General features: G+C 41.5%; 2 protein-coding genes across 3 annotated transcripts; one reads left to right on the forward strand and one right to left on the reverse strand.

Moving 5' to 3' along the window:
• Nucleotides 1-21,106: 21,106 nt before the first annotated feature.
• Nucleotides 21,107-24,568, reverse strand: exd1 (exonuclease 3'-5' domain containing 1; the record flags this gene model as incomplete). The annotated part of the gene is made up of 6 exons (XM_080512666.1): nt 24,450-24,568; nt 24,257-24,361; nt 24,071-24,151; nt 23,395-23,538; nt 22,739-22,930; nt 21,107-21,667 (listed from the first exon to the last, which is right to left on the reverse strand). Exons 1-6 carry the CDS (start codon nt 24,480-24,482, stop codon nt 21,107-21,109), a joined length of 1,116 nt encoding a protein of 371 aa, XP_080368792.1. The 5' UTR covers nt 24,483-24,568.
• A 6,438-nt stretch (nt 24,569-31,006) lies between these two features.
• Nucleotides 31,007-55,256, forward strand: LOC308142076 (RAS guanyl-releasing protein 1-like; the record flags this gene model as incomplete). 2 transcript variants are annotated; one of them, XM_080512385.1, is made up of 17 exons in its annotated part: nt 31,007-31,149; nt 31,643-31,818; nt 37,860-37,965; nt 39,284-39,346; nt 39,427-39,558; nt 41,090-41,243; nt 43,003-43,176; nt 43,970-44,086; nt 46,086-46,361; nt 46,738-46,818; nt 48,239-48,343; nt 48,468-48,577; nt 48,820-48,964; nt 49,985-50,021; nt 50,269-50,412; nt 53,180-53,502; nt 53,575-55,256. In XM_080512385.1, the coding sequence occupies 17 exons, from the start codon at nt 31,022-31,024 to the stop codon at nt 53,707-53,709; spliced, it is 2,406 nt and encodes an 801-aa protein (XP_080368511.1). In that variant the 3' UTR covers nt 53,710-55,256. The 2 variants fall into 2 exon arrangements, with proteins under 2 accessions (XP_080368511.1, XP_080368510.1); XM_080512384.1 differs by having other exon boundaries at nt 31,022-31,149; nt 53,180-53,490.
• Nucleotides 55,257-72,089: the final 16,833 nt, after the last annotated feature.

Raw genomic sequence — 72,089 nt, forward strand, 5'->3', positions numbered from 1 at the left:
ACCGCTTGTGATGAGGCCAATTCCTGTTAGTCCCAAAAAAACAGGCACTTTCTCACACCGACTTCCTTCCTCATTGGACAGCGCAAAACAATCCCAGACCAACTAGCAAAGCAAAAAAGAAAGAGAGAGGAGGAAAGAGAGAGGTACGAGAGGCGGACTGGAAGGATTCTCGGCCCATGCTGGTTGTGTAGCTGGAAACAGACCGTCTGCATTCTCCAGCCGTCGCCTGACCGTCCGTTTATCTGCAGACGCAGGCCCCCTGCCGAATGTGCTCACTATTATCCACATTCTGCTCTCCGCGTGACGAGCAGCAGCCGCGCTTATCTTTACTGCCTGTACGATTGTCATCACTTCTGTCAATCTCAGTGCCCTCTGCTTTTCACTGTTGCCCAATGTTTGCTTTTGGCTCCTGTGCGGATAAAACCGCACAGTGATTGAGGCTTTATCTAAGGCCTGCATGGGACTTGTTGTACTTTTACTACAACTCTTAGCAACAGATTGAGAAAACAGAAAATGGAACAAGGAACAGTGAGTCTGGACTGATCGAGGGAGCAGGACTCAGGAAGCACCTGCCTGCGCGGAGAGCCGAGCATTTATCTGACCCCGCTCACATCAGACCCCGAGGTTTCCTTGTTTACGTTATCTCCCAGCAGCTCCCTGTGGCCTAGCCCCTATTGGTTGCCCCGGGCCACTCCTTTTTCCACCACGCTCATTGATCTTAAGAGGGCTTTCCACTTCCTTGTTTCTCCTTTCCCACCATGAGTGACTGTACGGAGAAGGAAACGTACCCCCTCGCCACCCTGGAGCTCCAAACCGCGTAAGACGGATCGGTTTAATAAGCTCGAAAACTCCGAGCTCCGCCTGACCTCTCACCTCTGTCCTCACAACACAAACATGGCAGCCTTGAAGACCGCCTTCCTTTTTCCTCTGCTCGCCTATACTCAGGCACTGTAAAAACAAGGAGGCTCATCAATTAGCTTGACTGATAACCTTGATCCTGCTGTCCCACGTGTCACCTGTATTACTCAACCTTAACCCAGCTGCTAAGATTTAAACAATGATCTGCCTGAGGCGGGAGCGTTTGGGGGGGGGTCTGGTGACTCGTTACTCCACCGAAGCAGTGTTTTTCCCCACAGTAGCGTTTTTAATGGTTAACTTATTGAGATGTACTGCTGCTGAATATTTCCTTTTTTTCCCCCCCTGTTGATATAATTACCGTTAAATTGCTGCTTGGCATTCGCAATAATGACTGCAGGAGGGCCAGACACAGGTGCTGTCTGTAATTACTGTGCACACCAGATCCAGAAATGATTATCTGGGCTAAATACATATAATCAACCTCTGCAGATGCACGTCTAAACAGTTTGATCAAATGTTTATTGTCACCAGGAGGGAGGGCCAAGCGCCGTGCTTGCATAGACAAGGGAAACTCTGCGTGCAGGGATGGATCCGGGCAATTTTTAGGGGTCGAGGGCAAAGATTTAGACATAGATGCTTGTGATGGAAAGTATATTCGTTGGTCGTTTGGCTTCTTCATTTTCTGTTTTCTTCAAGTTATTCAACAGGATCCTGAATGTCTTAAGCAGTGCAAGACAAGAGCAACGTTACTTTCACATTGTAGATTGTGACGTCACAGCAGAACATTTATTTATTTAACCCTCGGATGGGCAACTTCAGCCAGAAAAAATGTCCCTCTCACCAACATTGGGTCAAATTATGATGGAGCACTTCTGATTATAAATGGGAATTTCCAAGCAACAACTTTAATTCGAAGAAATCATTTTATTTTAATTAGTACAGACATTTCAAAGATATTTTTTAATAATTTAATGTGAGGAACATGATTTTCCTCCAACCATAGTCTGTGAAGACTGGGAGTAGGGCTTCATGTGAGATTTACATGTTTTTCCTGTGTGTTGTAATCCTACAGGAAGACATTGAGTGATGATGATGACTTTATACACCAGGGGTGTCAAACCTATTTCCTCTTGAGTGTGGCCAGACTGGTGAAAGAGAGCCAGCAATGTCAATATAAATCCAATTTTAAAAAATAGCTTCAGCTAATACAGTAAAATGTCAAGCAAAACTATTGCATCATGCATGTTCATACACAGTCTCCCAGACAGCATGGCTTTGAGGCTGATGCCAGTTTGCTCCTATTGATCTCAGGGTCTCAGTGTTCCGTGGCTACTCTTCATTAACGTGTTGAAAAAAACCAATGTTTCCATTTAATTTTTTTAATTTTCTTGGTGGATCGGAGCCTCTTGAGGTTAGGTTTTGGCCTACAGGCTTTAAATGCTTTAATGGACCAAAGGTGTAAACATGTAGTTTGTAAACATGTGTCCCCGGTCTATAGAGCCTGGGACCAGCTGCAGCCACCAACACAGCAGAATGAAGATGGGCATTTATTTTACAGAAACATCCTACAAGTGAAATCAAAAACATGGTTACATTAAAAGCCATAGAACCATGCTGCATGTCTTCATGGCCAAAGCAGCCCCATCATGTTAATGGAGGTATTTTCTCTAATGGTTAATCAAGAAGCTCCCAGATAAAAAATTAAATAAAAAAAATTCTAAGAGTTTTATCAAGATGAAACCGCATTTTCTTTTGCAATACAGCATAATTCAGCAAAAAAATATCGCCACAGTGACTTTAGCATTCGTACGTGATCCATTTTGGTGGTCGGTCGAACACATTTCTATCTGTGGCGCTCATTCCCCCTCCTCCCTGCAGACCTCTCAGTGGCCCTGCTTTCCTTACTATCTTGTTATCTCAGCAAGTGTTTCCTGCGAGCACCTCGCTCCTCTCTGGGACATGTGGTGGAGCTTGTGCCGCGTCACGTCCAGGAGGTATTGTTCTCCCACAGTTTGACCATCGTAAATTAGCTGGAAACAATTTGTCAGACATGAGAAAGCGGGGAGTCAGGAAAAGGGGGGCAAAAAAACCACAAAAACCCCCCCCCTACAAAATCAGAGGGCATGATTGGGCCCCAGCTTTGAACCATACATTGAGCAAATATGTTAATGGTCTCTCTAATTGCTGCAATTCGGGCTGTTAAGAAAAATATTATCCAGAGCGCTTATGAGCTATGGGCAAACTGGAAGACATTTTCTCATTTTACACTTTACTCCAAATGCTTAGTGCTCCTTTAAATCTGTGGCATTTATTCATCATTTTAAGTGGCAAGTACAGTAAGAGGTGAACTAAAATGCCCAAAAGAAATGCAAAAGAAACAACACAATTGAAAACGCGCACTTATATCGCTTACACGACAAAGTTTACACGCAAATCTTTTGTTGCGTTTTAGCGATCTGTTTACACGACAACGGTGCTCGGAGCCACTGAAAATAAGTTTTTGAAAACGTCTTCCCAGGTGGAACTTTTTCGAAACGCCTTTACGTCTCCATGGAAATGGGGGAGATATAGTTTTCTGAAAACACTCCGTGTCCGTGGAAAAAAGAGAAGAATTTTTTGAAAATGCTCTGACTCCGACTCCATACGGGGAATACGCTTCATTTTCCTGAAATTCTACTACTGGGCATGTTCACTACACTCATAGTAAAAAGTTCTTCTGCACATGTGCAATGGTGTAGCGTGAACGATGGACAATAACAACAATGGCGGTCTCCAACGTGTCCATACGGATGTCAGTTTACTCCCATTGTTAATGTTTTAGGATTGTTCATGTGTGGTTTCATTACAAAACCAAACAACAGCGCCATCTCTTGGCCGAGCATGCCAACTATGTTGATTTGATTGTTTCTGCCATTTCTGTGTAAATGCACATTGCTTTTAAAATGCCGGCGTGTAAACATAAAACATTTCTGAAACGAACACAGAAACTACACATTTTCACCTGAATTGTTGTGTAAATTGGCCCTCAAACTGAAAACAGAACCAGAGGGTAGGGATCCACAGGGAATAAAAAAAAAAAAAAATGCTTTGAAAGCTGACGTCAGGAGGGTAGATCCTTATGTAAAAACCTTCATCTGTCATACCTGTTGTATTTATGGTGCTTTGTTCCAGTTTATTCGATCGTGGTAATTCATTTACATCCCATTTCCATCACGCTCATGTGTGAAATGTCTTTTTACTTAAATATTTCTTACGCACTCGTTGGAAACGTCCGCCTCCGGTTGTGTCTGCTGCCTATTTGTGAGAAGTGTGTTTATTTGAAATGCAGTCGGAGCCACCCCTGTTTATTCCGCAGGCTGATTCCTATGGAGCATCAACATGACCCTCTTTAATGAGGGAATTCCTGAACATCAGAGGATGTCCAACACACATCCTGCCTCTTAATCAACCCTTACGCTCTCACCTATATCAGTCCTGCTGCGGGGGGAGGTGGGGTTTCTCACGGTGGGGGTCAGATGATCCTCTGCGAAGGGGAGAGCTGCAGGACGTCTTGTCGTTTCCCCACGTGACCTCAAACCGCCTCAATCTGGCTGCGGCAGCAAATTTTTGAAAGACAGAACTATGCCTTTCTGTCAAGATCAAGCCTGTGGCGTTCCCCCTGGGGAGGCTACTGTCACAACCAATGTTCCCATGGATGGAAAGGACCCCCGGGGACGCAGAGATTGACAGTGAGCATAGTGGGACCAGGAATTAAAGAGTCAAGAGGCTAGTAAGACGGGCAAAAATAAAAACAAGCTGTAAAACATGCACTCAACATCAGCAGGACATGAGAACCCCTACCTCCCCTCAAACTATGCCAATAGCCCCCACACCCCCGCCACCCCCCAGGACAGCAGGGGCAGGTCATCCTTGAGGCCCCGCTTGCAGCTGGGTCGCTCCCTGCTACCTCATGCCAGGCCAAAATATGCTGGGAACCAACTGAGTTAAGAACACAACCTTGAGATTAGGCCCCCCGATACAAGTGGAACCTCACAACGGCTTTTGATACGGAGCCAAATAAGAACCGCTTTAACTAAGCTGCTTCGATAAGGAAATGTTGCAAGGCAACTCTGGCAATCATCAGGAGCATGAAAAATTACTGCAATTCAGTGTGAAAACAACTTCCCTCCCCTCCATAAAATAACAGTATTCCTGCAAGTGTAGGGGAAATCAGAGGGAAGTTCCTCCCTATAGGAGAGAGGATTGTTCTCCAGCTCTGATTGTTTATCCGACGCGAAACATGTTTGCTTTAAATTATGTCACAATGTGTCACAGAAGTGCGTCCCGTGTTCCAGGGGAACAAATACTTGTGCGTGCGTTTACGTGATTGCAATATGAAAAACATAGCTTATCGCCAGAGGGATTGACATTTTATTATATGAATTCAGCATATTTGGGCTTTTCTCTAATTTACTTTAGCATCCACTGCTATTTTTCTTGGCATTGTTGTAGCGACAAATTCTCCTCTTTTCGATAAAATCTTAAAGTTGTCCTGTTTGGGTTGACGTCAACAAAACATACTAGTTAATCCCTGTGTCGTCAGTCTGCGTCTCCCTTCCCATGAGCGCTGTCACTCAGGACGGCCAGCAGTCGAACAGGGACAGAAAATGTCACAGAGTGACCCAAAAAATGAACGTCGGGGCAGAAGATAACCACCCTCACACACTACTTTAAAGTCTCACCCCCGGTCCTGGTGGCAGATGAGGAGGCGGCCACCCTCTGTTCACCCCTGCCAGGCCCACTTTGCCTCATCATCCATCTCCTTAAATAGCTGTAACCATGGCACCCTGTGTTCTGCGGGAGAGGGTGGCAGCATGACAACATTAAAGCCAGCCATGTTTTGTGTGATGCTGGATGATGTTGGAAGCCAGAGGAACATTTGTTGGCTCCCTTTTTGGCGGCAGGCGTGTCTGTCAGAGATAGAAACAGATTCGAATGGAGCTGCGCGGCCGGCTTGGCTCAGAGTGTGAGATGAATGTGTTGTAAGCTTCAGATGGAGCCAGATTTCATTAGTACAAGATGCATAATCAAGATGGATTACACTCCCAATCAGCCACAACATTATGACCACTTCAGTAATTTTGTGTTGGTCCCACCTTCGCTGCTAAAGCAGTCCTAAACCTGCCCTAAACCGGCGCTAGATTTCCGAAGGTGTGCCGTTTTATCTTAAAACCCGGAGGCGGGGCCTCCGGCGAATTGGATTCCTTGGTCCTGCACATTTCACTGACTGGGTTTGAGGATAAAGCGCCAGCTCGAAGTGGTCGTCCGGAACATCCTGAACTGCAATGAGTTACAAAAGTACTCATACCCCTTCAACTTTTCCACTTTCCAGTTTGACACCATACGACCACAAACATAAATGTATTTTATTGAGATTTTATGTGATAAAGCAACTCAACATGAAGGTGGTAGAATTGACTCACACTGTTGCATGCCACCGAATTTGAAAACCATGCATCAATTTCATTGTACTTCAGAGTTATGCAGCATGTCGTGTAAAATACATTTACATTTGTGGTATGTAAAGTGACAAAGTCCAAAAGATATCAGTACTTTGAGCCACTGTATTTTTGCTTCATGTTAGCGTGTATTATCCTGGTAAGAGGCATCAATCAATGTCGTTTCCCAAAGGACTGCATTATGTGCGTCACCTTTAGATAGATGCTGTGTCAAAGATTTCCCAGGAGAACATTGCCCACAGCATCTCAATCTCCACATTTCCATGGTGCCACGTGTTTCCCACAGAAGCGACTCATGATGCGACAAACTGTGATGCAGCTTTAACTTGTGCAGCAGTTTGACCTGCAGTAGCTCATTCTGCTGTTTTGGATCAACCCTGTCACTATTTCAGTACTTTTTCTAGATTGGACTGCTTCAGGTAGATACTGATCATAGGAAATAGCCCACAAAAGCTACCGATATAGAAATGCTGTGACCAAATTGTGTAGCCTTCAGAACCCTGATATTTATTGAGCCCACCATCAGGTGTCATGACAGAGAGGAACCATGTTCTGTAACTAAACTAATTAAACACTGATCCGAACAAAACTGCAACATGTAAACACTCCTGTCTCCTGATATTGGACTTATTTGATGGAAAGTATGACTCTTTAAGATGATATCACATAACATTTTATGTTCGGTGAGCTTTTTGTATGATTTAAAAGAAAAGTATTCTTTTCATCACAATGAATTGCATTGCCAGTGTTGACTTTTCAAAGTAACAGTGGCTATGGAAAAGTTAGACACTGATAAGCATGAGTAAAAGTATATACCCACAAATGTCCTCAATAACTGCAGTGAGTCTCTGTAATCTACTACTTCCGTCGCTGCTTGAATCATATCTAGTTACATATTCATTTTTAAGATTTGGTAATCTGTGATGTAGGAGAACAGGTCTGTGGTCTGATTGATGATCATGTTCTAAAATCCCAACAAAGTCTTATTGCAACAAAGTGGAAAGGCATGACTGGGTCGATCCAGATAAGCATCAGGACCACATTCAGTGCTGGTTCCTGTTTGTCCTTTGGGAGCGAGTGGCTCCTGAGTGTATGCCGATGCCGCCGCCGCCGCCGCCGCCACTGCTGCTAAACCTATCAGGGCACAAAGAAGAATGGGACCTTCTGCAGACAATTTGGCTCCTCTTCAGACAAAAAGAGTCCCCTCTGAACGGGGGGCCAACGTGAGAACCCACCTAGCCTGCTGAGTCTGCTTGATAGAAATTTAAAAAGCCTTTTGGTGATGACTAATTAGTTTGTGTAATCATTAACACAGAACTGCAGGGCATCTCCAGCAGAAATGAGTTTTTCCAGCATGCTGATTTAGTGAATCCTGCTGAGACGCAGGGAACCCTCGCTGGAGTTGTGTCTGCCACACAAATAAATTTGGAAATTGTGTCATTTTCCTTCCTAATCTACACCCATTTCCCCCGTTTTACGGGTATCATCCCCTGGTATAACTCACAGTATTGCAATAGATTGTCGCTGTCAGACATCACAATGTGCATTGTTCTAATGGCTGCGTCTGGCTGACAAACTGTGAATAATGCCTGAAAGACAGAGGAATGAGTCTAATCTCATGAGTAAATTATGTTCTGATGCTTGGCAGGAGGAGTGTGCAGGTATATAATTTGTCACGAGCCTAAGAAAAGCTTCTGCGACGAATATAGCTCCAACATGACATGTCCGAGGGGAGAGTTATTTGTGCATAAGCAAGGTAAGGCACATTTCTTTCTATAGCACCATTCAGATACAATTCCCAGACTTTTACAAGGAATTAAAGGGACTATATTAAAACACTGTGATTAAGAAAGGCCTCATTAATATAAAGGTAATAAAACAAGTCAAATCTATTGTTTAAGTCAGAGCGAATAATAGCATTTTAAGTCCTGATTTAAAGAAGTGTGTGTGAGCAGGTGGTTTGTACCAAATCAAAATGATCTGTGCACTCAGGGATCTATGTGTATTACAGTAAATCAATGTGTTCATGAAGAATGTACGTGTGCGCGTATCGAGAAAGACTCTGTTTCTGTTTTTATACCGGTTTCTCATCTTTTTTGCATCTTTGATTCAGAAAAGTTTTACGTTTACACTGCAATATTTTGTAAACGATGTCCGTTAACACAGAAACTACAACAAATATTGAAAACCAATGTTTTCACGTTGGAACACCAGTGGGTCCTATTGTTTGTTTGTAATGAACATTAACAATGGGAGTACACACACACTCATATGGACTCAACAGACAATGAAGTTGGATTGTTATTACAGTGACTGTCAACTTTAAAACTATCACGTCTCAGGAGAATATTGACTGGGAATCATGACACTCCGGAGGCAAACGTTGTTGTTATTGTCTATCCACTCATGGATGCGAAGAAGAATGATTTATTACGGCTGTGGTTTGCATCCACAGTCGCAGCACTTCCGCCGTCAACAAGGAGCCCGAGCTCCAAGTGTTTTCAAATGGTTGCGTTTTCCCATTTTGCACCTTGGTAGACATTTTCAGTGTCGCGTAAACCAACAACCAATAAGCAAATTGAGCTTTAGTCTCTGTTAAGGACGCACGCTGAAAAATTTCACATGTGCACATACATTTCTTTGCGCAAATGTTACTAGACAGATAGAATGTGCATGTAAAAAATATAAATATGCACAAACAGATTTCATCAGACACAAATTACGTTTGTTACATAGAAGCAAAACTCCCCACATGCATGCACGAGTCATTTTGCGACACTTGCGTTTACTTATGATTGACGCGCAGCTACCTGTGACCGAGCCGCGGCCTCCTGTCACCCCTCCCTCGGCAGATTAAAGTGAAGCCTGGAAACCATTTCATGCCCCCCCCCCCCTCTGTTAGCTCTCATAATGACAGGAAAGTGCTGTGGCCCGGCTGCCACTGAGAGCAAAGGCTTGATGGGAAACGGTATGCCTCTGCATAAATGTCTCCTTTTAGGGCTCTGTGAGCTCCGCTACACCCACACTCTGCAACCATAAATTTCTAAAAGATGAAATAGCATGCGGCTCTTATCTTTATTTACACGATATAAAGCATTTTTTTTATTTTTCTAAGTGAGGGGAAAATGGGAAAAAAAAAAAAAGTGAGCCCTGGAGTCCAGAAAGCCCTGATTTCTCATGGAGGAAATAGGTTAAACACTTTCTTACAATCCGTCTCTGTAAAAGTCTCTCATGTGCAAACCTCCAGGGCTCAATATTTCTGAATTTATAGATATTTTATCTGAGATTTGTGACATTTGGAATAGATTATTTGCAGACATGCATTGTATTCTAATGATATTAAGTACAAAAATGAATTCAGCAAGATGTCATCACCTGTAACAATGAGGTGGATTTGTGTTGCATCCTTCTGCTCGTCAAGGACAATCACCCGCATCCAGTTTGACAATCACTTGTTGATGAGGGAAGTGTCTCCTACTTCTAACCCACTCTGTAATCAGGCAATAGTTCACGCGTTGGAAACACAAGCCTGCTCATTATCAGAATGATTGCAGTGGATTGATGTCATGCATCACACAGTGAAAGAGAAAAGTTTGTTTTCTGGATAACAGAGTCTAACTGTGAGGCCGAGGCCAGTCATTTTCCCAGGGAGGGATGGTGGGGAGCTTATCCCGCTCTGGTCGACGCATAACCTCTTTTTAAATCCAAGTAAAGCAGGCCTGCAAACTCTGACACATCCAGAGTGAAAGTCAGACGACCTGACTTACAATTATTCGCTATAACCCGGGATATATTCTTATGTCTTTATTACATTCACATCACACACATATTAAGATGCTGTATTGAATTTTAATTAGTTTTAAATTACACTCATTCTTTCCTTTAACATGATTTATTGAAAGAAAAAGGAAAATAAACTTAACCTGTGTGTATGTAAGGATACATGAAGTCTATATACTTATATATATCTATGGAACCACATTATAGCTGAACCATTAAAGGAAAATAAGAATTTCTTTCATCCAAATTACATTCATATTCACTGAAACGTGAATGATAAAGGACATTTGACTCCTGACCTCAACGACAGGCACTTTTATTTATTTTTTTCAAACAAGGCAAGGCTAGAATGTTAAAACAGGACTGGGCATCTAAATTTCCAAAAAGGCAAATTGAAAAATTTACCGTTTTTAACATGATTTTTATGAGCTACTGTTGCTCTGCGTGACTTTTTCTTTCCCAGCACTTGCCTGGAAAATCATAATTAAAATCTTTCTAAATTTTAAGATCAATAAATAAGTAAATACAAATTATGTTTTTTAAGGAACTTTCTTTCTTTCCATTGTGAAACACATAGTTTGTGAGGTAGCAATTAACAGCTGTGCTAGACACAAATACTACTGTAATGAAACCCAATAAGGTGAAAACTTTGACCATTTTAGACGTAATAAAGCCAATGACTGTCAGTTTGATTAGAACGTTTTCCCAGTGGCACTCAGACGGATGTTCAAATGGATCTGAAGAGTCACATATGACCCCAGCGGTGTTGTGTGTTTAAATCTATTTGAATATTTTCCGAGAAGCTGCAAATATAAGTATAGTGAAGTCACACATACAAATACTGGAGATAAATTGTGAGGCTGTGAAGCAAGACAACCAGAATTGAAGAACACCCACACGCTGCTTCCTCCATAAATCACCAGGACACAAACATGGCTGTCAAGGAGATCCTCTTTGGTCCAAATCAAAGCTACTGCAACCTGTGTGTTTTACAGCTGCTGCTGTTGTGTTAGTCCAACAGGCTCCCAGGGTCAACACGGGGCCAAACGGCAGATAAGCACCACGGCACACCTGCACGAGCAAACCATGCACTAATTAACCGGGTGTCTTCTACTCGCCCCTGATGGATTTACATACAGCAAAGTGCTTTTTGCACTGATAAAGACACTGAACTCAGAGGTTCTGGCATCATGGAGTGTATGTGTGAAAGCGGCAAACATCGCCAAGCGCTTCGAGACCGCTAAAGCGCGTGAGTCAGCGCGATATAACAAAGTTTGTTTACGGGAGGGAACATATTGCGCAAAAGTGTTTGGCTGAAAATGAAATCTAAGCTCATCTGGCTCGGGTCCTTCCACATGGCTGCAATAATTAGCTGCTCCACTTCATCCTCATTATACTAGCAGCACCAAAACACTTTGCTCTCATTAGGGCCGAGCCATTGTCTGTCAGCAGTTTGCAACCATTTTGCCTTCCCTTTTAAAAAACAAAGAGAGGGGAGGTAAAACAGTTTACCCACAAATCTCCCCCCTGTGTGCCCACTGGTTCACTCCACTTATTCATTTGGGCAAGTAAAGACCATCTGCTCATTTTAGAGAAACTTCAGCCTCCAAACATTCACTAATGCACATTCACCAGCTCTCTTTGCCGTGAGCCAGCAGATTATTTGAGCAAACAACACGGCTGCACTGCGGCGGCCACCGCTCTGCCCCTGGCCGGACATGAATGGAAGAGCTGGACGGAGCCGGAGGAGAACGACGGGCAGCTGCTCGACAAAAATCGCCAAGATACACTTAAACACAGCGAATGAGCCAGGATTGAATAGTGAAGAATGACGGTACGAGGAGAAAACGGGATTGTTTTGCTGTGATCTCTGACCTCCCAGCTCTTACAGAGGTTTCCTCGTCACGCTGTCACAGGCACCCCCACCCGGCCCGGCCCGGCCCGGCTCGGCTCGGCCCACACTCGTGGCGTCTTTTGGCCGTCTCGCTCCATTTTGCCCTGTTTGACGGCAACACCATGTGGGGCCAAACAAACACACATTAATCTTCACTTTGTATGAATATTCAGATACAGCTGTCTGCTACAAGGAGATAGCAGCTGGTGCGCTCGGGCTTCCCGCAGATACACCGGTGCCATGCCTGGACCGGCGCTGTGGCACCAGGGCCAAGACCGGGCCCAGCCGGCCCGGGGTAAGCCTGCGCAAATCCCACCGGTGACGCCCTCCACCGTACACAGGTGGTCCGGGACTCAATAAACACCTTTAGCAGCCTGGAGCAGACGCAAGATGACACTTTCAGTATGTCGGCGATATGAGGCCTGAAACAGCAGAGTGGGTGGCACCTGATTCAAAATGAACATTTAATAAATTGGTTGATGTATATCAGCGATGAAGGCCGTTGACTGGTTGCCGGCGAGTTTTGGAGAGAGACGACCTGTATTGCTCATCGTCCTGTGTGACGTCTCAAAAAGCTTTAATGGGGCGTCGTCCAGTTTCCACACTGTGAAATATTGCTTGAGGGCTGAAGATGAACATTCAAAAGGAAGCTTAAAAGACACTACTTTAGCTCGACTGTCCATAAATAAATGGTTCACTTCGTCAACTATTTAAATGTATTAATTTTTTCTTTAATATTGTTTGGCATTTTACCTTTTTACATCTGATTTGTTTTCTGTTTCCATTTTATATAATTTTCAATATGAGTTTTACCTTGTCCGTGGTCACACATATATATATATATATATATATATATATATATATAATCTTAAAAAAGTATGTTCTAAATTCATTTCCTTATAGAGTTTCAGTTCACTTTTACCTTGTTTCAGTTATTAGGACTAAACTCAGTGGATGATTGGTAGTAAAAGTCAGGATATTCAGGAGAGCATGGTCGTTGTTGAACTGCTGGATTAAGGACGGGTTAAAAAGCAAACTAAGAGTAGAAAGCATTTCTGAGAATGTGGATGTGGAAACCAGGATTTGAGAGTGTCGTTCTGATAAAGATAACTGTGGAAGTGAAATGGCAGGTTTGGAATGAGGGCTGTAACTGGAAAAAGGTTCAGGATACCCTTACTTAAAAGTCACTTTCTTTCAATTTTAATATTTCATATGGACTATTTTGAGTTCAGAATCATATTTAGACCTGAAGCACTGTTGGAAAGGTCACACTGCTCTGACATTAGATGAGGTTAAGAGTCATAAACTGATGTGGGGAAAAAAAACAAAAAACAACAGACAGTTGTTGTAACTTTATAAACTGAGGAAGATCATGTGGATTTGTTGGGTTTCTCTTTGTAAAAAGCATCTAGAAACGACTGTGGTGTATTTCATGCTATATAAATAAAGTTGAATTGAAGTTTAACTTTCAGTCAACAACAATGACAGATCAACAATATTTACTCAAGTTGTAACTTCCCTTCTTGCCCTGCATTCTCTGTTTCCTTGTTCTGTGTTGTTCTGTTTAGATTTTTTTACTACTGTATCAATCCAAATGTCACTCACTTTGAATTGAACTAAAAATGAATGGAAACTTCAATCCTAAAAAAAAAACAGTTTGAAATCGAACTTCACTTGAGTGAGTCACACTTCTCTCCTGATGCCCGCAGACTTGCATTCAAACCGACAACCTCCACGTCTTCCGTCACAGCGAAATGTCACCGTGGGCTCAGTGAGGCATTTACATTTGCCCTTTTTAATTACTCAATCAAAGCTCATACTAATCCCATGATATTGCCATAACAAGCAACACAAATATGGCAAGCTGGTCGGAGGACAAAAGCCTGAGCCGGTGAGAGAGTTTGCGTCGTGCCCGCCCAGTGTTGCCGTACCACCCTAACTCTCCGCAGGCTGTGCCAGGCAGGGAGAGCAGCTGCCAGGCCGAACCGCCGGGCGCACATTCAGCCAGCCGTGGGGAGCCCCCACCGGCCGCCCCTCATCTGTGTAAGCACACACACACACACACACACACACACAATGCACATTTTAATTATGATCAATGTGCCAAAAGCTAATAGCCCACCTTTTTCAATCAAAGACGTTTACGGGTGACAGTGGTGCCCAAAAATCTATTCAACCGACAGTACAGGAGTTTTCCCAGTTTTTAATGCTGCTGGAGAAGATTTTTTTTTTTCTTTTTTCAGTTTTCAAAATCCCAACATGACATAAAACTTAAAAACAGCATCATTCCTGAGGGCCACTGGCCCGACAGAGGCCTTCCTCTCAGTGATTTGCATGCTCGTCATCTCCACATGTCCATGTTAATCGCACAAACCATTAACATCCCGCTTGTTTTGTCATTATCTCCGGTGAATAAGAGTGCAGTTACTGAGCCCCGGGGTCTGCGGCCATACCAGAGACTCTGTGGTTGGTTAAGTAACGGCCAAAATGCTGAGACGCATTCAGCTGCTCCTCTGATGTGAGGGGAGCTGGATCCTGTGGAGATCAGGGCTACGATATAGGCCGGAGGAACAAAACTTCACTTTCTAAGAGAGTAGATAGTTTATTTACATTGATGTTTCAAAGTGTTTGAGGATGAGCCGCTTTAACCACATTGTACCGACGCCAACTCTCACTCATCTTGGTCTCAGTAGTCGCTTCTGGTTGATTTCCTAATGTTTATCACATTATGAGGAAATTCTTGTTGCTGGTGAAACTTTATTGGTCTTGTCAGAACTTTTCAATTTGACATTTTTTTTAATATTATGAGTTAATATTTGGTTTATTTTATATATGACCTTTCATTTACCAGGTAGGTCAACTGAGAATCAGAAGCCATTGAAGCAAGCAAGACGGAGCAACGACACTCAAAGATACATTCATTAAATACATTCATGAACAAATCGATAATAGATCAATGGGTTATACATAGGATATTGGTTGAATGGTATATCATTTGCTGAAAACTAAAATAAGGCATGACAAAAGGAGGTACAGGCTTTAAGTGTGACCAGACTGATGAATCTATTTGAAGGTTGACTATTTGTGTTGTGAATATTAAGAAGGACTGGGAGGGGACAGAGGATTATTGTAAATGCAATAAAATGCAATAAAAGCAGTGGGTTTGTCTGTCTGTCCACTTTGTCAGGGACAGGAACCAATGATAATAATGCATTGGTTTTATATCGGTGTTTTTTTTTAGGAGACTCTAAGCGCTTTACATTGCACTATTCATTCACTCCATACTCAGTGGTGGTAAGCTACATATGTAGCCGCAGCTGCCAAATACAGAAGGCATTAAAGAGCGAGTTCAAGTTCGACCGCCTACTTTAATAAACATATTGAAACAACCATCGCAAATAAGTCTGGACCCAAACCTTGTGAATAAATGACAGTGACATATCAAGCGGAAACTTTCAGGTCTGGCTACAAAAAGAGTTTATTGATAATATAAGTCATTTGAATCTGGTAGAAATAAATTGGGAGTGATTTTTAGTCAAATCGCAAATAATAAAAGCACTACTGTAACTCAGAAGTAGTTTTTAGATACTGCACTTTTACAGATACTGCATGTAATTTACTAATGCTGGAGTGCAATTTTATCTATGTAATCCACTGCTTAATAGTTCATTTGACAAATGTGTTTTGAACTTTGCCTTCTCAATATTCTGAGAAGATAAAAATAGTAAATCCCCGTATCTGAAAAGACGATCTCAGTTTCACACGCCAACAATAACCTCTATGAACAATTTCAGAAAGGTTTTCATCCTCATCACAGCACAGAAAAAAGCCCTGGTGAAAATCACACACCTTTTACCAAATATCAAATATCAAACACACCTCCTGGACAAGTCATAGTCAGTCTAGTCGCACTCAGTTCATACAGATAGATACAATCTTTTACATCCCAGCCATCTCCTTTCTCCTTTGGTGTCCCACAGGGCTCGTTCCTGAGCCCATCCTCTTCGTCATCCATCTCCTACCCCTTGGCAATATTTTCCATAAATATTTTCCATACCATTTAATTGCTATGCAGATGACACTCAGTTCGACTTTTTCTACCAGGCCCACCTCCCTCCCAGACCGTCTGCAGAACATCAAATCCTGGTTCTCCTTTAACTTTCTCAAACTCAACAGTGGTAAAAATGGAGGGGCTCCTCATTGGCTCCACGTCCACCCTCACAAGCGTTCAGTTTTTCCATCACCGTTCAGTGTCGTTGGGTGTCCTGAAAGACACTGATAAATAATATTTCTTAATATTATGGTATGAGTCGCGTTGGAGTATTTCTCAATCCTCTTACAACTTAACAGGAGTGAAAATGTGCAGCATTTTGCTCGTGGCAGATTTGTTTAAAGTCTATGTTCAAACCAGCTGAAAGCTGACATTCCTGAAAATTTGCTATCTCTGCATCAGCCACATTCTCATCTGCTCCGTCACCTGTCACTGGCTCTCAGTCTGGCCCGCCTGTCCCAGCTGAAGGTCATAATATGGCCGATTCCTCTGGAGAGGCCCTCCGGGTCCCCGCGCCTCACGCTGCCTGAGTAAACATGGCACAGCAGTTCATAAAGATGCTCATTGTGCGCCTGCATCTGCGTGTTGGGAGTGAATGTGGGCATACTGAGGGGTCTTCCTGAATGAGGTTTCCTGACCGCGGGGGTACGTGCATGTCGTTGGCGAGGCCGGCTGAAATATTGATGCCGTGTTTTGTTCTGGGTTTTGCTGCACTTTAGGGACCATCTGCATGGGTCCGGCTTTCTCACGTTAAATGTTAATTTTCTCCTGTCGAATTGGACCTGGCGAGAGTGGGAGAGGGTGGTGTTGTAACGTGAGAGCATGGGGGCATGGGGGGGGGGGGGGGGGGGGTCACGATTCAACAATAGGTTTTTCCTAACAGATGGAAGATTGACTGCAGGGATGCAGTTCAGGCACATAGAGCAACCTGATATCCGATTATAGTCCTCCCCTCCCTATAAATACAAAAGGGATTACATGTGGTTACATGAATAATGAAATTGAGATTATTTTGTTGACATACATCTAATTTGTTGTGGCACAGTTGGAGCTGCTGAATACTGCCCACCAGTCTGTGTCTTTGTGCCGCACTGCTCAGGTAAGACCTGCAGATCATGTTCTTCCAACAAGCCAATCAATTTAAGTTGTCTGCGGCCAAGTCCGCCACCTGAGGCCACACCGGGGAGAACTAATTGGCTGGTAGGTGCCTCTGCGGGAGGACAAATTCAAAAAGCTCACAAACAACGTTATCATTGACGCGCCACTGATCCCAGTTTGACCTCTCCAGCATTAGGAAAACCAATGTACCATGAGCTGAATGTGCTTAATCAGAAACACTCTGCCATTAATGTGTTCAAGAGCATCAACCAGCTTGCATAATAGAAAACGTGAAATAGTTCCATAGAATACTGAGGCATCTTCCCAGCCTGTGTCGTCAATCGATGGATTTAAGTGGGAAAAGTGAAATAAATAGAATGAAACATTTTAAGGTTATTTATTGGTTCTATATTCATGATATAGTGAGTGGTGCTCAATTTGATATTGGCAATATTTTACTACATAACCTAAGAAATAAAGCTAATTGAGGGATTTCTTTTCCTCGTAGTACTTTCCAACAGATTCTACTTCACATGAATAAAATATAAGGGTTTTAATTCACTCTTTAAAGTCTTAAAACTTCCCTTTAACTACACGATGGTGTTGAAACTTTGAAGTATTTTGATGAGTGCCCTTTAAAGGGTTAACAGGAGCATCCCTCCACTTTTAATAATTAACAACAGTCTATTAATTATGAACAAATCTGGAGCCAAACACTGATGTAGTGGAGGGATGGTTGCCTTGGTGCCCTCGAATGATCTGAATAACTTTGGAGTTGAGTCCACCTTTGTGGCCGGTGCCGTCCCCAGCTCAGATGATTAATAATGTAGTCTGCCACGTGTGACACGAGGGACACTTATTCATCATGTTTGTGTTTGCAGTCTATGAAATGTGCTGCGCCGGCCTAGAAAAACACACCAATCCGTCACAACTTTAGGACCAAAAGATGGTTTTTCAGCTCTGAACCTGCAGTACTTCTCCTTTATATTCTTTATTTTTGAGCGACTATTAGTAGGGAAAAGACGATTTTCACGACTGAGCATCTGTCGACGTCCGACAGTTTCTGGAGGATGTGATTCCAAGTGTGTGAAAGGGTGAAGGCCCCCCCCCCTCCTCGTCCCAGAGCATCATCGCACTTCAGATGATGCTCTGAGGAAGTCTGCAGTCGAAACACGGCAGGCAAAAACTTCTCCTTTTCTTTTATAATGTCCTCCACAATTCCATCCACCCTCTAGACTGCAGGATACAGCCTGTCCATCACAGGGCAAACACACATATACAGACAATCACACACACACTCACACCTCGGGGCAATTTACCAGTAAACCTCACATGCATGTTTGGGAGGAAACCCGTGCACATGTGGAGAGAACATGCGAACCGCAGAATGGCCCAGATGGTGTTTGAACCCCGATCTCTTTGCCGCGAGGCCAGAGCACTAGCCACCGCCGCCGCCGTCACAAAATCCGCACTCATTTCCCCTCCCATCCCCACATCGACTTCAAGGACAAAGCAAGCCGCCCAATGACAGGTGTCACGACGAAGAGATAATGACCGTTATTCACTTCGCCCGTCGGTGGTCCTAATGTTACAGCTGGCAGGTGTGTGTGTGTGTGATTACGTTAGAGATCTCAGTGGAGGGGTCGCCGAGAGCTTGGCTGCAGGTCCGGAGACCTCAGCTCCGCCAGCATCCACGCCCAGTGTGAGGAAGTGCAGGAAACAGTGTGAGGGGAAGAAGGGAAAAAAAAAAAAAAAAAGCAAAACAGAGGCAAGTAAGAGTGATCGACGCTGGAGTAGAAACTGGGCTCTCGCTGTGTCATGAGGGATTGTTGTTTGTGGCTTTTTGTTGGACTTTGCAGCCCACCCACCCTCATAATCCTGATCCTGCCTCCTCATCTCAAGGCAAAGCAGGATGCACCGCTTCCACAGGAACCACACGGCCACCTACCCCCCCCCCACACACACACACATACAAACACACACACACACACACACACACACACCGTGGATTCATCCCCCCTATGCATTTTTAATAGTAAAGTTTTAATCGTTGTTTGAAGGTGACCTATGTCGTTGCACCTTGAAGGCCCGGTGAGCTCCCGCTGCTCAGTCAAAACAATAAACTCGTCCTGCACAGTTAGGCCTCCATTTTCGGATGCTAAATCAACACAGCTGGACATCCTAAAGTTTGTGTTTATGTCTGTGAGCTACCTTTCCGACTGGAGCCTAAAAATAGCCGGGCCGCATCCTGCTGTGATGCTGATGGTGCTGTCATCTTTCCCTCCTGAAGGACACAACACTGTCTGAAGTCAGGAGCGGTAGGGAGAGCAGAGGAGGAGGAGGAGGAGGGGGAGGAGGAGGGGGAGATGGGGAGGAAACCGTGACTACCGTGTGACAAGCGCTCTGTTCCTTCCTCCCGGGCCTGAGAAACAGGAAGCGCTGCACATAAGGCATTATTGTGACGGAGAGGAAATGCAAGGTCCTCTAAAATAAGCGCTCCAATCTGGTGGTCAATGACAGGGGCCTGTCCTCCACGGCCCCGCGGAGACCCGGTCCCGGGACACCTCCTCCAGGACTTGACTGTTGAGAGCCGCGGATAGAAAACAAGTGTTCAGGTGTTGCGTAACGTGCAATGGATCCTGCAGGGTGGCATGAACTTTTTGAATAGAAGGTTTGTTTTAATCGTTGGTAGCATTAGTACATCCTGGTATTTGGCCCGTAGTGGACCGGTGACCTCTCGCCGTGTTGACTGGGCCTGGCTCCAGCACTCCGCCACCCCAGGCCGCACAAAGTGGTACTCCAGAAGATAGATGCAGATAGCGTGAAGTAAATCAGAGGATGACATGTGAAACCTTTTGTTCCCTCCTGCGCGCGGCCACATTTCAAAGGGTTAAAGAAGGCATATGGGCGTTATCCACCCCGCTTGTGTTCCGCAGAAGCCGGTTGCTAAGAGAGACACGAGGCTTTGTGTCGGGCTGCCTCCCAGTTAATTAAAATCCTACATTATCTGTTTCATGCTTTCAAATAGAACGCTCTGGAAGTCGCCCAAGCCTCCAATGTAGATAACCATAGCAATAAGATGTGATTAAAACAGAAGGGGAGACGGGGGGGGGGCATGCAGCACTGCCCTGCTGTTGTGCCTCATTTTGATCTGGAGGAACCACCTCTGATGATCCAGGAACAAGGAATGGCCGCCACCTCAAGCTGCAAATTAATTGGATCAGATTGGTTTTGGTAAAACATGGCAGGTGCTGGCCACCTGTGATCACACACAGCAGAGACCCAGGAACTCAGTTCAGGCCCGAGCCAAGTTTTGAGATTTTTTTTCTTCTTTTGTGTTATTTGACTGTCAGCAATGTTTTTGCTCAATTAGCAGCAGACCCATCAATGCCTGTGTCTGCTTTTCACAATCAATTAAGTGCGACACAAGCCGAGCTGCAATAAATCACTGAGCTTGAGCACATTATGATTTAAAGGACATGACGTGCTGCGTTTGTGGTTGTTTGTGTTCCACCAGCCAGTCATGACTCCTTGGTACTTTCTGTGACATACGGTCAAAACATATGTAAAAAAAAAAAAAGACAGAAAAAAAAGAAAGTAAAACTCAAGACTTTAAAATTCAGCTTTATCACAGAACCAAAGTTTATTTCAAATGAATGAAAACAAGTCGGGAGATTTAGAAAACAGGAAGACTGGTTACACAACAACACTCTGTATTTAAGTTAACACTGCCACAGAATCTTTGTTTTCCCCCAAACATCAATGACTTTTCAGCAGCTGCTCTGCAAAAACAAACGATTTACTGCCATCTATTGGTCACTGCAAGAAATTAAACCTCCTGACCCAGCCAAACCATTCAAAGTTACCCCGACGAACTCTGCTCTTCCTTCAATATCTGGATGAAGATGAACGGGGCGGCTCGGCTCTCTACCACCACAGGTGATCGTGTCGTCCAGGCGGAGGCGTTTTCGTTTGGCTGAGAGCTGAAGGACCTGCAGCGCTCCGCCCAGGAATCTGAGCCGGCGGCATGTGGAGGAGGATGCCTCTGCCTAGAAAGGGAAATGCTGGGGCCGACGACTCCCCATTCCCAACGCCGATGACATTTCTGACCCCGCGTGGCCTCCCGCTGTCACTCACGGGCTGAGAGACGCCAGAACACTCCTGGGCGCTCTGCTCAGGCCCTCGGACTGGAACTGGAGGCTCATCAACACCCTCGGAGGAAACCGTCGTCCCTTCGGGGTTTGGTCGATCGCCGAGAAGATCTTTGCGAGGCGATGGCGGCGGCTCCTCTGTGTCGGCCACGGGAGACTCTGGCCACGCACCGGTTTGGTCCTCGGCTGCAGGCGAGCTCTCAGGTGAAGACCGAGTGTGGAAGCGCGCCAGCAGACCCTGCTCTGTGACGGGGAATCGCTCTGCGGCAAAGTCGTGACGCTCGCTGAGGATTTGGTCCAGCTGCTTGAATTCTCTGGGCAACTCCAACATACTCTCCTGTCGGGGACGGAGGAGAGGCGAAGGCCTTGTGTCAATCAGACGTGTTCACGCACACCGGAAGTCAGAACAAATGTGAAGATGTGTATGGGGAACATGCAGACGCCACACAAACACCGGTTATTCTCACTGTTCAGGGAAAGCGCTAACCACTACCCTGTCGTGTCGCTGTGACCGCTCTCTGGCCAATAAAACCTGGAAAAATTTAAATTGAAAAAAAGTGCCCCATCTTTTTAAGAGGCAAGGTGCAAAGATTACTACTTACTTGGGCATTTCATTACCACAATGTACTGAGTGACTTTTAAAAAGAAAAACGTTTCAAAGATTTGAAACAGAAGTACCAGCAAACCAGGTGGCTTTATGATTTTAGTGTTTTATTGGCGTAATATTGATGAAGGCCCCGTTTACATGACGATTAAAGGGAAAACTCATGGTTTTTGTGTTTTGATTTCAGAAAAACATTGCGTTTACATGGCAACGTTTAGAAAACGAGGTCCGTTTACAAGGACGCAACAAAATTTAGAGTTCTTTTTTGCTTTGAAGCGGAAAACTGGTCACTCAGAGATGGCTCCTGAGGTAAAGCCGTGCAACAATGTAGCTCTAATAGTCTGACGACGCCGTGAGCATGAGAGGAGTGAATAACTGGAAACAGACTTGATTAGAACCTCACTACAAAGTACAAATACAAAAAGTATCCTGGCAGCTAAATATGACAAGTAGTTTAGTTCAGGTCTCATTAGCTTAGGTTCAGTTTCATCTGAAATGGGCCGGAACAGTAAAATGACAGCATAATAAAACTATTAATTTATACATTTGTATCCGTTTCACAGTATATCAAAAAAACTCAAGTTTAAAGTAATAACGCTTGTCCCCGCCATGCGTTGCTCACTTCTGCTTCTATGATGAGTTTCATTCTGAAACGAGGCCTTTCTAGTGTACAAATCAGAACGCGGTGGCCAATGTCCACTACTCAATGATCCTAATTTGCAGAGAGGCAGAGTGGATCCTCCATCTGCTCTCCTTGGTCCGTTTATTCCTTCACGAGTTGTTTTGGGACATTCCTCCACCCACCGTGCTGGCGTGCTCCAGCTGGTCGGGCAGGTAGTGGCTGCTGTTCAGGTAACGGTCCACCACGAGCAGGTAGTCGGTCATGAGGGCGTCCATCAGCTCCAGTCTGAGAGGCAGCAGGTGGCTCACCGACAGAACCATGGGCTTCATCAGAGCTGCGGGACAAGGTCGCGTGTACCACACTTCCTGCTCCTTCTGCAGAAGACACACACACACACACAGCACCTGTTACGCTCACGCAGCTGGGAAAATGGGATCGTCTCAGTTTGAAGATTTAGTTGCAGATAAGTAGATGACGTGAAGGAGGGACAGACGGTGGAGCAACATTGAGATGAGGACATGTCAGCTTTTCAAGGGCGCGAGCAGGACAATTTCACTGTAATGTCATGATTTGAATGATCCAAACCCTCATCCAGTTTGTGCTGTATTTCTGCAAAATGCTTTATTTAACCTGAAGACTCAAGGATCGTAAAAAATAACAATAAATAAATGTAGAAAATATATATATATATGCATTTTCTTTCAAATGAGTCTCATGAAGAAATGGATGTAAAGGTGGAATTCCCGCTGTTAAAATAATAAATTTCATTGTGCCTCAAAATGTTGTATTCAATTACGAGTTGCTCTTGCTATATATAGAAGAAACGAGTGGGCTGCACCTTGGTGAGCTTGGATTTGGTCTGAATTGATGAGAGCTGGGAAGAGGGCATCTTCAGGCGGAGGTGGAGTAACTCGTCCAGGGCACTGAGTCTGTCAGGAAGGAAGCCCCCCGTCTCCGAGCGGAAGCACAGGACGTCTGCCACCTTGCAGCGCGAGCGTTCAAACAGAAGAGAAGCAGATTGACTTTGCGTTTGTTTTCCCCCAAATCACAGCTATTGCCCCTCATTTATACCGACTGACATTTACTATTCCTTTTAATTTTTAATCATATCAATTAAATTAATTAATTAAATCAATTAATTGGTATCCTTTTTTTTTTTTCTCTTTTGGATTTTGGTCTTTTACCCACAAGTTATAAAATACTCACTGCTGTCAATCAATGTTGTTTGAGAATTTAGGGATTTATAAAATAGAATATAAATATAAAATGCTATAATGTTACACAGGATATTCAGCTCAAGGTATAAAGATGAAAGGTTTACAAGCCCGCCACCGAATTTAAACTTTCACACAAGTATGTCACTGACAGAGACGTACAAAAGCAGTCGCAAGCAAAACACACACAGCAGGTTTTCATTTCGGCCTCAAACACAAACACAACTGAGGTTCCTACATCTTTATATTTATATATATATATATATATATATATATATATATATATATATATATATATACCTGAGTATCAAAGACGTTGGTTAGCTTCACTCCGAACTGAGCTCCAAGACATCCAGCAATGGATCTGCAGTCATGAATGACCTGTACCAAATTAGATTAAAAAAAAATAAAACAACAAACATTACAGCCAGAAGAAATAATGACTATGACCAACAGCAGACTTTCCACATCAATAACCCGGCTCACCTTTAATATGTGCTGACTTTCCAGGATCATAGAAAGGCCATTATTAAACACCCAGCGCCCAAGTCGGAGGACATCAAAAATGTACACCTTGCTTGTCGTGGCAATCTGAAACGAACGAGTTCCCAAACCGTGTTAAGAAGAACAACAGACCAACAAAAAAAAAAAAAACTAAAATCCCACAAGTGATTCTCACCAGCAGCCAGCATAGTCTGCCATTTTTATACATCTCCACTCCCTCGGCGCAGACTCCGATCACTCTCTGCTTCTTGATGTGCAACACCTGAGGCGAAGAATATGAGCCTTCTAGCTGTATTTGAATTATTATTATTATTATTTTTTAAACATTTTAATCAACTTTACAGCGGGGCCAAACTTCTGGAGAAACTCATCGATGATTTCAAGGTTGACCTCCTCGTCACCGACATCTGCAACAGAAAGATCCCTTTCAATATCAAATCTTTCAAACTTGCGTCGAACAACTGATTCCTTATTCAACTCACCCAATGTTAATGTTTTCCTGTATTGCTGAGGAGGTGGAACGATCTGCTGAGGATTTCTGTCCAATACAATGCATGTTTGTAAGACAAGTTTATCTACACAGCAACATTCAGACACGAGGAAGTTCACGGTGCTTTGCAAGGAAAAATATTAAAACAAAGTGATGAAGAAAGTTTTTTATTAAGATAAAGGTAATAAAATAAGTAAAATCTATTGCTCAGTAGAGAGCCTGAAACAATTAATATTGATTTGTCGGAGCGTAGTTTCTTCCCACTCTGGCAACACTTCAGTAAATCTCTTCCTGAGGACCTCAGGGGTCTGGAGGTTTTCATATTCTATTAGTAAATCTGAGATGTATTCAGGCCCGTGGCCATTTAAAGCTTTATAGAGCAGAAGTCATATTTTGAAGTGGAACCTTTGACACATAGACAGACAGACAGATGGATTGAAGCTCAGATGTGATGAGCTCCACCCTCTTTGTGGGGATGAGGACTTATTTAAAATATATATTTATTTTTTTTACCAAGACCTTTATGCATGCGATGTATTCCAATAATCCAGCCTGCTGGAAATAAACACATTTTTGTCTTTGATAAGTTGCCATGAGTGACAAGGAGACGAGATGAGCGTCGATCGTTCACCTTCCCAATGTCAACGCAATGACCTCGATTTCCCAATTAAAAACTAGGCTGTATTTCTAATATTCAGATACTCACCCACTGTTAGGAGTTGCTTCAAAGTCAAACTCCACTGTGGATTTAATGGAAAAAAGTATATTAAAAACCCAAACTTAAACTTTAATATCAGGATGGAGAAGCTCACCATTTACGATTTCGTGACCAAAGAACAGCTTTGGTCCGGCAGTCTTGCAGCCATTACCGTCACTCACTAAACAGAGTAAGCAAATGCCTTCAATAATATGATATTATAGTAATATATCGCGTACTTATTAATGTATTGTTACGTTTTTCCCCACCTTCTGACAGCAGCAGGCTTCTGTTGGAGTTCACGTGCTGAACGACTCCTGAGTATGACGAGTTCTTCAAGGTCAGTTTGATTCGTTTCCCCTTCAGGAGATTCATGAAATCGATGTGGTCCACACCCATTTCAAAGGAAGGAGTAGTTTAAAGCTTTTAAACCCAAAAGCTCGTCGTTTATTCACGCTTGTTATGCTAACGGCTAGCTAGCTCAGTGGCAGCCGGGAGCGCGTGCTGCGTGATTGCGCGTGCGTGGATATTGGTGCGTTCAATGAATTTCGTAATTCCTTAAGTCACCTTTCCTGCTGGCGCGATCATAATGAATATGTTATAAATCCTCTGATACTTAAAGCTTCAACATTTAATAAATCAAATGTTATGTTTCCTATAAATAGCAGTAAGGTCTGTCCATGCAGTATTAGGGCCACTCAAAAAAAAAAAAAGAAAAATATATATAGAAGGTAAAAAAGAAATGTCTTCTTGTTCAATAAAACACATCTCAACATTGTATTTTGAATTTTTATTTCTCCAAGCGCATGAGGAAAAAACATCTACCTCCTGTGTAAATAGTTTCATCCACAATAGCCCCAAACAAGTGACTCCTTATCAGACAACTATCATGTCTGATAGAGCACATTACATTATGTTTACATGATGAGTTTATAATCTGATACCGATAGTTCTGGAAATAAGCGTAGAGGAGAGGCTGAAAGGTGTTGTGGACCTGGTGTTTGAGAAAGCCATCGTCGAGACTTGTGGGAAGATGTGCTGCTGCCTTGCCACTGGAAGCACGATTTATAAATTTTTGGCTCAGGTGACAGACAATTCATTGAAGAAATTCACATGTTCCTGTGGGTCTGTTCACTTTCTTTGTCCTGTATGAATGAAGAAATACAGTTTTAGACCAGTTGTCTGGAATCGCCACCTTGGGCAAGCTGGAAAACTATAGTGCTTTAAGAAATATGATGAAGAAAAGGATGAAGCAAATTAATCCATAATGAAAGCCCTGATTGTGTGAATCTGATGTTTTAACCAACCAACGTGAACAATCCTGCTGCAGAGAGCAGAACTCTAAACACCAGTGTGGTGGGGTCTTCAATATTATTAGCGGGCCACTTCTTCTCCTGACCTCAACCTGTCCGTGCTTCACAGTTAAACATCCAAGTGAGAGACGATGCCAACAACAAGGTGAAGTTTTGCAGCCTGCAGAGAAGAGTTCCAGAAGGACAAAGAGGGCGACGTGGACTTCAAGAGGAAGCAGAGCCAGCTGGACTCTGCTGCATCCGTATGCACTGATTAAACTTCAGATTTATAGTACAACTCTTGCAAAGACATGTCTGAATAACTTACCAAGGCTAATATTAATATTTAATTCATCGGCAAGGACATCAACTCTGAGAAAGCCAAGGTGAGACTGCAAAAGCCAATTTATGGATTCAGCACAGTTTGCAGGGACATTAGGGAGGGTTTCTGTTCGGGATTGATCCACGGTTTGTTGTTATGAAACAGAAACAAAAATATAACTATGCCTCACCTTCTCCGTGTTTCTTTCCGACAGCCCCAAATGAATTATTATTATAATGAGGTAGAAAAGATCATTAATGAGCAAAAGACATAATCTCAGATAAGGTTCCTGCTCCTGGACGCCATAGACCTGGGGAAAGGTGAGTGTTTGGTTTAGATGTTTAATAGAGTCTGAAGTCCTGCAAAGCTCATGCTTTACCCTACATTGATTCATTTTCTTGAGTTCTTTATCTTCCTGAAACACAATATTTGTGTACTGCTCACACTGTTTGCTGTCTACTTGAAGTCGAAGTAATGTTTAATTCATTTTGGAAAAAAAAGTATGATTGGAGTCAATCATACTTCAATCATAGTAAAAAAAAACAAAGAAAAAACAAACAGTCTTTTTGGGATGTTACAGTTAGAGGTATTGACGAATATTGAAAAGTTGGGAACATTTTAAGTCCATAGAATACAAATGTATGGTTTCAATAGAGACATCTGTGCTGTACCTGAATCCCCCTTAAGTCTGACCCAACAGGAGCTGAATGTGCTTTGGTGTCTGAATTGAAACTGCAGAATATGACACAACTTATTGATTCACATTAATAAAATAAAAAAAACATTTGTTTTTCTATCTATCCTACACTGTACATATTATAATATATGTACATTATTAAGAGTGGAAGAACTATATAACTATGTCCAAGTGATTATGAGCGACTTATCAGTCTCTGGTCGCCGGAAAGTCTGGAGCCTTTCTTTGTATCTCTCACCAGAATTCTTCTTCTGTTTTCCTGGTTTTCCACTGGACCGCCAGATGAACTGATGAATCTGATCTAGGAGGGACGCTGGGTTTCTTACCACCGTCACAGTTATGGTAGTAGTTATTAGCTTAGATAACATACATGTTGGGCCTTTTTAGTTGCGATCAAACAAATATCAAACTCAAATACTTGTTTGCAGCAGGAGGAAAAAATGTTGTGGCTAAAATAACCAACAGTGCCTTTGGAGTTCATCCTTATTGGAACTTAACTTCAGGTTTAAATGTTATTCAGCTATATGATTGCCGTTTTTCTTTATCCCTTCAACAGGCAAGTGACACTATTTCATATTGTTCTAATTTCTTCCCATTTCCTCCAAACAAACAAAATGACTGGATGACAATCACAGAATATGAAAGATGCTCCTTATGGAAATAACGACAGTTTTGTTTTAAACTTCTTATACATTGACACAAATGTACCCATGAATAGTGTTCGGGATAAGTATTTTGAAACCCTTTACAGAATCAGAATCCATTTAAACAAATTTTCATCTTTAAATCATCAAATATGATACTTTATCAATGGTTCTTCACAAATTTTATCTAAACATTACTCATTTTGATACGTTAGTATTCTACTGTTGTGTTAAACATTGACCCTTGAAATAACCTTGAAAAAGTCTCTCTGATCAACCGTCTACTTTTATCTTTAGTTTTATCTTTAGTTTACGGTCTGTCTGTCCTATAAAGGGTTAACCACAAAGGTAAAAGGGTGCCCAGGTACTGCAGCACGAGGAATATGCTGAAGATGGCGCTGTGGCTTAGCTGCTTATAGTGTCTGCGTAATAAAACGGATTCTGGCCTCTATTTCTCCTCAGTGACTTTTGGACTTTTGAAAATCTCTATTTGGTTGAAGTGGGGGAAACCAGGCAGGGTAAAATAGCAGTGAACCTGAGATGCTCCAGCTCAGCTGGTGAAATCTTCTGTCTCGTAAATTCAGAGGAAGAGCCACCCTTTCCTGTTCTGCACGCTGAACAAACAAAACTTTAGTAAATCAACGGAGGAAACACATTACTTTTTTTTTTTTTTCCACAAATGGCAGGGAGCCCCTGAGGAGACACATATTTAAGTTGTGTGTCAGGAGATGTTTGCTTGACTGGTGTTTGATTGCAGGACAGCAGACACAGTGAAAATTCCAGAGAAGGAAAGAATTATGAAAATGTACTATTTCATTCGTACATCTTATTCACCACTTTACCCGTCATTGGGTTGCAGGGGGTAACAGACAATATGAACTCACTGTGGGCAAAACATTCACATTTGGGATAATTTAGATGAACTAATCAACGTCAAGTATCTGCAAAACATGGCAAAAAGTTTTAGCAGTTACATTGAAGGAAGACCAATACCTGGTTAAGACTCTTCTTATAGCAGCAAGAAAAACTATAACTAAGAAGTGACTTCAACCCAACCGACCTGGTGGGAACACTGGTTTGGTGTGATTGAAGAAATAAAGACAATGGAAGGTTTGACTCTTATGTTGGGATTCAGGGAAGATTAATTTATAAAGTGATGACAGAAATTGTGACTTTATCAAAAGTCATTGTAATGACATCAGCCCCCCCATCTGTGGCCACACCGACTTATAAAGCAAATACTGTTCATTATGCTTTTGTCTCAAGCACTATGAGTTCTTTCCTACATGCTTGGTTTCTTTATTGTTATATTTGGATGTTTATTCATTTATTTATTGTTTTGTTAATGTTCTGCATGAAATTTGTTCAAAAAAAATGTATGTTAAAAAAACATCAAGTATTGGCTGCACCCACATGGAGAACATGTAGACTCCTCAATGAAAGGCCCCCAAACTGAGAATCAAACCGGTGACATCTCACTGTGAAACAACAATCCACTACAGCACAACGAGTACTATGACATGGGTGTCAAACACATTTTAGGAGCCACATTCAGTCCAATTTCACATCAAGTGGACCGGACCTGTGAAATAGTGTTTATATAAATTTGAACTTGAAACTTGAAAGCTCTTGTGGCTCAAAGTACATGTGATGAACATGTCTGTGATTTCCAAAAAACAAACAATTGGTACTGAGATCACTACAATCTCAACATTAGGCCAACTTGTATCATAGTTATGAGCAGAGTGAGGCAGATGTGGGTTTGTCCCCGGGTCCTATAATGTCCCTGAAAACCAAATTCTCATATGGGCTTTGTGCAATATTAGTTTGGTCCCACTTGGGCTTCATGGACAAGGCATAATAGCCCCACGACAAATGTCCATGTGGCATCAGTGTGGTATTCAGTCAACACATATGGGACTGTGATGGTTTGCCTAGTCTGAGCCAAACATTTCCCATTATTGACCTAAGACCCGCAAAGGAAGCCCATATAGGAGAACCTGTAAGGCCCCCTCTTGGTTTGATCATTTGGGTCATTTTAGCCCATTTGGTACCCAAGTAGCCCAGTCCATAGATCATGATTTCTTATTAAAAAAATAATAATAATAATAAAAAATCTGTGTTAAAATGACACTCAAATATAGACAGAAAGTGGGATAATTCTCAGGGAAAAAATCTTTAGTCAAATTGTGTGATTTTTTTTAATTTCACTAATTTGAGTAATTCTGATGTATTACTTTCACTAAACTTCCCGGACAACACGATTAACAGCTCTCAGCCTCGCGAGACTTTCACCACCTCCGTCTGATTTCTTGATTAAAGTGGTAAAGTACGAACCTGCAAGATCACGACTTTTGGCGCACGTAATAATGACAAGGGACGCGCACGCGGAGCCCCACTCCGTGTGATCGCTGTGTGCGTGAGAGAGTGTGTTTGTGTGTGAGTGTGTGAGTGTGTGTGTACGTGAGTGACAAGCCCGACAGCAGCACGGCCGCCCACTCACCGACGAGCTGGGTGAATCTTAATTGTGTAACGTCCATTGACGAGTCGGCACAATGCTGCTGCTGAGAGCGCGGAGGCGCACCGAGCCGAGCAGAGCGATGCGATGCTCCCAGTGAGGCGGACACCGATGGACAGCCTCGTACAGCCGCTCGTCGCCCAGTACCTCGCCATGGGATGCCAAGCAAAAGAAAACGAAAGTGCAGCCACGGACGAGAAGGGGAAAGACGACGCGTAAGTAGCGCAAGACCTCATTTTTACGCACGGGTTTTTTTTGGATGAAGTGTTGGCGCGAGCGTGCTTTGTTTCTCCAGTCTTTTTTGCGAGTGTTATTAACACGAAACAAGCGGGTGTGTCACAATTTGCTCCAAAACTGACCTGTTGCTTTTAAAGTGTATTTTTTGTGCGCAGGTTTATAAACGCCATATGCGCAAAAATTCCATGTTTTGTTCACTGGTCCGTGAGCAGTTCAAAGTGGATGTCCGCAATCAATCGGTATTTCCCTAAGTTAAAGGAAGGAAATGAGAACAATGAAGAGCACAGTGGAGGGGTGGGTGGGTTGTTAAGTACAAACAATGGCTCCAATCTTTGGTTCACACTATGCAAACCATGTTCCATACAGTCGCATGAAGTCAAGGTTTAATGTTTGTCATGTACCATCAAACAATATCTACATGACAAATAGAGCAAGCCATCCTACCCCTCCTCACTGTTGGTGTTTCTTTAGGAGAGCGACCACAGGATGCACGCCCAGGTCCAGGGTTTCTCCTCCGGGCCGGCCTCACCGGTTCCACAAGCCCAGTCCGGCTCAGACGGCCACCAGCAAACCGGTCATGTCTCTGGGACTCCTGACCAAAGGGGCGAGCTGGGAGGAGCTCATCCAGGCCTGTCTGCAGTCCTTCGGTAAGTCTCACCTGCCTCCTTGCCAAAGTGGAGATCTTTACCTTTTGGCTGCTTGAAGATGTTTGAATTCATTTTCTCTCATTGCAAAGTTGACCGATACAAAACCTTTCTCTAGTAATAAGTGCAAAATAAACAGGGTCGTGTCTTGCCTTGATAAACTTCAGTGTAAAGAAGCAGAACATTCTAAGAGAATGTGTTTCCCCTAAAACCAGGGGAACCCAAACAAAAAGTTGGATTAAAATTGAGTCACAGCAATAAAACAACAGCACAATAACTCCTCATGTCAGTTTTATTAAAGGAGCTCCTGAAAAAGTCCACTTTTAAAGCCTTTTCTACTGTGAAAGCCCTGAAAAAAAAACATGATCTGAAATCACTACCTGCAGTATAGTTTCTCTTGTGACTTATTTTGATTAAAAAAAAAGGTTGTACTGTCTCATAACAAATGGTTTCTGCAGCTTTTAGCAACATGTTTTAACTTGCACTCATGCAATGACAGGGATGCTGAATGCTGTTTGTCTGGTGAGGTGTCACTGATCTATGAGGGTCTCGGTTTTAGGGTCTGCCTTTTGATATCTACTTGTATTAAAATCTTGCAACCCCCAGCAGACTAATTAGTTATTGATTAGCTATTAATTATCATGCCTCATGTTTGACACCCTACAATTTCCCCGGAATCTTTCTGCAACACTCGAAACAAGTTTGGATGGGCCTTTGGCAAAAGAAGAGAGAGAAAGATGTATTTTCTGAACACATTTGTTTTTGTTCGGTGTTGGATTTTGTGGTTTGAAGATCAAATTCTTATCACTGCTGTGGAAAAAGCACTATGTGGAAAGGTGTTTTGTTTTTTTTGTTTTTTTTGCATCCTGCACTTTATCTAATACAGCAACATTTCACTTGATTCAAGGAATATTTAAGGTTTGTCTGAATTAAAAGAAGGAAAAGGCAGAGCAGTGGTTATGTAGGCTGTGGTTGGATCAATCAAGCAAAGACCATTGGCTCCATCAAGTTGTCTGGAGTGCTCTCAGAGTTATGGTGATTGCGTCTGTGAAGAGACAAGCTTTCAAATTGCCGTTGCCTGGTTACGCAATGCAGCAACAGCAGCGGAGAAGTGTTACAATGAGCTGAAAAGTACATTTATCAGTGGAGAGGTAAAAGCAAGCACTAATGACAGCCCACCTCTATTTCCCTGATCACGAAGGAAACGGTCTCAAAAAAAAAAAAACATTTTTAGAAGTGGCAAGTGGAGTGAAGGAACCCTTCGCTGCACCTGCTTGGAAATGAATTTCACTGCCACTATGCAAAAGACGAGGTTTTGTGCGCATGTGCGCAGAATGTAATCTGCCAGTACAATAGCGGCGAGACCTTGAACGGCTCCTCTTGATGAATTGAAGCCCTGTACTGCTCGTCCTGGCTCACATCAGAGCTGAACCCCCGAGGTCCGCCAGTCCTGCTACCTTTTTTTTTTTTTTTTTTTATCAAAAGTGAGCGTTGCACGTAAGAGCTATTTGAAGGATTACCCGATGGCGGCTTCAAGCCCGGCTGAGCTGAAAGGTCAGCTCTCCGAACGGTAGCCCCTCAGATGCTGACCAACCTTTGAAATGCTGTGAGGTGAGGATCAATACCTGTTGACATCATCACTCTCTGCAGAGCTGTGCCGCGTGCTCACAACACGCCCGTGTTCTTCACTTCAGCACAAATGCAGCCTCGATGGAAAAACAACCTCGGATCTATTGCAAATCCTTGCTTGTAGACGTAACAGTCACAATACATTGGCTGTCAGTTATTGGACATCGGACCCCCCCCCCCCAAAAAAAACCAAAACATCCCATCAAATTTTCTTCAGGCTCCTGTTTAATAATTCAATGACATGTCAGAAGTCTTCAAACCTCATTATGTGACCAAGCATCAGAAGATTTTTTATAAAGCTTCACCTGGTAGTTACAAGTCAAGGTTATTTAAATTAAAGTAAACACCAAGATCCCTTGGAAAGTTTTAGAAAACTCAGCTGAACTCCAGTGAAACTGTACAAAACTGCCTCACTAATACACAAAAGTACCATTACCAAAGATTCACACACTGCACCTTCACATACAGTATATAATACATCAGAGTAGAGATTTTTCAACCATGTAAAAGTGACTGCAAAATCTGTCACCACAAAACCAAGAGTTACGACAAATAAACTTTATATCAAGACTTGTCAAAAATGTATAATTAAAAAATTAAAAGCATGAGAAGACTTGTGCTTTCAAGTGCATATACTGCATGTAATGTGGGGGGGAAAAGAACAACTGACATTTGATCAAAAGTCAGTGTCTGGGGTAAGAGTAGTGCAGATGGGAGGGATCAGGTTTTGGTTTCAGCTTGAGTGAGAGTGGAATGATAAACACACATTTTGAAAACTCAGACATTAGTGTATCCACTTACTCATTATAAACTTTTAGATGCATTTATTGATTTCAATGTTCAATATTTTGTTCATCCTTTTGCATGAATGATCATTCGTTTAGAATATAAAGTAAAGTATTATTGTGATGCCAACATGTGCAAAATGCAGAAGGAGGAAGTACAAACGTTATGAAAAAAGTTGTGTGTGAAATATTTTTTACATTCGTATTCTGAAAAAAAAAACACAGTTAAAGCAATTTGAACTATGTTTTCTGTAAATGAATACCCTGGATTGAGATACAAAAACCTGTCCTGTTAATTTAATGTCAGGTTTTCTCTCAGACTATACATATTGTATATACAAATGTATATTCTTCTTATTTCTTTCGACTATTTCCCACTTTTTCAGGTATTTCCTCTTCAGTTATTAACTGCTCTTGTGTCTGGTGAGGAAAGAATGAATGCGAACAGTGTTATTGGTAAAGTTGGAGATCATGGAGGATTTTGAGATAACGATCTTCCCCGCATCCTCTGAAACAAAGGCACCGTCCGATCTGATAGCCTCTGTCCAAACAGGGAAGAGTGACGCGCAGCTTTGTGATGAGCGTCTGAGATAAACCCTCCAACGAGGCCGTTGCGCTGCGCGCCCTCGGCAGCGTTCACCTCCGTGTAGCGTTTGTGTGTTTCCAGTGTTTCCAGCCTTCCTTATTTTCCAGTCACCAGCAAACAGTCCGTGGGGGATTTCCTCTTGTAATTAACCCTGCACAGGGAGGGTTTGTGGTTGGAAAGTTGTGAGAGAAAAAAAAGAAGAAGCATTGAGCAATTGTTTGCTAATGTGGAGTCACGGCGTGTTGTTGTTTTTACTATAGTGTACTGTATATAAGTGAGTACAGTACGCCTTTAATGGCACTGAATCCTCATTATCTTTTCCATTTCAGAAAGCACAACATTGTTTCGCTTCTTTCGGTCTCTTAACGGCTGCGATAGCCGAGGTCGCAGACACTCACCGGCTCTGGATGGTGGAGTCTGCGTGCAGCAAACACAAACACACCCGGTGCAGGATATGAGGGCAGGATTAGTCAGCTGCAGTAGGAGTGGCGAGTTGCTTACAGATAACAAAGATTGGAGAAAAAAAAAAAAAAAAACATGTTGCCATGGCGTCTGAGGTATTTCCAAGGTGATCCGGTTTAAAACCGGGCCCTCGTTTCGCCTGGTTGTCCTTGGTGGTGTCGAGATGCTGGTAGAGCTGGAAGGGAAACAATACGCAGCTGGAGAAAATCACAAATGCTGCTCCCCAACCTTTTCACTGCGGCGTGCTCGCTGTTCTGCACACTACGAGAGGAAGAAGCAGGCTCCCGCAGAGTATAAATAATGTTTTCAAAGCCGTGATTAAACACTCTTCCCCTTTATGTCGACCACTAATTCACTGCCTGCTGCAGCAGGTTGAAGTTTTGCACAAGACAAGTGCTGTTCTGCTTTCCTTTTGAGTACATGGGGGGGGGGGAAAGCATTTTTCTGTAATTGCAGGTCAGAGGTGGAGCAGTGACATGATGTAATGTTTTGCATGCAGGTATTCCACATTGTAGTTGTGTTTTCCTCACGGTGTTGGTGTGAAGATGACTGCTGCAGCTCAGTCAGGATAAGGCGGTGTGGTCACAAAGAGAGGAAGTCAGAATCATGTAAGGGGGGAAAAAAGGAAGCAGCAAAGGTGGTGAGACGATCAGACTGCGACGGTTCACACAAGCAGAGGAAAAGGCAAATGTTTAGAAACAGAGGTCTGTGTTTAGCCGTATGGGTGCATCGGATTAGTCTTTCACCTGCTTCACACGGAAATGTAGTTTCATTTGATGAACTTCACTTTCTTTATTCTGAAGCTTTCATTTCAAACCCCTTTTAATTTGTAATTTTTCCCTAATCCGCGTCTTTATTTTTTAAATTGTATTCGGTTTTTGCCCCGTAGTGTTATAAAAGTACATCTAATTACTATAAAATCTGTGTAAAACACTCTTATGTGCAATTTACAATAATTACTAAAAGCATAATGAAGACATAAATAACATATTTAACCCAGCATTTTTCAGAAAGTCTTTAAATTGGGTAAAGTTCTCACTGAATTCATGTAAAAGATAAGTTTAGAGCACTGCATTGTCCTACTATATAATACGGAAAGTACCCTAAATATGACTTAATGGAGGCTTTGAAGATGTGTTTGAAAACTTGTACTGCCTTGAGGAGTGCAAGTAGATGCTCTTGTAGGTTTTCTACAATTTATGTCATATATTTTAAGTTAAAGTCAAGTTGACAGGAGGAACAAAAAAGGTTTCCTGAGAAAGAGGGCAAAACCTGAAGAAATACATAAATAACCAAATACAGTCAGAAAGTTAATTATGGAGGGCAACAAATGACATAAAAAGAAAAAAAAATAGATGCATTAATGATTTCTTTACACTATATTTAATGTATTATTTAGTCCTGCTATATTTATATGTTATTAAAGAGAAAGGTCCCAATACCAGTCTGAATCTGATTTGTTTATCATGAGTGTCATGAGATCTACAATGAGTTTGACTCATTCAACAAACAGAAGTCGACCTGTGACGGGAAACATAAATAGTGAATAATGAAATATCAGTCAGTGTTGTGGATATTCTGGAGGATTTCCTTCATCTCGGTTCTTTACAGCCTCGAAGTTACACACGAACTTCACATGCTCACTATTTTCCAGCTGGTTTGTCTCATGCTGATGGTTCAGGAAATCACCAGTTAACCCTTGTTTCTTCTGTTTACGTCACAAAAATATATCCATTGATGGGACATTACTTTATCCAGTTCTTTTCATCGTAACACAGAACTCGTCATCTTTTATAGTCGAAAGTGATTTAATGTGACTGTGTTTACCGCAATGCACTGTAATAGAAATCTTTTCAATTTGAACATTATGATATGGATTTTATTTGATAATGATTTGTTGGATTGAGTAATAGTTTGTTTATCATATTGCTCCATTAAAAAAAAAAAAAAAAAGCACATCTTAAACGTCCACGAATCAAATATCCCCCCCCCCCCCCAACTTAATATGGCTGAGATAGAGCTGGTTGCGTACAGATAATCAAATTCGGCTAGATATATGTCAGTAGAAGTGAATTTTGGATAACAAGTTATGACAAAATGACCATTTATTGAAAATCACATTTGGAGTTCCACAAGGCTCCGTGCTCGTCCCACTGCTATTTAAAATCCACATGCTTCCACTGGCACAGATTCTTGGTTACAACAGAATAATTGCCATAACAGTGCAGATGACAAATCAGTTTATCCACCAGGAGAGTACAGCTTATCTGAAGATGGACTGTATAGAACAGGTCCACCAATAAAATCAGTTCATTGTCGCAGTTGTAATACAATCAAATACACACTTTAACTAAACTACAAGCAAGGAAATCAAAAACCAAAATCAGTCATATCATGGCTGTTTAATGTCTGTTTCTTGCACATTTATTAGTTAGATCTGTGACGCTGGGTTCTGCTCTGATGAAATGAGAAATCTCCTATGATCAGTGCAGGTTTGATTTTAAGTGCTGACGCGTCGCAAGGCGCAAGAGTGAATCCAACTTGTTGTTGTGTTTTGTTTTGTTTTGCCCCCCCCCCCACAGATGCAGATGGTTGTGTACGTGGGAGCAGCCACCTGTTGAACATCACCCTGACCATGCACCGTCTGCTCCTCTCCTCCAGCGATCTGCTCGACAAACTCATCGCTCTATATCCTCCGACTGCTTTGCGAACGCGGCCGCGTGATTCCGACGACGCTGACCGTCGAGCTGCGAGCGTAATGTGGGATCGGATCTCGAGCCGGACTGTGTGTGTGTGTGTGTGTGTGTGTGTGTGTGTGTGTGTGTGTGTGTGTGTGTGTGTGTGTGTGTGTGTGTGTGTGTGTGTGTGTGTGTGTGTGCTACTTTCTCTCGGTTGTCAACAGCAACGCACACAGTCTCGCTCGTACTTGGCTCGCAGCGCGGCCCGGAGCTGTCATTGTAGAATGTGATAGGCGACTGGCCGTACTTGTTTACCCCTGCTGTCAGTCCGTTTTCACAGCATTTATCCGTCCTCGTTGTGCGGAACTTTGACGGCGCCGCGCTTTGTATGTCACACAACAAGGAGTCTGTATCTGGTGTTTTTCAAAATGCTTTTCTTTTTTCATTTTCTTTATTTATATTTTTGTTATGTCTTGCAACTTGAGTGAGTGGCCTATAATCTATAATCCTCCATTCAGAAAGCAGCCGTGGCGTCACAAAGCCCCTCAGAGGCGCTCATTGGCCCCGGCTGGCAGCCTTTCTGGGTTTTCAGGCGTTAATTACCTCTACCTCTTTCACGCACAAGTCCTCTTCAAACTATATATAAACACAGACCCTCCGTTGCTTAAAGAGGGCCCTGCTCACATAAGCGGACGTCACTGCGCTTTGGCCCTCCCGGCGCTATTTTTAACCCTCTCAATGTCGCAGCCGAAAGGATGCATCAAATGTATTCAGCGTGGGGGTTCGGATCAGGGAAGAGACACCGGGGCCATTAACAGTCTTCGCCACAGTCTGGCCTTGGGATTGCGTGGGCTGTTCTTCTGCTCCCGTGACGCAACGAGCCCTTTTTATGTGCATCACTTCAAGCTGATTTCTGCTCGTCGAGAGCCATATTGTCCGCCTATTTATAAAAGATCCTGTGTACGATATGGAAATGCTTTCGTGAGGCGATGTGCACAAAACAAGACGCCGAAAAGCCTCGTCTTCAGAGTCCAGCAGCCAAAACAATGCACATGCACGGCTGTGAACAGTGATTGTGTGTTTTCCTTTGTACATTTTGTTCTGCACTTACCTCTGTATGCCAGAGTGATTCATCTGGTGATGCTCATCAGAGTTTTGCTTCATGCACTCGCCGCCTCCCACATCACCAAATGTCACTTGTGTTTGCCTTTTCAGTTTAGTTGCTGTAGTTTTTTTTTTTATTATTATTATTATTGAGGAAGACTACAGTAAAATCCAACATATGTTATTGAAACAACCCGTCACGTCTCCTTGACTACAGTTTTTACATTCAAAGTAGCAATGGACAGTGAGCAGATGTCAGAGTGCCAGAGGATCTGCTATCTCTTCAGGTCAGTGTAACACATGTTCAGGGTCTAATTGCCCTCGTGCAGCAGCGATCACTCACATTAGTGCACTCTCCAACCTCCAGGCACTGGATCCAGGAATTCTGGGTGATGTTCCGGTTGCACCACAGCTTGTCGGACAGCCTGGACGACTTCCGCGATCTGATCCGAGAGCAGGGCCAGGAGCATCTCTGCTCTCTGCTCGAGACCAAGTGGATGTAAGTGTTATTCTCTGACCAGCTGGCCGACCGAGACACAAGTCCCACACCAACTCTCAGTTATTGTGAAAAAGTACTGCAAAGCAGTCACGACCAAAACACACAAACTCTGAGCTGAGACCAATGTAACTTCCTTGGTCGTTTCAGGATGGATGTTTTCAAATATTGTGAACTCTTAGTCTGTAAAAGCTGCGTCTACTCACCTCTTGGCTCATAAAACGATTGTGGAAGAACAAGGAAACATCACACTAGTTTTATATAAGTAGTGCTGAACAGGAAACATGAATTCAAAGGTTTACTTTTTAAACATATAAAGTATTGGCTGCAAGGTTTGAACAAGGAAACGTTTTGTTGTGAGGCGACGGTGCAAACCGCCTCATCGTACATCGGAGGAAGTCGAATCTTTATCAAAAATGACACAATCGGAGAAAAGGATTTCGACACATTTTGGAATTCACACATTTGGAAATGCATGTCAATGCAAACACATTCATTTGGGATCATGTATGAATGCAAGAAATGCATAAAGACTAGATAATAGATAATAAGCTCTCCGCATCATGAAGGACTCCACCCACCCAGCACATGGACTGTTTCAGCCCCTCCCCTCAGGAAAGCGGCTGAGGAGCATTCGGAGCAAAACCACCAGGCTCAGGAACAGCTTCTTCCTTGAAGCTGTGAGACTAGTGAACTCGAGCCATGTTCCGTAGACTCCCTCATCTTCCTGCACTACAAACACTTTACACTTTGCATTCACTACCACTTCCTCACTTTATCCCTCAGGTGCAATACACAACATTAAGGACTTCACTGACTGTGGACTACCTCCTGCTGTACACGTGCTCCCAGCATGGAAGCTAAATGTGGCTGCTTTTGTATAACTGTACTTTTTAAAACAAAATGTGTATACAGTATTGCACATTTGCTCTTGTATATGTATATATTTTACGCTCCTGTTATATATTTTTATTACTTTGGCTTACCGGGACCTGAGTCCAAATTTCGTATCATTTTCTTGATATGACAATAAAGAATCCTTGATCCTTGATCCTTGATAATTACCAATATTGTTTGAACATATGCATAGATTACAAAATTCAGTTCCAGCCGTCATTTAAATTCCCCAAGTCGTCCAGAAAACTCTTTGCAGATTTGTTTGAACTGGTTGTGTGTTTGTTTGCATACCACGTTGAATTAGTAGGTTTCTATTTCTGGCCCTCAGACTGAGAGCAGAGCATCCTGTACTTTGTAGTTTTGTCTGTCGCCCTCATGAAAAGTGTTGCGCAAGACTTTGTGATCGCCGATCTCATGCTACACAAGGTGTGTGAGGTGCTTTGTTGGTTTTTTTTTAAAGGGAAAAAAAAAACCTACTGTTCAGACTTAGAAAATTATATCAATTGTATTAGATCAGTAGAATGTTATGCCGTCATTCTCTTAACCTTTATTTTGCACAGCCATCTAAATTGTATCTATATAGAAAAGGCATGTAATAGTCAATAACAGCTAATCAGAGGTCATATCATGTTTGTAGAACTCATCGGGACTGGTCCTGGAAGGCCAGTCAGAAAATAATAGCAAACTCCAGCAAAAAGAGGAAGGTTTCTCTTCTCTTCGACCACTTGGAGCCCATCGAGTTAGCAGAACACCTCACCTTCCTGGAGTTTAAGTCCTTCTGCAGAATATCGGTGAGTGGAAACACACAAGATCACAGTTGACTTGAAGTTGATGTTTTCTCCTTTTTAACCCTTTAGGGTGCCGTTGATTTTGTGTCGTTGAGAATTTACTTGTCTATTGATCGGGGGTTCAGAGGCCACATTCAGCCGAGTTTCATTTTGAGTGAACTGGTGAAATAGTGCCATAATCAGAGGTGGAAAGTAACTCATTACATTTACTCTTGTTACTGTAATTGAATAGTATTTTGTGTACTTCTACTTTTTTAAGTCATATTTGTACAAATGTAATCTATAAATAAGTGTATTAAGAGAATTGTACTGTGTATTTATGTGTCAAAACAAGATGGAAGACTGAGAATAAGCATTTCCTTTTATGCCAACTGTTAATAGTGGAGGCTTTTATTTTGACACATCCTAATGGGGCGACAGCAGGTGATTAAACCCACAATAGCTTTCATTCACATTTGCAACATTACAATGACCAAACGACAGCAAACTAAACCAACTAACTAACTAGACTTAACTCAACCACAATAACACAACACGATCACTAACAGCAGGACAACGCAAACATAATCCACAATATTGGCATTAAAGGCCCAACAACACAAACTGCAGCAGAACAGTTCTGTCCTTGCATTGGGCGTAGAGAAGGTAGAGCAGGTAGAGCAGGTTGAGCAGGTTGAGCAGTTTCATATCAAAGAATGGTTTCGTTTGCTCTTAAAAACATGCTGATGGTACCCGACAGTACTGGTTTGGTTTTTCTTTGGGTCTTTCAGGGGGAAAATCACCGCATTTCTGACTCTCAAACATTTTGAGTTCTTGAGTTACAGTTTCACCGCCATTGCCATTTCATTTATAAAAGTGTTCTTTTCATTAAGAAAAATGACTTGGAGATTTATGTCACATTGTCTTTGTTGTGCTCCTCCCACTGTCAAAAAATAACTTTTACTCTGAGTAGATTTTATATGACCTCGTCTTTACTTTGACTCAAATACATTTTTAAGAATGGTAACTTGTACTTGAGCACTTGATTATAATTTTATCAAAGTACAATTACTGAGCAAAATAATTTTACTTTGACTTCAGTAGAACATTTTAGTACTCTTTCCACCTCTGGCCATAAAAAACATTTGAAGTTAAACTAAATGTCTGTATTTTCACAAAACTAAACAATTACTACCAAAAATGACTACAATCTCAACATAAAGCCAATTTAAATGAAGCCTCCTGCGGGCGCGTTTTGGTCCACGGCACTCATGTTTGACACGCCTGCTTTAGAAGTTTAAATAATTCAGATTCATTTAAAGTTATAATAGTTTATTTCGATGAGTCCAGGTCAATTTCAAAGATTTTTATTTGACTTTTTAAGCTTCACTGTGTGTCACTCATTCAAATATTATCCGACTCTTTAAACGATTCCATATATAAAGGATCTTTTTAAAAATCCTGTGCAGGTTTCAAATAACCCAGTCTTGGAAAAAAAATAAAAGTCTATGGTTCTGATCTACTTGTCCTTATAAAAACTTTCCTAAAAATGCAATAAAAAAGTAAAATATGTTTCACAACCATAATTCAGTGAGTTGTACAAGACGAATCTTCCGATATATAAGCTTTTGATAGCGATACTGCACTAAACCTACAAAAAAGGCACTTTCTCGTTGAGTAAAGAAAAAAAAAAAAAAAGCATCAGGTAACCCCTTCTTGCAGGAAATGCCTGACACTTTCTGTGTGGCGGTTCTCGCTCTTTCCTCTCTGCTCCGTCCTCCAGTTCGGCGACTATCAGAACTACATCCGCAGCTGCTGCATGAAGGACATCCCCGTCATGGAGCGTTCCATCGCCCTGTGCAACGGTGTCTCCCAGTGGGTTCAGCTCATGGTGCTGAGCCGGCCGACCGCTCAGCTGAGAGCTGAAGTATTCACAAAGTTCATCCACGTGGCACAGGTAGTGGTTAACGCTGCACCCCCCCCCCCCCACACACACACACACACACACACACACACACACACACACACACACACACACACACACACACAGTTCCTGGTAGAGGGAGGGGGAAATAAAAAACACATTTCCTCTCTGCTTGCTTGTACGTGCTATTGTTCACACAGCTTATCTCAGTAATGACAGTGTGACTATTGTTACAGGCCCGGCTGCTCTATACATGCTGCATAATTGGCAGTTGCATAATGCAGATGAGGGTCAAAGTATGAACGGAACGAATGCAGGCTAATAGTGGATGCAAGCGGACCACACTTTGTGGAAGTGGAAGTGGGGAGGGGTGGGAGAGAGAAACAACTGGCGAGTGCAGTCGCCGGTCAGACCGGGCTTGTTAAAACCAGCCGAGTGAGAAGTGATACGCCGGCTGCAGACTTGTACTCTGGAGGACCTCTCGCACTGTAACGCTAATGCACCGGTCTGCTGCTGCTCACTGCTGTCACCTTCCAAACCCACGAGTGTGGATATAAATGTCACACGGTAATGCTCCAGCGACAGCACGAATTAAGAGCTGAAAAGAGAGGGAGAAGCACTTTCCAAAAAAAAAAAAGAGCCCAGATATCGGAGCACAGCAAGAAAAAAAAAAAGCCAACAATATACTGTAAGTGGCTTATGCAACAGCAGAGTTGTGGATTATATAACCAGGGATACCTGGAACATGCTTAATTGTGCGTGTCCATACTTATGTGCAAGTTAATGTAGTGATGTTTTCTGTGCGTGCCCCCCCCCCCCCCAACAGAGTCTGCACCTTATGCACAACTATAACACTTTAATGGCGGTGGTGGGAGGGCTTTGCCACAGCTCCATCTCCAGGCTGAAAGACACCACCTCACACGTCCCCAGCGAGGTCACCAAGGTAAACCGGCTCCTCCATGTACATCCGTAACACTTCAATACAGAGCGAGGACAAGGACAATGCCGTCCTTAGGATTCATTTAAAAAGTGTAGTTCTATTACAATATGTTCATTTGATGGCTGTAACGAAGCTTCGGTGATATAAAAGTAGAAACTAGGAATACAAGCGATATGAAAATTGTGTCTGATAACCGACATTGACATTGCCGGTATGGCCGATAACCGATAATTATGAACTTTTGCAGACAATGATAAAAGAATTTGATTGATCTTTCTCCGTCTATTTCAGTGTTTTTACTCAAATTTGTAGATTGAGTAATTTCCTGACGATGTTCATGTCTCGTCCATCTGTCACACACACACGTCCATTTCCTTCTGCATATTATGTACGCTAACACTAAAGAAACCACACAAACACATGTGCGCCACACTGATTGTTAATATCTGTTTACCAGACGGATACCTATTTTGAAACGATGATCAAATCGGCCGATTCCAATGAATCGGCAGATATATTGTACATCCCCACCTTAAGTTCTTTCATATTCTTTATCTCGGCGCTAAGCATTCATGTGTTCGTGGTCGCCCACACAGATGCATGGACGTCGCGAGGAGATAAAGTGTGACAACGACTGTGATGGAAAAAGGATGAATGACTAAATGACTTAAAATATGAATATCTATATTTTAACATGAGTCAATAGAAATACAGACTTTATGATAATTGGTTGATATCTTGGTATCAATCATCACCAATTTCAATTATTTATTTCGATGTTTTTGGTCACAATTTTTGCTACTAATGTTTAGATAATGAAGCGAAGTGAAACCCGCTGTCGACACAAGCCGTTCTGTTTCAGAAATGACCAGATTAACTCTTTTTGTGTGGGAAGTTCTCATGTGACCCCACCTCTTCGATTCTGAAACAGCGGATTGTGGAAACAAAACTTTTGTCTAGAACGGATGTGAATCCTTTTGAGGGTGAAATCAGAGGTCAGCCAAGTGTAAATGTTAATCATCTCTTTAATTCCATCACCCATTGGTGAATAATTGGCTTTTTACATTTGTCTTTCATTGAAACAAGGCGACAAACACGTTTCAGTTCATCTGCCAAACACAGCACAGTTTCATCTTGAGTGGCCCATACTTGTAAAATAGTGTTATAATAATCTTTAAATTTAAACTTTAAACTTTTTCTTTGTTGTGGCGCAGAGTATACAAGATGAAAATGTCAGTATTTCTTAGAAAAACAAACAGTTACTATTGAAAGTGACTACAATTTCAATATGAAACCAATTTCAATTCAACACTTTTGTGCAAAATACAGTAAAATGTCCAAATAAACTTCTCCTATAGCTGTGGCATTACGCATGTTTTTACAAACTCCCCCTAACGGCATGGCTATGAGGCCAATGCTTGTTTCGCGCCATAATCTCATGATCTCAGTGTTATGTTGCGTCTGCTACTAATAACGTATGTATGATTTAATTGGTGGTTTGATCAGGTTGGAGCCTCTTGCAGGCCGGTTTTGGTCCACGGGCCTTATGTTTGACACCTCTGATCTAAACCCTTTTAGGAAATGGTAAAGTAATTTGAAACTGACATGTTCAACACACTTCATTCCACAATTTCCTTCTTTTTTTTTAACATTTGTGAATTTTTTTAGTTTGATAAAACAGAACTAAATGTTCTTTATGAGTAATAAAATTGGTCGGAAAGTGTAAAACTGATCAGAATTACACCTTATTTTATACCTTACGGTTACAAACAAATCCTTAAATATGGTCAAATTGTCACTCGGTGTCTTCAAAAAGCTTTCACAGCCCTGTTGTCTCATCCTAATTATCACATGGTGCTTAAAAAAAATGTGTTTCATCAGAAAAGTGATGTTCTGTAATCAACATTTATGAAACACAAAAGCATGATCAACCCTGTGAAGGGTTAAAGGGCTGATTACAACGGCGTACATCAAATTTAAAACTCGTCCCTTCGCCGTGCAGGTGCTGAACGAGATGACGGACCTGCTGTCCTCCTGCAGGAACTTTGACAACTACAGACAGGCGTACCACAAGTGCAGCGGTTTTAAGATCCCCATCCTGGGCGTGCACCTCAAAGACCTGATCTCGGTCAACGAGGCCATGTCGGACTACGTGGAGGACAACAAAGTGAACGTCCAGAAGCTGCAGGCGCTCTACACGCACATCAACGAGCTGATCCAGCTGCAGCAGATCCCGCCCAGACTGGACGCCAACAAGGACCTGGTTCACCTGCTGACGGTAGCAAAACCCGGCCGCCGGCCGTATTGAACGCGTGTGATTCACCGCGTTGTGGCGGACGCAACCCGGGGATGCAAATGAGCGCGTTGCAAGCGTGCGGATTGTCTGCTCCATGTGTGGGTGTGATGAGAGTCTATGATCCACGAGTGTGTGGGTGACAAACTGAATGTGAATGAGAGTGAGTTCAGATTGCTGCATTGTCGTGTTATCTGTGCACGCCGTTTTAATCGTACTTGAACGGCAGAATGCCCATGAAGAGATAATGGTTACCCTGCAACCTCCATTTGCCCTCATCCAAAACATTTTTTCAAGGAGAAATATCTCTCTCTCTCTCTCTTTCTCTCTCTCTGCTGACATGTTCTCTCTATCCATACAGTTGTCCTTGGACCTTTACTACACGGAGGATGACATTTACGAACTGTCGTATGCACGGGAACCCAAGAACTGTAAAGCACCCGTGAGTGATGATGACAACTTTAAATTATCACGAACTGGAATTAAAATTAAAATTAGTCTGATACTTTGAGAAAAAAAAACACTTTCTCACATGTCTGCTCTATTAATAAGAAGCTTTAGCCAAAGAAATCTATTAAAAAAAGTCCCCAAAACATGATTTTGTGCTCCCATTTTATCAATTTGCTCTTATAAAGTATCGTGAGGTGCTTCAAAAATATGTAGATATTACATGAAATCTAAAAGAAAAGGCTTTTTTCAATCAGTAATGTCAAACATAAGAGCGATGGGCCAAAACCGGCCTCTCGAGGCTTCAATTCGGCCAAATCACCGAGCAAATAGTAACATTTGTTTTGAAAAAATGTCATCAGAGTAGCGGACACAATGCTGAACCGAGATACGTTAGATAGATAATGTGAAAGACAGCTAACTCGCATTAGCCTCAACGTCGTGCTGTCAGGGTAAGATTGTAAAACCACTTATAGGAGACATTCTATGTGCATTTCACTGTATTTTGCTCCAGAAGGTTACATTAAAATTGACTTTATGTTGAGCTTGTAGTCTTTTTAGACTTTTAAAATTTTAAATAAATATTTTTGTGAAAATCTAAGAACGTTCTTAACATATACTCTGCACCACGGTAAAGAGCATTTTTAAAGTTTAAATCGAAAGGTTATAATGGCACCGTTTTACTGCTCCAGCCCACTCAAGATGAAATAGGGATGCTTGTGGCCCCTGAAGCAAAATATTTGATATAATACAGTCTTCTTGCTCATTCGATTAGAAATTGTTAATATATTTTATTATTAATACAATGTATGTATAGGGTATTTACATTAAAACTCAAAGATACAGCAGAAAATACAATAGTATTTTTGGTCATTGTTTAAAAAAAATTTATTTTGTGTAGTGTAGTGCAGTCCGTACAAGTGCCACATTATATAGATATAGATATAGATATAGATATAGATATAGATATAGATATAGATACATACACTTTATATAAGAGGTACAACATTTAAGAGACCAATAAAATGTATAAAAACTGCATGTGCCACAGAATAAGAACAGTACAGTATAAACAAAAAGAAGTAGGAGGTGCGAAAGAGAACAAATTAAATGCATTAAAAAATATATATATTGGGAAAAAACGCACTCATACAACATAAACAGTCAGTCGTTGTATTTCTCATATATCTCATATATATAATGAAGTCTTCAATTTGATTATTTGTCAAACATTAGAAACATGTCAAGCTCAGAACAAAAACAGAGAACAACATGTTCACAGGTATTTATACATTAAACTAAACGGATGGATGGATGGATGGATGGATGGATGGATGGATGGATGGATGGACATCACATGTTTAGATCCAGTGAAATAACGTGTTTCTGCTGCCTCGCTGTTCCCCTCCCTTCAGCCAGCCACTCCCTCCAGGCCCCCGGTGTGTGTGGACTGGGCCTCCGGAGTGGCTCCCAAGCCGGACCCTCGGACCATCAGCAAGCACGTGCAGCGGATGGTGGATGTGAGTTGCTTCCACCGCAAACCTCCACACGGAGTCTCGCTAAATGTCGTTGCATAACCACCGTCGCCATTGTTCGCCGTCAGTCAAACAACAAAGCCGCTTTCCACTCTTTGTCTCCCCGCAGTCCGTGTTCAAGAACTACGATCACGACGAGAACGGCTTCATTTCCCAAGAGGAGTTTGAGAAAATCGCCACCAGCTTTCCCTTCTCCTTCTGTGTCATGGACAAAGAGAAGTGAGTGTTTGACGGGTCACGCACTCGCTCGTTTCTCACTCCGGCGCAGAGGAAGCAGAAAGTATTTGTAGTGACGAGCGTAGCAACAGGAAGCAGAAAATAGCTGCCGCCGCCGCCGCCGCAGAAGCCAGCGGAGTGAGCGGACATGGGGCCACACGCCAGAGAGACTTGACGAAACGTACACAAATAACACCCGGCAGCGTCCATGTCCAGTTGACCGTGTCTCTGTTGTGGTCGACCAGGGAAGGCCACGTGAGCAGAGAGGAGATCACGGCCTATTTCATGCGAGCCAGTGTCATCTGCTCCAAGCTGGGCCTCGGCTTCGTCCACAACTTCCAAGAAACCACTTACATGAAACCCACCTTCTGCGACAACTGCTCGGGATTCGTAAGTCAGACATACAGCAGGAACGACAAGCAGATTATAAATACCCTCATTACTCTAATAATGCTGCCGTCATGCAACATTTCCACTACTTTTCTTAAAAGATCTAAGAAATAATCAAAGATTGAATTATAATGAATAGGAAATTACTGTAATTGGGGTTTTTTTTTTTTATTTGGATTTTGAAAGCTGGCCCCCTTTGATGAGGGGGTCTCGTGCTTGAAAGACCAAAACACCCCCTGATTCAAAGGTGCACTACTGATGATGTGCACCCAAAATGTACATCCTTCCTCTATCTGAGACACAGACAAACAAAAACAAAACAACAAAAACTGATTACTTTATCTTCTGTCAGCAATTTGAATTCATATGAAGCCTTAAGTGAAGATTGGCATGTAAAATGTCATTTTTGTTTGAGAAATGTGCCTTGAATTGGAAAGACTTCATAGATATAAATAGAATAGAATTATAGAATAAACTACTATTGATAATTAAATACACTTACAGAACTAATATGTAACAAAAACGTTGAGTAGTTTTTGAGAATACCATTGCACAATAAGTAATAACTTTAAAAATAAGTACATTTTCATTAAGACAAATATTTAAAGCTGTTTTGTGGCCAAACAACAAAACAAATGCAGGTTTTTTTTTAATTAGATTTGATTATTTATTGTTATAGATGTTACCGTTTTTTGTATTTCATAGATGAACTTCTTGAAAAGCGTCTCATTGTGTTTCAACATCAAAACTAAAAAGTAGTTTATGAAACTGTAGCTATACAGATATATACTATGTTTTATTTAACATGAATTAATTTGATTAGTACTGATTGTAATCTGTGGGTCAGTAACACTTGAGGCTTCTTGTAAATGAATTCCGTTTGTTCTTTTTACTGTAAATCTACAGTTTGACTGTATCTTTAACAGTAGTTTTCACTTCTCTTTCCACCTCTGTCGAAATTTCAACCCTCTGTTTGATGTTCTTCTTTTTATTGAGCCTTTTTTCATTTTCTCTTCACAGTTGTGGGGCGTCATCAAGCAGGGCTACCGGTGCCGGGGTAAATAATGTTTTGTTGCTCAGAAATGATGGAGAGCTGCTCTGTCTTGTGGGGCGCAGGTGAAATAAACTGTGGTTTCTATGAGTTGCATATTGCCGGGCTGAACCTTGCAGTAGTCTGTGCTCAGAACCGCAGGATGTTGTTTTTTCGGGGGGTGGGGGTGTTTTCCCCTCCCCCGTCCTGCAGAGGTTTACTGGCTTCCACATCGAGCGTGCAAAAGGTGCATGTGACTTATTTCTCTGTGCAGACTGCGGGATGAACTGCCACAAGCTGTGCAAGGATCAGGTGGCGTTCGAGTGCAAGAAGAACGCCAAATTGTCCAGCGCCACAGACAGCCCCACGCCCAGCTCCACGCCGGGCTCCACGCCCGTCACCGCCATCACCTCGGAGGGTGGGTGGCCTTCATCCTACTCTGAACCCAGCTACACCTTCCTCTTCATCACACAGTCACCTGCAGCATCCACACAATATTTCACTCGCTTCAGAACTGTGACATGCGCCCTCTGCTGGCAGAGAGGGTCAAAGCAATGTGAAAAAAATCCCTCAAAAACCCATCTGTACTTTACTTGAGTAATCTCTATGGCTTTAAATCTTCACATTTCTACACAAAACCCTTCTTGCATTCTCACAACTAACTCGAAACTATATATTTTATTAAGAATTCCAACTTAAAACTATAATACATGCTCCTCTATGACATATACTCCAACAACAAAGTTGCTCAATCGAATGAATCCATGCTAACAAATGCAGCTTTACATACAATATACTGGTTAATTGTTATAGACACTTCTTCCCTTCATCTTTTCCACTCAAATACATCAGATCAGTCCTCAACTAAAAAGGGTGAAACACAACTTTTACTTTTGTCTTTTTACACTAGTATCTGTACTTCTACTGATACTTTTTCTAATCACTGCCTGCGCACAAAAATCCAGAATTGACAGGATTTCCCTTCACCCGAGGCAGCTGCAGTGAAACGACTTCTCTGAGGGGAAGTTTTCATTTAAAGAAGCACTCGATCAGCCCACCTGCTGCTAAAAAGCCTCTAAAAATAGACTGAAGAACTAAGTATAGCATCTTACAGAGAGATTTCTATAGAAATGGACTATGTGGTTATATTTCCTCAAATAGTTGTAGTTTTTTATAATCACATGATGAACTGAGCTGTTTTCTTTCTTTCAGTCATTGTTTCTAGAAAATTTGTTCTTTTTATACTGTTGCCAGCAGAAGCAGGTTTAACGCAGGAAGTGACATTATCTTAATAACACAACGTCATTGTTTTAAAAAAAGAACAAAGTGTCACATCAACCACTAAAAGGAGAAACAGAAACAAAGGTGGAAAGAGGATTTAAAATTTTATTCAGGTACAGCTACTGTTGAATAGAATAGAATAGAATAGAATAGAATAGAATAGAATAGAAAATACTTCTTTATCCCCAACATTCTTTATGCCCTTAATTGTGCTTCATTGAAAATCAGTGTATAGAAACATGAAGTGAAATTACTTTTTCGCTGGATTTATTTGCCTTTATGAAAAAATCTAAATGCGTATGTAAGTGACAAGTGAAGTAAGTGGCATTGTGCCCATATTACTTAAGCATGACTACATTTTATCATAAATCTTTTGTATGCAGTATTGTATTTGTAATTTGTTGCTTCCAACTCTCATTAGAACTAAAAGTCTATTGTCTCTAATTTGCTGGAAGTACAAAGTTTTGAACATAAAAGTCGGATTGATCGAAGTATTAGAATTTCATTATGAGTGGTAAACGTATGAATTTGCATTATAGGCAGACGCCATAGAAAGTGTGGGGAACTAATATGCAAACAAAGCAAAGCAATGCATTATCAAGGGGAAAGATAATGAAATATACAAAATACACAAGTGAAAAAAAAGTCAGTCCAATGACATACCTGAAGGAAATAGGAAAATATCTAATAATTATAGTACTGTGCATTTATGCAGCGTGTTAAATAAAACATTTTCCATGTGTATTTGGAGAAACACAAACTTCTCAAAAGATCCATTAAAATAATTTGTATGAAAACATCCAACAAATCCATTATTCATCCCATTGAAATTTAATGACTTCATGCTCTTTGAAGCTCATGAAGGAATTTTAAAAGGAAACAACCAGGAAACATGAATGGAAAGAGAATGTCATTAAAGTCTACGGTACAGACATCATCCAGATATAAAGATTCAGAGCAAGATTGGAACATTCTGAACAGTCAATTCAATTTTATAAAAAGAAGGAAAAACACAACAAACATATATCATTTATGAAATTGTCAAAATAGGTCTGTCAAATTGAATGAAAGTAATACATCTCATAAAAGTGATTAAAAATATTAATATCACTTATGATTATGAACTCTTTGGGTTCACAAACCGTCTCCGGGCGTTTGGTGGACTGCTGCTGTTTCAGATTGCACTTTCAAACTTTCATTCATCACCTTTTTTGTTTTTTTACCAGAAAAGATTAATTTACCTCTAATTTTGTCACTTGCTTCTATAACGCCATATTCTATATCACTGTCTTTGTACATTGTTTTTGTTTCTTTTGAGATGTCATTTTCTTTCTCCTGTTGCTTACTTTGCAAAACTCACCTCTTTGTAGATTGGAGACACTTTGAAATGTTTACATTAGAATAGATTCGATTAGATACCATTATTGTCCCATAATTTGAAAATTTGCATAGTTACAATAGCCAATAGTAAAACTATGTGAAAATTAAAAAGTATGGGAAAGAAATATCAGTAAAAATATAAAATCAAACATTTATTATATTTATTATTTTTTGTTGTGTTTAATTTTTTATATATATTTTTCAAATTGATGAAGACACTTAAACTTTTGTAACATAAATTAAATGAATGCAGTCTGAACTATTTCTAAGACAGAAAATCTGTTTTATATCCGTTAAAATCAGGAGGGCTTAGGGACCCTACATGAATCTCTGGTGCCCCGTGTGAGGTTTGGGCGCCTCTGGTTGATAGTCATTGACTTAATAAATCACTATATTGTGTACTTATATTGTTGATATTTCATTCAAAATCTGATATTTCTCATGGTGAAAAAATATGGATTATTAGCGGAAAAATTGATGGATCAATGTGTGAGTAGATGAACTGATGATATCGGTGTCCACAGGCTCAGATGACTGCCCCTTCCCCTGCCCGTCAGACGACAGTAAAGACTGGACCTCGGACCCTCCAGTCACCCCCCATCCGAGGCCTCGGAGGGTCCACAGCAGCACCCAGACCGACAGTCCTCAGCTGTGCCCCAGCACCGAGGTGAACCCCCCCCAGCCTTCTCTTCTGATCCCCGCGCCGCCGCCCCTCGCCTCATGCCCGAGCCCGGTGCCCCAGAGGAAACAGCGGCACTGCGTCAAGTGGGAGAACCGAGCGTCTGTGGTGCAAAAGGCCAAAGACCCCGAAGAGGAGAGCAAGCCCACCTACGAGGTGCTGGAGTCAGTGAGTATCGCTGCTGGCGTGTCCAACAACGACGTGGGAACGCTTGGCGCTGACGCAACGTCTCCTCCGCAGGACAACCAGAGGCTGCAGAGAGCCAATGAGACACTACGCAGGAAGCTGAAGGAGGCGGAGCGGGAGGTGGAGATCCTAAAGACACTGCTGAAGAGGCACGCTCTCCATCCTGTGGAGGATGACTCCTCCTCATAGACTCGCTCACACAGACACAGACACACCGTCCTCTCCAGGGAGACCGCTGCTGCCCCCACATGGAAACTTGTAGTTTTATTTGCCATGAGAAGCTGTGTTTTGTTGTGTTTTACCAGTGTAACGACACCCAGGCGATTCTTCATCACATAACACACGTGGTTCCCAACCTGCGAGGTCATCAAACTTAGATTTGCTCGTTAGAGAAACTGACTAGATCTTGTATTGCAGATGTACAAGATTGCATATTGCTTCGTTGTGTAGAGATCGGGAGTTTCCACCAGTATTTGGCTGTAATATTCGGTAATGTAAGAAACAACATTAACCCCAAGCCGTGGTGGTGCAGTGGCTAACCTTACACGCCTCACAGCAAGAATGCCGTGTGTTTAAATACCAGCTGGGCCTTTCTGTGTGGAGTTTGCATGTCCTCCAATTATGTTTCCTCCACAAAACAAGCATGTGAGGTTAGTTGGTGACCCTAAATTGCCCCCAGGTGTGTGCGTGTATGCGTGCGTGCCCTGTGATTGACGAGTGACCCGTCCAGAATGTATCCTGCCTTTGCCACGATAACTGGGATTGGCTCCAGCACCCTGCAACCCTGCACAGGATGAAGATGAAGACGTATGGATGACATTAATTCTGAAGTCAAAATGGGCCAAAAGCATCTCTTTAATGCTCTGACCAGAGAAACATGATTCTAATTAACTTCATGTAGTGAACCAGTAGTAGATGGAGTGACGAAGACACCAATGTATGAAGGAGTGAAAGAGCCAAATGTGTTTGATCAATTTTTGATCAGTTAATGAGTTTAGATATTTATGTTAAACATAAAATGAAGCGGCTCAAACCCTGGAAGTATCTGACATCATCATAATCATTATTATTATTATTATTATTATTATTATTACAGCTCGTGCAGACAGGAGTAAGTGATGATCGCAGCAAAGTGAAAAACGTAATATTTATTGTTGAAAACACTACACAGTCCACATGAAGAAAGAGAAAACTGAACATTATGTACAGTATACTGGTACTTTCACTGGATTATGTATGCTTCCGTGTGATGCCTTCGTATTTTTTTATTTTATTTTATTTTTTATATTGTGCTCCCATGCTGTAGCGTTTTGTGGTTCCACTGTAGCGGTGCTGTACTGTGAACGAGAATCCAGATCTTTGTAGTGTGCTGTAAATACATGATACACACGGTGCCATCGCGGTTATGTCAAAGTCCCATCACCCGCTCTCAGTATTGTTTTGTTAATGTTTGAAATCATTGGTTTTCATAGTGTGGGAGGATGATTTATACTCACACACACCTTGAACCACTTCAGTCCCCCAAACTTTTGTAACTTTTCTTTAAAAGATGAAATTACAAGATTTTTTGAATGAAACTACATGTTTGAGGGTCAAATTTGAAGTAAAGTCTCCAACTTTTGCAGTAAAGTTTAGTAATTTGTAATTCTAATCCATCAGTAGTTGAAATTAGGAGGAAAAAAAGACACCGACATCCCTCAGCAGAACCCCGCCCCACACTTTGAAAACCACATTTTAATAAAGAATGTATATTCTATACAACAATGCCCTGTGTTATTCAATGTGACCACTGGGGGGCACCAAAGGTTCGTGATCATCCAGCTTTGACATTGTGAGACTAGTTCACCTTAATTAACTTTTTTTTTTTTCCACTTAATTCTATTTCCCTCCAATTGTAGAACAAAATGCATCATTGTTTTTAAGAGCTTGCAGTTAAATGTGATGTGCTTTTAGAAGAAGAGGAGGTTATGTGAGGCGTGTGTGTGTTAGTGGGGCTGTTCTGGGTGTGTGTGACGTGACGGGTCTGTTGTGTGTCCGTCCCCGGGGCCTTGCTGCAGGTAATGAGTCCAACCCGAGTACACGTTGGCCTGCAGATAATGAGAGGGCAACTGTCTGCTGCTGGAGGAGCATCTTTCAGCGGCTGTGATTCTGAGAGTATTCCTTTCTCTGGCTGCTTTTCCTCCACATCTTAAAAGAAAAAAAAAAGCCATTTGGCTTAAATTATCGTGCTCTTCTTCTCTGTAATGACTTGTTGCCTGTGAAACAGGATCCATGTCCCGGTGACAGCTAATTTACTACTATTTGAATGTGGCACCGAGCTGCTGGAGAGTCTCGCAGGCTCCACGCTCACTAATGCGGAATCATTTCCAGTATCATGGCTGGTTGAGCGGATGTGACAGGGACAACATGTGTTGAACTCCGGGGAGAGGCTGCTGGGTTCCCATCGAGGGCTGAAAACACTTCACCTTCACATGTCGAAGCGGTAAAGATAAATATATCTGACCAAAATCCATTTCTCAAGCCCAACGGAGAATGCAAACAGAATTAATCGTGGCGCATCTAAGCTTGAAGGAGATTCCAAGACGTATGCAGACGAAAGCATAAATCCAGAGCACAATGTGACACTTCAAAACTGGGTGTATTTACAGCAGGCAGACAGATGATTTATCACCCAGACATCAGTGTACTTGAGTGGAATTGGGCCATTGTGAGATCCCCATAAGTTAACTAAATCTGCAGAGTCTAATGAACACGCTCTAAAACTAATTAGGGAAAGATGTGGAACAAGCCATTACATCCCCCTGATAGCAGGAGAGGGACCCGGAGAACAGAGAGGGAACACAATCACAATACACGAATGGGCGACTCTCATTTCAGACAGGAAGACGAAGGAAAAAAAAACAGAAGAGACACCCACGCGTGCCCGAAGGATACACAGCCCGACTCCGCTAATTCCCTTGATTATTAAACTGAGTTCATTAAGTTCTAATGATGGCCAAAGGAGCCTTGTGGAGGAACAGACAGAGGAAGTGGAGCAAAAGTGCAGGAAAAAGAATGGGGGGAAAAAAACCCAGAGAAGTCGACACATTTTGAGGAATTTCTCCGGAGGTGGCTTAAAAACTGAAGCTGTGGTGAAATTTTAATTAACCTTGATGGCAGAGGAGGCATTTCACATCATTGTTCAGCCGCGTCCCTTTTTGACCTTTAACAATCCTGCAGTTCTGGTTTCATAACGCTCAATAATCCACTTATCACTCCCCTGTAAATGCAGGATACAGAGAGAGAGGAGAGGGGAAGTCGGAGCTCCACGCCGGGGTAATGAATGTGTGGGAAACACTGTTGACTGTGCAAGTACCCACAAAGAAACGTCAGTTTACCTTTCTCACTCTTACGTGCACATAATAAGGCTACACACACACACTCATGCACACACACACTCACCGTCTGTGGGTGCAGAAACTCATATCCTGCAAATATCCAGTGAAGTGGTTTCATATTATTCATCCTGCCGGCACACCAGACAATCGTTTGGCACCGGCATGTGTTTTTTTTTGTTTGTTTTTTATTTATTTCAGGAGCCTAAGAAGTGGGAGTGCAGGATGATGCATGTAAAATCTCAAATTGTTTCCATAGGAAAGTGCTTCTCTACAAGTACTTGACTACAGGATCCAACAGTCAACTGGACAGATTTTAATCCTCAATCTTTATTTAGATGTTCCGATAATGTGTACGGAGTCGTTTTGTGTGGCTGTGTCACATTGTGTTCATCACACTGACTAAGTGACTTATGAAGTTCATGTTAATAGGAAGTCAATCAGTTGAGTTTGTCGTCATTTATCAAAGCCCAGTGTATATTTGAACTGTAAGCACTCTTCTGTACATGATCCTGCAAAGTCGTTATGCAGAACGACACCGGCTTGTGGAAAAAAGGGTGTCAATGATGATGTCATGATGCCGTGAATGCTGAACTACCTCCTCCTATCAAAGGAGCCTCAAAGCCAGGCTGTCCTGGTGACTTTGTAAAAAAAAAACTAAAAAAAACACCCATAATGCAACAGCTATAGGAGACGTTTTTTTTAACACTTCATTGTTTGTTTGTTTTTTGCAAAAATAAACATTTCAATCACTTATACTATGTGCAACAACAAGGAAAAAAACATTTAAATTATAATTAATTATTAAATTATAATTTTTTTGTCACTTTCAACAGCTGCCAACAACACCCCCCCCCACCCCTCATCGTCTGAACATAAAAATTACAACCGGTCTGCCTCCTGCACCATGTTTATACATATTTAACCTTTGACCTTCATTTTTTGTTGTATTTATGTCTCACTCATGGTTTTATTATCACATTTTTACCATTACTGGTATTTATTTACCCAGAGACTTAGCCTGTTGTTGCACTATTGATTTACACTGCCTACTCTATGGAACCTTTTAATTGCTCCCTTCCTGGACAAATAAAGTCATTGATTGATTTAAAAAGTGTGGGAGCTTATTGCAATGTTAAGGTTTGTTGATGGCGATGGTTGGTTCCAATTCTTTTGTGTTACCTGAAGGCTCTGTTAGAGCAGGTTGGCCTGTGATTGGCTGAGAGTGGAAAAGGGGGCGGGTCAGTGCCTGTTTGTCTCAGTTTGGAGGAGAACGGAGGAGCGTCCAGTTCTGTTTGATAATAAAGCGGCTTTGCAGACAAGAAACTCGTCTTCCAGAACGCTACAATAGTTACGCACAGTGACTTGGACAAGTAACTTTAATCCGTTTAGTGGTTTGGAAATAGTGATGCGTTAGATTATTCTTTTCTGAAAAAAGTGGTCATATAAGAGTAAGGCGTTACTGGCGTCACTGCCGGCTAGCTCGTTTAACGAATTGCCCGATTTTATTTTCAGGAGTCAGAAGTCATTGTCAGAGTAGAAAATAGTCCAAAAACCGAGTATCACCTAGAGGAGCGCAGTAAATTCAAACCCACCAGCAACACAGGATGCAGAAGTGACTTAATGCATAATTAATGCATAATTAGTGCATCATTTGCACAAGACATCACGAGACATGGTTCAATTCCCAAGATGAAAGGTTGATGACATTGAGGGTTGCCAACCGTCGCTTGAAAAACGGAATAGTCCCATAATCGCAAACAAAATCCCGAATCCCACTTATCTCATTGGTTGAAGTACAGTTGCTCACGAACAAGATATCGGAAGACAACAGACGAGCGTACAAAGTAGCATGGTGGCAGACTTTTCCACCAGCCATGCTCCTCCGAAGAAACCTAAAAAAGGCTGCAGGAATACAGGGAGGTGTATTTTACCCAGTATTTCATTTCCATTTACTGTACTTATTTTGTAAATCTAGTGAATCCGTTCATTCAGACATTAAAAGTATTACTTCTACGCATTATTGCAGGTTTGTTTTACTTAATTTCAAAGCTTCAAATTTTACTTAATATTTTTAATGTACAAATGTTTCACTAATCTAAGTAATGGACAGTAATACTTTGAGTGTAAGAAGATCACATGCAGTGTTATGCTTATCCACTCAAGCTTCACGTGAATTAAATAACATGACGTCAGCATTTTAGAAAACGCAATTGTAAATCTCAGTCAATGTCAATAAGCTCAGTGCAGTTCTGTCCCACCTTATGCATCATCACTTCTCACAGGCCACCACATGTCAAAGCTGTATTGTTACTCATCAAGGTTAGTGAGATGACTGCAAACTGAGTGCTCTGAGGTTTGGCTCATAGCCACTGACGGCTAATCTGAGACAGTCTATGAGGTGTTTGTCAGGAAGGCGGCTCCTGTGCTTTGATTTGATTGTTTTTCATCTGTGAAAATGTCATTTCACGGAGATAAGTGGATCCACAGTAGGCATTCACTCTCAGTGCACATGAGGTGAGGAGGGGAAACTTCTCCTTGAGTCACTGATGGACACTGGCTGCTAGTATCATATATTGTCAGTTTGCGCCAGTATCATTTGATCCCTGTTAAGCTGAAAAAATACAAGGACTGGATTAAGAGAAAGAGAAATAGAGGCGCTCGCAAAACTGAACATTAAGCGGCCATAATGTATTTGTGAGGGGGTTTTTCCGCGACCTTCCGGAAATGTTTCAAAGATCAACCAGTCGATCGCGATGGTTGGCAACCACTGGTCTAGTCAATCTGTGGTATTTTAACATCAAGCTTTAAAAAAATTGGAAGAAAAGCAAAACATATTTTACCCAAACATTCATGGGAAACATATCAAAACTCACCGTAAATCTAATCATTAGAACAATGTCATTTTGGACAAAGTTTGAACCCCTATGCAAATTTAAAAATTCAATGCAAATTCAATATTGCAGCCAAGCTGAGCAAAGTATGAAGGCTTGTATCTTTTACAATTGAATTTGTACTTCTTACAATTGAACAAAAATAAAAACATTGCTTATATCGTAACAATAACTGCAAATGTATTAGTGTGCTCCATGACGTGATATTACATAACATTTGTATAATAATTTGTTAAAATAGCAGAGAGAAAAGTATGTGCATCACAATTGATGATAAAAGTTCAAAGAAGTCGATGAGATGCTTCAGTGAATGGCTTATATTAGGCAAAAGATTAACTTTACGATAATTATAGCCTTGCAATATAATTATAATAAATACGAACCGCTGACAATTAAGCGGCAGGCATATCTCAGATTTAAATAGAGCAGGACAATGATGGCAGGCGTTTGGCGGGAATTTTAAAACAGGAATTGAACGTTCTAAAAATTTGGCGGACAAAATTGTGAAATTTTACCAGTATTATTGACATATGAAAAAGCAAGTTAGTAGGCATGAAAATTAGCACTAAATAACACAAAAACTCTCCTCCCTGGTATAACTTGTAGAGAAGCACGTGCACAGGGTCTTTGTGGTTCGAAGCCACATGAACAAATTATATATTTAAGGCAAGGCAAATTTATTTATAGCGCACCATTCAAACACAGGGTTATTCACAGTATTTACAAAGGAATTGAAGAAGTACAGAAATCCACTCATTAATTTCATGTATGCATTTACTCAGCCGGTATAAGGGGGCGTGGTCATTCACCAACACTGATATATATAGAGCTGTGTGTCATCTGTAATTATGATAAAAGATGTTGGAATGTTCCATGATCTGAGCCAGTGGCAGCATGTAGATGTTAAATCAAAGAGGCCCAAGGATGGAGCCTTGAGGAACCCCACAAGTGATTTTCATTTGCTCACCTTCAGAATTCGCTATTGACACAGACTAGCCGCCATCTTGCCAGTAGGATTTAAACCAACTTAGTGCAGTGCCAGTAATTCCTATCCATTGTTCCAGTGTGTCCAGCAGGATGTTGTGGTCAAAAAGCGGCACCCAGATCCAGTAACAGTAAAACTGAGACTCTGGAAGTGTCACTGCTCATGTAGATGTCATTCAACACTTTAATAAGAGCTGTTTCAGTGCTGCGACCTCAATCCAGATTGGAAAACATTTATATAACCCACATTAAATGATGTCTTCTTTTTTTTTGTGTAAACAGTTTCTGAAAATAGAGGATTTAATGTAAATATCAATTTAAAATGTTTAAATGGGCACTATAATAGGTAGAGCATCTCAGAGCAAATATTACAGGAGAGGCAGGTATACTGATGAAAAACAGCAGCCAGGTGGTGAAAACAGAGAAGGGAAGCAGTGGATGGTTTTTAAACGGAGAGAGGAACAGATGTTGGAAAGACCGGAACGCCGCCCAACAGTCAGCAGGAGCCTCCGAAGAAACTCGACGCCAACATCAAGGAGAGCGAGGCGAAGCAGAGGACCAGAGGAGGGGAGGAAGCAGTCGGAGGAGAGTCTCCCCGGTGAGATTCCTCATGATGGTGAGAGGCACAGAGCAAATCCAGCACTCAAATAGAGGTCTCAGATCCCTCCAAATTTACTTCTGGTTCTCATAAGCTGTGAGCCTCTTCTGTGTTGAATACAACAACATGGATCACTGAAGACCAAAGCTCAAACAGCTAATTATTTAATGAAAAAAACCTCACATGAAATATAGTTTTTACTTCTGAAAGCCTAAACTTTAAAGCGTAAACAAAACTTCAAAAAGCATAAATTACAAAATCAGCTTACTGAAATGACAGAACATGTTAATTTTCATTAAATCTCTAAACAACATGCGTGTTTGAACACTGGAACCAACTTCAGGTTCGTTCTAGGATACCTTTTTTCCAAGCGTGCCTTGATTCTCTTTGTAACTTGTTTTATTTTCATGAAGAAAACACCATTTAAAAAACAAAAACAAAAGGAATATTTGAATGAACAAGTCCATGTGTGTTTTTCCTCAGAACTCACTGTGTAAATTAAATTTATTAAAAAATAAATAAATCAGTGAGTTGAAATCAGGGATGTAAAACACATTTTACTTCAGCAGTCACATAAAGCATTTTGATCTTGAGTGGGCAGGATCAGAAATATAAATACATTTGATACAGAAACAGAAATATAAATAAGTATGATAGAAGTAACTAAAAATCTAAACCCTTTTGTTTTTGTGCAACACAGTATTACTATATTATTCCAAAAAAAATCACATTTGCTGTAATTTTGACAATATTCCACCTCAGTTCACCATGCACTTTACAATTTACAGACCACAGTGGATTTTTATTCAACTATTTACAAATTCAAAGACATAAAACTTTTGTCCACGTGTAGCTGGAACTCAAAAATACAGTTGGAGAGTTGATATTATGCTCAGAATCACTTGTCAAAAATCAAGAAGTTATCTTTCCTTCCATTGGTTTTCTGTTTTCCCTTGAAAACGTTGTCCTGTAAACAGGGGGTTAATCAGTAATCTCGCTCCTGATCTTCCTGATTAGTGTGTTCGTACAGACACTGCACATCAATCATGAGCAGCCTGAATCACTAAATGAGATGAGATGGGAGGAGACAGCCGCTGACGGTTCACTTCAAAGAGTCGGTTGTAAGAAGTGTTTGATCCGCGCCCGACACATTGACAGATATCCAGAAGACGCTCACTTGCAGCCTCCATGAGGAAACGGGGGGAGCTTCAGAAGATTATTGTGAAAGTGCTGCTGTTCACATCAAAGCTGGAGACGGATGAGGAGATGAGCACAGACTCGGGAAGATGGTCAAGCAGGTTTGTTGAAGAATGGAGGTTGTCGCAGGAATGAGAGTAACTTGGTAACAGATGAATCTCCAGTCAGGACCAGAGAACAGACGGACCCCGTGATCAACATCTAAAACTCTACAATAAATAGGACACCGGAGCAGTACAGAAATATTCATGTAACGGAGACCGTTAACTCGAGTTAAATTACATTTCCTGCCTCGTATCATTTGAGTTCTGGCAGGACTTTATTGTTTTCCTCTGATGCAGCTCCTCATTTGCATATTCCAGCTTGCAGATAGTACGTTTGCACAGTGCGCCTCCAAACCCCCCCCCCCCCCCCCCCCCCCCAGTCTGCTTCACTATGTGTTCAGACATACAAGGATCAAACTCACTCTGGATTTCCTCCACTGAGTGCATCTCTTTTAGCCTGAATTCAGGATGCATACCATCCAGCGAGCTGCTCTGTCTCCATGACTGATGATCAGCGTGGAGGGATCGGTACTTCCAATCTTTCGATTCAGGGTCTGGACCCAGAAACCCTCAGTCAGGCTGCGCTGCTCCCTTCAGCTAATGCTACAATCAAATCGAATTAGTTTCAGAAATCCAAGCCAAGGCTTTTAAAACACAATCACTGCTGTTTGCTGCTGCAGGAGCACACACAGAGTGAGAGACTCCTCATTTACACACACCATCAGGTGCACACACTCCTCTCCATCATGGCTGACTGAAACTGAAACAGCCACGGGGCCTTAATGAAAGCCAGCGGGCTGTTGAAGAGCCTCCTCTTTGCTGGTGGTGATCCACTCGCCGCTGCTTTCTCCAATGACAGTTGATGTAAGCAAGAATTAAAGTCCCCGAAAAGTATACAGCGATAGGAAAGTTTGCCTAAACTGACTCAGAAAACACAATAAAAGTATATTTTTCTGTTAATTTATTCAAAACTGTGACATTTTTAAATGTTTCGGGATTTTGGGCAGATACGCTGGGATCTATTAAAGTCTTTTTGTTGTTTTATTCACAGTGCAAGTATCAGAGTACAAGTCATTAGAATAACTCCAATCATAATCAAAAGTAATTATAGTTACTGATATTCTAGAATCACTGTCTTGGGCTATCTTTACAAGCAGCGAAACATTTTTCCCAACGAACGCCACGACTCAGTGTCGTCAGGTGCATGAAGTTCTACTTAAAGTACTTAAAAATGTTCTGAATGGAGAAAACAATACAAAATAAACAGTTTCATTATCTGAAAATAAACAAATGGAATTCTAGAAGTAATAGTAAAGAAGTCCATTGTACTGGCAGAAACTGTCTTTGCAAGGGAGAAGGATCCAACACCAGACATTACAAACATTTGCACCAGACACATGGCACAGGGCTACTTCCGGTTTATATATTGTCACTTCCGGGTTTTATGACATCACTTCCAGATCCAACAATCACTTCCTGTGATGTGTGAATGCTCCATATATCAACAGAAGACATTTCTCCCAAAATATAACCCTCAGTGAGAGCACAACAAACACATTCACTCATTTAATTAAAGCAAGAATACTCCCGAGCCAAGTTTTGAGGGTTTTTTGAAGTAAACTTGAAACAGAAGCCACAGTGCAGCACATTTAGGCCCCGTTTACACAACAATGTTTTCATGTGAAAATGCCCCCAAAAAACCGTCCTTACAGGAATTTTTTCAAAAACATTCCGACTCATTCTCCGTGGACACGAGCGAAAACCCAACTTTCTGAAAAGGCTCTGGAAACACTGCTGCTGGTTATGCATAGCGAGGTTGTCGTAAAGATTTCTTCTGCACATGCTCAGTCGATGGAAAATACAGCAATATTTGCCTCCAAAGTGTCGTATGACTCCCAGTTCATATTCTCCTGGAACTTGCTAGTTTTATAGTTGACAGACATCCATAGTGGCAACATCAAATGTCCATATGAATGTTTGTGTAATCGCAATTATTTATGTTTATAGTGGATTGTTCTTAGTTCTTTGTGCGCATTGTGTAGTTTCATTAGAAAAACAAACAGCACCCACCCATTTATTTTTTTTTACAGTTTCCATGTAAAGAGACATTTTTTCAAAACTTTGCTGTGTTCATGTGAAACTTTTCTCAAATCTGTGTGAAGAGTGTCCGAGTTGTTCATAAGAACTACAAAAGAGAGCTACATAATACTCATATGGGCATAATGTTTCAGGCGATAGGTGCTTGTGACACAAACACCATTGATATCACTTACTACTAAAAGGCGATTCGTCCCTTAAAGGTCAGCGGGAGAAATGTTTCTGTCATTCCTTCGTCTGCTCCGTGTTCCTCTTGAAGGTCACATCTCCTCCAACATGAGGCTGCTCCGTCGCTCCAGGATGGAAGAAACCTGTAATTCAGTAATTTCTCATAAAGTAAAAATCAAATCACCACCAGCAGAAGAAATGCCACATGAATAGAGGGAGATTGATCTGATAGACTGGAAAATGACCAACTCAACCACAGTTTGATCCGTTTTTCTGAAGTAGCATCTCAATGCTATTTGCTTTATTGTGCAAGAGGCTAACATAAAGCTAAAATAGGATTATTACCTTGGGACATGCGCAATGATGATTTTTTACTCCGATTTACACGACAATGTTGAAAATGCCGAACTTCCATTGTGTTTTTTTGGTGTTTTCGGTTTAATAACGAAATGCTCAACCAGCATTGAAATAGTGACTCTTTATCTGAGCTGACTCACGTTTCTTCCCACAACCCTTTCTCAGTGGCGCCGTGTCGGATCGACTTGAGGACGTGGCAGTCGGCACTGAGATGAGTGCAAGTTAATCTGAGTCAATTTAAGAGTTAAACACATCACACACAACTCTCCACCATCTGCGAGCAGCCAGCCCACGGGGGGAGGAACCAACTGTTTGGATTAATGCGATTTGATGCTCGTCTCCCCGCAGGTGTCCCTGGAGGCTGACCATTGGCTCTGCGGGCGCCGCTTTGAGAGCAGGACGATAGGAAGTCAACCACGCTCCTCTTTTGTTTGTCAATGTTTCAATCTAGAAAAGATTTGATCTGCAGGGAAAAACAAAAACCAAAGCATGACAGTGTTGTTGCTGTTTTGTTGTTTGTGAACCAATTCAAGCGATGAGCAGAGCAGGAATTGGAAATTAGTTTTTCCAAATTATTTGGTTATAGAACTGATCTTTGCTTTTATTACCTGAGATAAATTCTTCCCTTCATAAAGAGGCTGCAGTTAAAAATACCACCACTATTTTCATTCTCACCTTGTCGGTGTGATCAGTGAAATCAAAAACTCATGGCTGGATAAGTTAGAGAACACGCTTTTAATTTTGACCCCCATCAGTGACGTGACACACAAACAGAACTTTTCACATGAGGGTTTCTGCATGAATCATTATCTACATTACAATCAACTTTAAACTTGATTTCTCCTGTCTTTGTTTGCCGTGCCAAAGCCAGCACGTGTTTGCAAACAGTTTAAGTGTGTTAAAAACAGACTTTTATAAAGGTTGGAAATCAAGCTGCATGTTTGCATAAATGCATCAGTATGTTACATGATCTGGAACCAAATTCCCATATGCATGAAGGAACATCTCATGTGAAAATGCCTCATTTTGTTTCAGAGCAGTTACACAGCAGTATTTTGAAAATGATATCCGTTTGCACAGAAAGAGCAGAAATGCTCAAAACGATGTCATTTTCATGTTGGGCCACTAGTAGGTGCTGTATTTTTGTAATTCAATTCAAGTCAATTGTATTTGTATAGTGCCAGAGATGTGTTTTGCAGGTCAGACCATCAGGTTTGAGTTCATTTCATTTTCACAGTTCAATGACAGGCTGCAGCGTATTGAGCTCTAAGGATGGGTAATTAGATTACAGGGGTGGGGGTGGGGGGGGGGGGGGGGGGTATGTCTCCTGTGCCACCTGGGAAGCTCCGCCCTTTAAGAGCAGCTCACCAAGACTGCTGACCTTTCCTCCCATCTGCACAAGAGGGGGGAAAGGGACGCGATAATGTAAGCAGTCGGCATCCACATCTCTTCACTTATACATCACGTATGCTGGGACCCGGAGCCTCTCTGCTCTCCTGGCATGTCAGAATGCTTCAAACTCTCAAGTCCCGGGGGAATCAGTGAATGGCTGCACACCCTCGGGGGGCAGAACATGTGAAAACTCAGGCTTGGGGTCTTTTGATGGGTAAAATCCTCACGTAGATTACATAAAGCCAGGAGTCGACTGCCGCTTTAAACGACCTCTTATTGTCACATGGGTAATGAGAAGCTCCGTGAAGCTTCTGTATATTTAGGATATTTAATGTGAGATGTCTTAAAAAGTCATTTGGTATGACATTGAACCTTATGTTTGTCCTAATTATGCCCAAGCCGCTCACTTCTCACGGGTGCTTATGTGCAAATGGGTGAATGTGACTGATCACGTTAGGAGCACCCACATTGCTGAAACATTGCTGAAACCGTAAAATGAGGACCGTATATATGTAAAGTCCATTTTGTTTAGTGGTGCTGCACCCGCTTGCAAAAAGCTACTGGTATACCCTGTGGAACCACAGAGAGAGGAAACAACAGAAATAATGAGCAAAACGAAGGTCACAACGCCGCTGCCACCGTTCAAGAATCAATAGATGCCTGTGGCCATTAGTGGAATAAAAACTTTCACGGTGCTTTATTAAATCCAACCAAATGCAACACCAGGACTTAATCTTGATGTTTATGTTTGTGAAACAGAAAGTGTTGAAGATCCTGCTGAAAATAGGCTGTTATACACTTGTTTCTGGTCATCTCATAGAGTTGTCCCGAGGTGTTGTTTGGTTGCAATCACACATATAAACATTGCTATTTTTGAACATCCAGAGAATTATTATATCTATCCTGCCTGTTGTGTTGAAACCATGTTCCTCAGAACATTTTTATCCATCAGAAGGATCACAGATAAAATTAGATTTGATCAAAAAGGACAGATTGCTTTAAAAAAAAAAAAAACAACTAACCAAACAAAGCAAAAATAAATAAATAAAATCCAATGAATGTGTCTCTTTCTCTGTGATTTCCTGTTTCTCACATCCATGTTTGCCAGTGTGGTTTGGCAGGACAGTCTGCAGCTACAGAAGCCTTTACATGGAGCAATGCCATTCAGTAGCTTTAGGTTTTAGTGTGAGGTCTCTCTGCTGAGAGCACACACACACACACACACACACACACACACACACACACACACACACACACACACACACACACACACACACACACACACACACACACACACACACACACACACACACACACAAAACCTCCCTGTATACGATATCATGAAATCAAAATATAATATATATGTGAGAATAGCAGAGCAGAATGCTGGAGGTTTCTCCTGTAAATGAAGTGTAATAGTCTGGATAACTCAGCATTTCCAGGACGGGTTCACCCTCTCTATTCTCCCTTTTCTTCTTTGTGGTAACCATGGTTACGATGGGTTGTCACTTTGTCAGCCTATTTTAAGAAACTATCATCCTTTATATAGAGTAACACGCACACGCACACACACACACACACACACACACACACACACACACACACACACACACACACACACACACACACACACACACACACACACACACACACACACACACACACACACCTTGTAGGTGGAAGCCACACCATTTATCATGCTGATACTTTGAGTTATGTAATGTTAAAAGCTGGCTAATCCCTTTACTGCACATGCAGTGTAAACACAACACCGGGCCACGACTGTACACGTCCGTCATACAGATTATCATTTTGCACAGAGATAAAGAGGAGCTTTATGCATAAACTGCTTTAACCCACTGCTTATGTTTTATTTTATTTATTTTTTTATTTTATTTTATTTTATCCATGTAAATGGTGTGATTTTGTGCAGGCTACCGTTGCAGTAATGGCTGAAATATATTAGCAGCTGTAAAGTCAATCTGCATGGAGCCCAGGAGTTGAACCTTAACAACTTTTAAATCCCTGCTCTCGAGTTTACTTCCAGTAAAATTGCTCCAGTGAGATCCTGAGAACTGTCTCAATATCTACTAGAAGGAATCACACAAACCTTCATAAAGACAGCCACGGCTCCCAGAGGAGCTCACATACTGACTTTCACAGTCCTGTCTAGTCTTTTCCCCTTTTCGGTTTTAGTGACACGACTCAGGTACGAATTAGACACCGTGCCTACAGATCAGAACTATTTTATTCAGAGCAATCATTCGGGTGCTTTTTTCAGGGGATCGGCCACGTATACTGTATGTGCCAAAATTAAGTGGATGAATACACCATCAAATAATTCATTAAGTGTGTCATTAACTAATTAAAACTGAAATTAAATCTATAATCTATATGAATTCCTCAAAATACCAATTCAGTTTATGTAAAAAAAAAACAACAATAAAAACAACAATTATTTCACTGTTTAACTATTTATTTTATGGTCCTGTTACTCCTCGCCTACTGCTTCTTGATTTTTTTTTTCTCTGTCAAACTCGTCCATCAAAGTCAGTGAGGGGATCCTTACACCTGATTGGTTCCCCTGCACATGAAGTCAGAACAGATCAATCCCAGATAAAGGATTGATGCAGAACTAGTGAACATATTCTGACAGGTGTACAACTTTTATTTCTTAACTTCTGCACAAAAATTACTTTAAAAGTTCACGCAGATCCTCCAGTAATGTAGCAGTAATGTTTTGAAACTCTTCAAACCAAAGAAACGAGTTTGACTCTGTCAGGATTAGCTCCGCCCACTGCCCACTTTGATAGGTTAAATGTGTTAAAAGTTAAATGTTTTTGTTTTTTTTAAATAAAAGTAATGAGTATTTAAATTACTTAATGACCCATTTAATTAATTATGTAATATTGTACGTGCATGGAGGACTAAATGTGCCAAAATAAAACATATAAATACACTAAGTGTTACTTTTTTTAAAATATATATATATATTCTGTATAATAGGGAGAGAGTTTGAGGTGAACCCATGAATCCAAGCCAGATGATTAACATTCTTGTTAAAACCAATATTTAGGACCAAAATAATTGAATGGGGAAATGCTATAAGAGAGACTTTGAGTCTTATCAAAGATTTGTATTATTTCTTGCATTCAATATTTCTTTAAGTATGGTATGATAAAGCTGATTTGAATAAAATGTTATCTGATTTTTAATTCAGAAAGTCAAAATTATTTATAAAAATAGACTATTGGTATTACCATACTTAAGAAAATAGTCGTGTTTTATTTGGCATAGTAAAAAAAAGCCAAGTAATTTTTAAGACAATTATATGTAACAGAAAACTAAAGTTATAACATGTTAACCTTTAAAAAGAGTCAACTTCACTGGAAAACAACAGGGAGGTTAAATAGTTTCTCTCAACACTGAATCATCATTAAAAATGTACTCAAATTTGGAATGTTAGCTATCAGCTATTTGGATTTACTTAAGTATAGAGATTCCAGACAACAGGCGGGCAACTGAAGCGACAGTTATCTCAATAATTATATTTGCAGATTTATCGCTGATTCAAAGCCTTTAAAAATCTAACTTGTTATTCTGCAACTTAGAAGCCAATTACCACTACTCAAGTCACAGTCCTTGAAATGGAGGAAAGTCCTTGAGTTTTCCAGCTGCCATCAGTAAGCCCACCAGTGTGTTTTATATTTCTTCATTCCCCTGGTTTTTTTTATTTTTTTATTTTTATTACTTGTTTGTGAAGCCAAAAACCCAGAGAGGACGTTCTTCCTGACAAACTGCGGTGCCACAGTCAAATTGAGCACCTTTGGCTCAATGTCAAGTGAAAAATAGGTCATTACGGAATGAATGAGAGATTAAAAAGGACCTGATTAAATCTCCATCCAAGCCATCACTCAGCATAATGAGAACTTCAATAAAATATGGATATGCCAATAAAATATGGATACTTCCAGCAGTTCCCAGTGTTTAAGTGACTTAACTTCAGTGTCCAGCAGCTCTCCAGTCGCAGCTGCTTTGCTACGAACCGTAAGATATCAGCGAAGCGGCTGAAGCCATGATGGTGGGGATGCATTTATACATATGTATGAATGCCCGGTTGCAAATTTAGACCAAGAGGAATTGCGGCACCTCATCTGTGGTTTCACATGCTGCAGTTACGGCTGTGATGCGCTCATTACATCCTCCAGATAGCCCCCATTTCTCTCTGACAACAATAAACACCACAGACTCTGGCTGTGGCCACTCTGGCCTTGAACGCACGAGAGGGAGGGAAAGAAATCTAAAAAAAAAAACTGCAAATACTGCGTTTGGATGAATTATGTATAGCACAGCATCTATTATTCAACCTAACAAGGGAGAGCAATGTCAATTATCGTAATGCCATGTTGTCAAGAAGTTTCCACACTCATATCAGCTCATGCAGGAGCTTTTTGATCATCAGTGTCAGTATGACATTGATTCTTGTATAATCTTTCTGCTATTGTGTCATCGTCATGTTGATTTTATTGATGGGTTTGGTGGCTTTATGTTAGTATTCTCACTTAATTGGGCACGGATACAGACCTTGAATGAAGAATATCGTGTTGTTCCAGACAGTTACCCTGTTAAAGCAAACAATGGTTAAGGAGATCTATGATTCATTGCCTTGTGAATGGAGTTTTTCACATCTCATGGCAAAGAAATTTTATATTTGACATTTTCCAGATTATTATGCAATGGTTTTACCGGTCCATCCCACTGAAGAGAAAATTATATTGTTTAGAGCAACTCTGTTTAGTACAGGAACCACAAAGCTTCATGAATGTAAAAAAGTGAGGCTTTGTTTTTCTTTTTAAGTACCTGAATGTTGGAATTCTCCATTTCTAAATAAATACATGTTGTGATCCATAAGCCGTACTTTCATGATTGTGCACTAAAACTTGTATTACAGGAAGGCTTTCAGACAATTTCCTTCTTCCAGCTAATCCTAACCCAAAACCGATCATATTAATGAATGTAGTACTTTGTTATGGATTCAGCGTCCAGAATGTAATCTGGATACTTCTCCAATTTTAGTGCCGATCAGCCTTTTAAATTCGATTTTTAGAAATGTCATTCACAACATCCCGAAAGCCACAGTTTTTGATAGTGGTTAAAGTATATGATTTGATTTTTTTTAAACAAATAAACCATCCCCATTGGAGACATCTCCTTCCAAACAGAGGTAAATAATTCTAATTTGTCACAATATCGTTCCCCTTCACCCTAAAGCTCTCCAGCGCCCCGCTGAGACGAGGCCCTCCTCGCCCCGCTGTAGTGGAGGAAACTGGGCTCTTAAAGAGCTTTGGACCAAAGTGCTCAAATGGATGAGCAGCAGCAGAAATGCATCTCTCTCCACCTTTAAAGCCGATGATTACTCGTCTCCCAGGGGTTCCACATGTAAGCATTGATTCCCTTAAAGTCT

This window comes from Blennius ocellaris, assembly GCF_963422515.1.
Source record: "Blennius ocellaris genome assembly, chromosome: 17".
Classification (NCBI taxonomy): domain Eukaryota; kingdom Metazoa; phylum Chordata; class Actinopteri; order Blenniiformes; family Blenniidae; genus Blennius; species Blennius ocellaris.